Here is a 72089-nt window from a genome sequence, read left to right as displayed (position 1 = left end):
GTTTTTCTCATTCTCAGACGCGCAGTTGAAATCATAGTTTTTCTTGCTGAGTGTAGTCTGCCATTCCATGGCTCAAGTGAGACCATTGGATCAAAACACAATGGCAATTATCCTGGCGTTCTAGAGCTAATCGCTATGTTCGACCCTTTCTTAGCTCAGCACATCAATGAACACGCAAATCATGGAAAAGGCCATACATCATATCTATCAAAGACAATTTGTGATGAATTCATTGCGCTGCTGGCAAAGAAGATGCTATCAGCCATTGTAAATGAGATCAAAGATGTGGGATATTTTTCAGTGTCCGTTGACTCAGCACTGGATGTCACATGTAGATCAGCTGACTCATCTTGCGTTATGTGCTACCCAGTGGACCAGGTGAGCGTTTCGTGACCTTCATAAACATCACCAGTCCACAGGGGAGTAACTTGCCTCATACCTACTCTATTTCCTCACCGAAAATGGGATTGACATCAGCCTTTGTCATGGCCAAAGCTATGAAAATGCAAGTAATATAAGTGGCAAATATTCAGGGATGCAGGCAAAGATAAAAGAGCGCAATGCTTTGGTTGATTACATACCATGTGCTGCACACTCACTCAACCTTGTTGGCCAGTCTGCCATGGATGGTTGTGTTGAAGCAGTTTCTTTTTTTGGATTTGTCCAAGAATTGTACAGTTTTTTCTCTGGATCAACCAGTTGCTGGATGATTCTTAGAGTTTCACTACCAAAGGGATGCCCAGTAATCAAATCACTCTCAGGGACACAGTGGAGTGCCAATGCTGAAGCTGTGAATGCAGTTGTTCTGGGATACCCCAAAATCCTTGAAGCGCTAGAGAGTATCAAGGATGATGAATCTCAAAAATCAGCAAGAAGAAAAGATGCGAAGATCCTGAGTGATGCAATGCACACTTTGGAAACTCGTATTTTGTGTGAGGTCTGGAATGATATACTTCAGCCATTCAGCAGGTGCAGTGTACGCTTGCAAAGTGCTCAAATTGACCTTTCCACTGCTGTAAACCTAATGAGGAGTCTTGGAACTGTTCTTCAACAAATGCGGGATAGTTTTGATGAGTATGAAATTCAGGGGGCTGCAAGGACTGCTAACCATGAGTATAAGTCAGCCAAACACCGCAAAAGACAGAAGACATGCGACGATGCAACTGCCCACTCATTCAGTGACAAGGAGGCCTTCACAGTTAATACCTTCATCACAATCATCAACAAACTGAAGAGTTCATTAGAACATCGGGTCGTGGCTTACGAAAATATTGACAAAACCTTTAGTGTACTGACAAATTTTTCGCCTAGCATTTCAAGTTCCGAAGTCAGTGAAGGTATCAAACATCTGTGTCAGAAGTACCCAGACGATCTCCCAGTAGATTTTACTAAAGAATTTCTTCAATTTGTTGAATTCACATCACTCTCAGCTATAGAGAGAAAAGACGACAAAAGCAAATCTATATTGATGTACCGAGTTATCACTGAATCCAGTGTGATAGAATGTTTCTGGAATGTTGAAAGTGCATTACGGCTGTATGTGTCACTAATGATCACTAACTATAGTGGAGAACGTTCCTTCTGTCTTCTAACAAGGGTAAAAAATGTTCTCCGATCCACCATGACTCAAGAGCATCTCGGTGCTTTGTCCCTCTTGAGCACTGAGAATGAAATCGTCTGGTCTTTGAATTACGATGACATCATTCATAACTTTGCCACAACTAAAGGGAGGGGAAAAAATTGTTGGTGTGAAGAATTGAGTGTAGTGAGAGTAGAATAAACTTGTTAATGTTACATAATTAATAATATGTAAATATGTATGTAGATAATAAATATTTGATGACTTCATAATATTTTTTGCATACTTAGGCCCTTCTCTCCCATTAGCCTTAGGTCCCTCATAATCATAATCCGGCCCTGCTTGGGCTCACAGAAAATAAATGGAAAAACATAGGAAAACAGGGGAAAAAAACCTGATGGGAAAACTTAAGCAATATATATAGGGCCATATTTTCACAGCGACTCCATCCCTGCCTCTAAATTCATGCACTCAAAAACTAGTGTGTGCGCATGAAAACTGGGTAACTTGCACGTGCACAATGTGGTCGTTTTGGCTATGCAATCGTGGCAACACAAGCTTAAAAGGCTGTCTCTGCAAAGTGACTTCACAATATCCCGGAAGAGAGGTGTGAAATGGATGGGTGTCATGGCAAGTCAGTCTCATAGATGTGTGGTGTGGTTACAACACTACTCACATACAACTATTGGGAGAAATGAAAATTGCAAAACCAAGAGACAGTTTATATAATTTTTTTTGACTGGCATGCTCATCCAGGCCCTGCTACAAGGCCCACTGAAGTCAATGGGAAGCCTTCCAGTGACTGTCATGGGCTTTGGATCAACCCCAAAGGGACACCGCAGTGAACACAAGTATAGCCCCAACTCAAAGCACTGGCACATACTAGTAAGGTTTATTTATGCATTTAAGGGAATGGAAGACAGGCAACCCACAAACTCATCTACAGCTGCTATGGACTTTGACTTTCTCTTGTGTTTACATCAGCTCCTGGATGTTAGATTCTTAAGGACTATGAACCTTTGGCAAAAATAGTAAACCAATGGCATCCAGGAAACTACAGCTGTTTGGATATTATTTCCTTGTTCCCGCCCTGTCTCAATCATCTCTCACACCTTTTCAGCAAGGTGCCATCATAGATCAAGGACAATGCCTAGATTAGAGTCCTTGGGCCAAATACTCAGCTGACGTAAATCACCATAGTTTCATTGCTATTCTGATTTACACCCACAGAGAACGTTCCTTTCGATTCTTAGGACACTACCATAAATTGAGCCAATGAATCCAAGTAGGGGGCTTGTACTGAACTGCGAAAGCTTGGCTTAGTGCATTACATTCTAGAATTTCTGTGAAGCAGACCTGCTCTATGAATGTCTGTCTTTAATCAACAACTAAATATAAAAGCCAGGTCTTTAAATTTGATCAGCAGAATGGATTGGCCCCAGGGTCCAGTATAGTTCATCTGCTGTGCACCCTCCAACCAGACATACGGATCAATTTCTAACAACTACCAGCCATACCACTTTGTCCATTTTTATGGCTAAGACCCGCAGCAAAGATTTTTACATTAAGCTGCAGTATTCAGATTGGTCTGAACAGTGTAGAGTTTGTCAGAATTGACAGTCCACTTGGGATTTAACTGCATTTATTGCCTCTTTAATTTTAAAATGAATATATTCATGGGGTTGGACGCTCAGCTGATGTAAATTGGCATATGCCTTCCAATGAATCATGTTTACTCCTTATAAAAAGAAAATTAATTCTCATATATTGCATTTGACTATGGCTGTGCTATAAGCCCATAGGCTATCATTCTTCCGGTTTGTCAGTTGCCTCATAGGGGTGCCTTAAAAGTCTTAACGAGTTTTCCATTCTCTCTAATCCTGAGACATTTAATCTTCTTCTAATCAAAGCTCTCTTTAATAAAGTTGCAGGGCCTGACTGACCACTGAGTTACAGCCGTTTATACCATTGCACCGTCACTGAGACTGAAGCATCCACTGGAGATGCACAAGTTTTACGCTAGTGGTTCTATAGATTCAAACATTCTGAGGCTAGAAGGGGCCATTATGATTATCTGACTTCCCCTAGCATTGTCTGACCTCTGGCATCTCATAGGTCACAGAATTTCACCCAGTGATTCCTGCATTAAGCCCAACAACACAGGGCAGGACTAAAGAATGTCTTTTAGAAAGACATCAATTTTTGATTTAAAGTCTCTAAGGGTATGTCTACACTACGAGGGTAATTCGATTTTACTTAAATCGAATATGTGGAATCGATATTGCAAAGTCGAACGTGTGTGTCCACACTAAGGACACACTAAGGACAGTAATTCGACTTTGTGAGTCCACACTAACGGGGCGAGCGTCGATATTGGAAGCGGTGCACTGTGGGCAGCTATCCCACAGTTCCCGCAGTCCCCGCTGCCCATCGGAATTCTGGGTCGAGCCGCCAATGCCTTCTGGGTAAAAAAAATTTGTCGTCATCCGTCCGTCACTAACGCCCTCCCTCCCTCCATGAAAGCGCCGGCGGGAAATCAGTTCGCGCACTTTTCTGGTCAGTGAGAGCGCGGACGCCACAGCACTGCGATCATGGATCACGCTGCGACCATCGCTGCAGTTGTGGCCGTTCTCAACACCTCGCAGCTTATCATACACCTTTCCCTGAGGCAGATGCAGAGTAATCAGGCGAGGAGGCTACGACACCGCCGTGATGGCCTGAAGTCGGAGAGTAGCACAGAGCTGTCAGAAACCACGAGCCCCAGCGCCCAGGACATCACGGTGGCAATGGGTCATGTGGATATCGTGGAACGGCGATTCTGGGCCCGGGAAACAAGCACGGACTGGTGGGACCGTATAGTGCTTCATGTCTGGGATGAATCCCAGTGGCTGCGAAACTTTCGCATGCGGAAGGGGACTTTCCTTGAACTTTGTGAGTTGCTGTCCCCTGCCCTGAAGCGCCAGAATACCAGGATGAGAGCAGCCCTCACAGTTGAGAAGCGAGTGGCCATAGCCCTCTGGAAGCTTGCAACGCCGGACAGCTACCGGTCGGTTGCGAACCACTTTGGTGTGGGCAAATCTACCGTGGGGGTTGTTGTCATGCAAGTAGCCAAGGCAATCGTGAAGGTACTGCTCCCAAAGGTAGTGACCCTGGGAAACGCGCAGGTCATCATAGATGGCTTTGCCGCGATGGGATTCCCAAACTGCGGTGGGGCTATCGATGGGACTCACATCCCTATCCTGGGACCGGACCACCAGGCCAGCCAGTACATCAATAGAAAGGGCTACTTTTCAATGGTGCTGCAAGCACTGGTGGACCATCGGGGACGGTTTACAAACATCAACGTCGGATGGCCGGGCAAGGTTCATGACGCTCGCGTGTTCAGGAACTCTGGTCTGTTTAGACGGCTGCAGGAAGGTATTTACTTCCCAGACCACAAAATAACTCTTGGGGATGTGGAGATGCCTACAGTCATCCTCGGGGACCCAGCTTACCCGCTAATGCCCTGGCTCATGAAGCCCTATACTGGCGCCCTGGACACAGAAAAAGAACTGTTCAACTACCGTCTGAGCAAGTGCAGAATGGTGGTGGAGTGTGCTTTTGGCCGTCTCAAAGGGAGATGGAGAAGCTTACTCACTCGCTGTGATCTCAGCGAAACCAATATCCCCATCGTTATTGCAGCTTGCTGTGTGCTCCACAATCTGTGTGAGAGCAAGGGGGAGACCTTTATGGCGGGGTGGGAGCTAGAGGCAAATAGCCTGGCTGCTGATTACGTCCAGCCACACAGCCGGGCCATTAGAAGATCCCAGCGGGACGCCCTGTGCATCCGGGAGGCTTTGAAAGCTAGGTTCCTGAGTGAGCAGGGCAACCAGTGACTTTTCAGTTTGTGGACAGAAAAGCTGAACCTGCCCCCGTTTCTTTACCCAGTTCATTTGGACTATCCTCTCCAGTTACATACCCCCTTCACCCCCTTCCCCTTCCCAAAAAATAAAATCATTTCTATTTTGTTAATGAACACCGTTGTCTGTATTGCTGTTTTCGCGGGAATATTTTAAACCGGGGACGCAGACTGTGGCGGGGGGCGGGTTTAGTGTTCTGATGCAAATGATGCTTCTAAACTCCCGGAATGACAGGCTCCGCACTGGTGTACTGGTTATTTCAATGGAGCCTGCCAGCACTCCTGGGGGGGACTGTGTGTATGTGTCGGCTATGTGACTTTCTGGCAGGGGGGGTAGGGTTACAGATCCCCTGCTGCGTGGATCAGTGAGCCAGGATAAGGACCGCTGCATAAGATCTGTAACTGCCCTCCCCCGCCACAAAGTCACAGAGCAACCCCCCCCTCCCCAGAACATGAAAAACACCTCCCAGACTGACCAGGGTAACCAGTGACTGCACTGTGTATGTGTCCTGATGCTGGACCTGACACCGCCTCTGTACCCTGCTAAAGGTCACTGTCCTGTCCAATTACCAAGCCCCTTCCCCCCTCCAGACAGACTCTCCCTCAAAAGAACCTGACTGAAACAGCAATGAACAGAAACAAACATTTTATTGCGAACCAGACATGAAACGTGGGGGGTGAAACTTGGACGGGGGCTTGTGTGAGGTGGGTAGGAAAGGACTTATGAAATTTTGGGGAATGTCAGCCTTCTAGTGCTAGAGCAGTCTGCAGGGGTTGACTGAAAGTTTTAACGTCCCTTGCCGCCCCTCCTTCTTTGGACTTTAGGTGAGGGTGGTGTGGGACTTGGTGGCGGGTGAGGGCGGTTACAGATAGACTGCAGCGGGGCTCTGTCCTCCTGCCTCCGGTCTTGCAGAACATCCACAAGGCGCCGGAGCGTGTCCGTTTGCTCCCTCATTAGTCCAAGCAGCTTTTCAGTAGCCTGTTGGTCCTCCTGACGCCACCTCTCCTCCCGTTCCATGACTGCTCGGTGCATTTGTGACAAGTTCTCCCTCCACTGTGTCTGCTGGGCTGCCTGGGCTCGGGAGCATCCCATTAGTTCTGAGAACATGTCTTCACGCGTCTTCTTCTTCCTCCGCCTAATCTGCGCTAGCCTCTGGGAGTGTGCTGACAGGCTGGGTTGGGAGACAGTCGCAGATGTGTCTGTGTGAATTGTAAAAAGGGAGTGAATTCCTGAGACAGATAAATGAAATTGTATACAAAGAACCTAGTCTTTCTCTGTGAACAAGACCATGCACTGCACCTCTCACATGCGCACTCAGGACAAGGTCGAATTTTCGGCCGTCGCCTTCAGTGCCTGTGGACTTGCGGTGGTCTTGGAGTGAGCAAGGAACTGTGGCTGGAGACCTGAACTTCTGGAGCGGGCAATAATGGTAAGCCGTAGACTTGTGGCTGCTTAAAACTCCAGCAGTAGCACTGGCCTCCTTTCACATTGAAAGCAATGCCAGTCTCTGCTGCCAGCAATCAGGACAGCATCAACTCTGCCCCTGTCCCACCCCCTCGCGGCTGTCCCAGGGAAAGATCCCTGTATGCTGCCCCTCTCCCTCCACCGCGTGGCTGTAAAGCAGTCCCAATACTAACATTCCCCTCCCTAATTCAAAGCAGGGCGTCATGAGCGACATCACCCTCCTGAGGATCCCGGACACCCAGAGAGAACGCATGCTGCGGGAAAGCATGCAGAAACCGGGGCCGTATGCCGCCATGCTATGTCGGGCCATGATCCCCGAGTACTTGATTGTGGCGTGGAGGGGACATGTCTGCTACCACGGAGGGCCCACTAAGATCGCCCTACCCCGGAACCTCATAAACAGGCTGGAGATCTACCTCCACGAGACCTACGAGGAGTTCTCCTACGAGGATTTCTCGTCAATCCCCGGCCACATTGACCGGATTTTCGCCTAGGTGCACTGGGACTATGGAGTGGAGCGTCTTGGGCCTCGGAATCATGGAGTAACGGACATTGTGAAAATTTTTTAAAATACTTGGGACTAAATTGAGAAGAGCCTAAGACAGAGAAATCATGAAAACCCATTTGTTACCTTTGTAAATATTCCTGTTTTGTACCTGATTATTTTTTTACTAGTTTACAGCACTTTTATAAATATACATTGTTAATAGTATAAATATTACCGTTCTGTTTTAAATAAATGTTTACATGTTTACAGCACTTACTGCTTGATCCTTCCCCTGATTCTGTGTCCGGGGTAAGGGATGGGGACGGTTGGTACGGGATCTCGGTAAGGGTGATGAAGAGCTCCTGGCTGTCGGGGAAATCAGCGGTGCCAGCGCTGTCGACTGCCTCGTCCTCCTCATCTCCTTCCTCCTCTTCCCCGTCCGCTGAGGAACCGGCCGCGGACAATATCCCATCCTCAGAGTCCACGGTCAGGGGTGGGGTAGTGGTGGCGGCCGCACCTAGGATGGAATGCAGTGCCTCGTAGAAACGGGATGTGTGGGGCTGGGATCCGGATCGTCCGTTAGCCTCTTTGGTTTTTTGGTAGCCTTGTCTCAGCTCCTTGATTTTCACGCGGCACTGCGTTGCATCCCGGCTGTAGCCTCTCTCTGCCATGGCTTTGGAGATCTTCTCGTAGATCTTAGCATTCCTTCTTTTGGAGCGCAGCTCGGCAAGCACGGACTCATCGCCCCACACTGCGATGAGATCCAAGACTTCCCGATCAGTCCATGCTGGGGCCCTCTTTCTATTAGATTGCACGGCCATCTCTGCTGGAGAGCTCTGCATCGTTGCCACTGCTGCTGAGCTCACCTCGATGTCCAAAGAGGAACTGAGATTCAAACTGCCCAGACAGGAAAATGAAAATGAATTCAAATTTTCCCGGGGGTGTGGCTGGTCAGAGCATCCGAGCTCGGACTGCTGTCCAGAGCGTCAACAGAGTGGTGCACTGTGGGATAGCTCCCGGAGCTATTAGCGTCGATTTCCATCCACACCTAGCCTAATTCGATATGGCCATTTCGAATTTAGCGCTACTCCTCTCGTTGGGGAGGATTACAGAAATCGATTTAAAGAGAGCTCTATGTCGAACTAAATGGCTTCCTGGTGTGGACGGGTGCAGGGTTAATTCGATATAACGGCGCTAAATTCGACATAAAAGCCTAGTGTAGACCAGGCCTATGTGATGGAGAAATGACCCATCCCTTGGGAAGGTGTTCCAATGGTTAATTACCCTCTCTGTGGTAAATCAGGCCCTTAGATTGTATTCAGACATTGCTCTGTCTGGGTCACTTTTTCATACAAGCTTATTCAAAATGTTTCCAGTAGCCTGCTGCAGACCTAAAAAACAAATGCCAAAATTAGATACACAAGTTCTGAAACCATTTGATTAACTATGTTTTATAATGGAGACTGTTTTTATAGAAAAAAGTGTAGATGGACGAACACCATTCAACTAGTCCCCTGTACACACATGCATAAGGGCATCAAGACCTACCTTTCCAGAAGTCACCAAGAAGATGTACCAGTTCTGTTCCTCTTGGAAGAGGAAACTCAGAGGCTGTGGCCGTCATCCTCCGGTATATTCGGGCTTAAGAACATACAAACATAAGAGCGGCCCTACTGGGTCAGACCAAAGGTCTATCTAGCCCAGTATCCTGTCTTTCGACAGTGGCCAATGCCAGGTGCCCCAGAGGGAATGAACAGAACAGGTAATCATCAAGTGATCGATCACCTGTCGCCCATTCCCAGCTTCTGGCAAACAGAGGCTAGAGACACCATCTCTGCCCTCCCTGGCCAATAGCCATTGATGGACCTATCCTCCATGAACTTATCTAGTTCTTTTTTAAACCCTGTTATAGTCTTGGCCTTCACAACATCCTCTGGCAAAGAATTCCACAGACTGACTGTGCGTTGTGTGAAGAAATACTTCCTTTTATTTGTTTTAAACCTGCTGCCTATTAATTTCATTTGGTGACCCCTAGTTCTCGTGTTATGAGAAGGAGGAAATAACACTTCCTTATCTACTTTCTCTATACCAGTCATGATTTTAGAGACCTCATTCATATCCCCCCTTAGCCATCTCTTTTCCAAACTGAAAAGTCCCAATCTTATTAATCTCTCTTCAAATGGAAGCCGTTCCATACCCCTAATCATTTTTGATTCTTGGTCAACTGGATAGATAAAGAAACATTTTTCAGCGAAAGATGTTCAGAATCCATGCCTAGATTCCTCAGCTGCAGCAGAAGAGCATTTGGGGGCAGCTGAAGGGTTGTGTGCCCTAAACTATCTTTAACGGGCCTTTGCTCCTTGCCCTGATCCTAGAGGAGCTCTAACTGGACCACTGTTAAAAACTAGAGCACCCTCAAAGCTGCTCTGATTTGTGCTGGCTGCCAATATCCTCATGGGACCATTGTGCCAGCAGCAGGGATGTCAGGGCACAGAGCTGATCTGGCCATGGCCCCTGCATCAGCAACCAAAGAAGGGAAAGCGGAGTAGAAGGCATTACATGGGAGCTGCATCACTGAGGATGCATACTTGGTGCCCTCCAGGGGCTGGATACATTAGCTTAAGCAACCTCCATGTCCTGGAGGACCAGGGCCCCAGTCTCTTTAGGGTATGTCTACACTGCAGTCGAAGGTGTGATTGCAGCTTGGGTAGCCATATCTGCTCTAGCTTTAATCTTTCAAAATAGCAGTGAAGGTGTGGTGACCTGGGCTTCAGTGTGGGCTGTACAAACCTGCCCAGAACCCACAGGCACGTGCTTGCACTTCTAGCCTGCACGGGAGTTCATGCTGGCATGTCTTCAGTGCTACTTTTGGCTGTGCTGCAATCACTGTAGACGTACCCTTAGACAGTTACCAAGAGTCACAACGACACAGCTCCTTGGTGCCTCTTATTCCCAGCGTCATCTTGTTCTACTTCTCAGGGATTTATGTTCCCAGATTAACATAACAACCAGGTCAATTTGGGCTCTTTATTTAAGATTTAATTATAAAACTGAGTTCTCTCCATGTTTTACATAGGTCCCTGTCATTTCCATTTTCTTTTCCATGACAGCAATGGATTGTTGGATAGAATCCATTGTTTTATTCATGGCAAACATATTCCTGAGAGCTTCAAAATTTCTCCACATGGCAGTGTCCACTCTACTGCGAGGGTTAGTGGATGGAGCTGTCACACCAGACAATGGTTGCCTCAAGTTTCATACTTTCCCCCAGTTCCTCCAGGACAAGATGTTTAGAAGCTTGGAGCTTTGCCTTTTGTGATCAGGGCCCCAACACAGGGGAAAAGGTTGAATATAAACAATGAAAGCAAAATGAGATGAAGCTATTTTCCATCTCTGACTTCTGTGATTCTAAGTCACGGAGTACAGGGCTGTCACGCTGGCTGGAGTGGTCACAGCTGTGAGTGCCAACCTCAGGGTAGGCTGTCAAAAACCAAGACAGATGCCCCAGTCGTTCTATAATTAGATTTCACCAACCCAGTAACAAATGTGAACTCCTGAAGCACTATAACAGTCTTACCCTGGAATCACAGACAGTCCCCTTGGGCACTCCAGTCTATTTTGCCATCCAGGCAAGCTGGACTTAGTGATAGTTGGCTGCCATACACCAAAGATCACAAAAGATTCAGGTTGCTTCCAGTCCCAAGAGACCCCGGTCACTTAGCCCAGGTCAATGTGTACCTCAGATCTCCCACCAATAACAATGCTTGTAGCCAATCCTATAGTAAGCTAACTAACTGGTAACATCTATACACAAATGAGTTACAGTCTGTGGTCCCAAATGGTGACAGAGTTGCAGTAATCTGTTGGCACTGAATGTCTTTTAGGACTAACCCAGGTTGACCCTGGTGTTTCTGCTCCTGTCTCCTAGCGCCAGCCTGGTGAGAGTCCAAACAGCAAAGAAAGACCCAGTTTCTCCTCGTCAGGGATTTTTATCTTCTCCACCCCACAGTCCAAACTGATGGGATGAGTTCACATAGGCCTCTCCTTGCTGGAGGGAGTTAGGAAAGCAGTCAACGGGACTTCTGTCCTTTTATGCTACACAATGCCTTCTTTGCCTTCAGTGGGCCATCTTGTGTGCAGGATGAGCACTTTACCTTAATTGATACCTCTTTTCCTGTTTGGTAAATTACGTAATTACAGAGGTTTACAATGCAAACACTCAGTATAACTTTATACCCTGGACTATAGAAGTTTTAATGAGATCAATACATGCCGCATCCTACAAGCATTTCATAAAGTCTAAACATTCTTATCAACTTACCATCTAATACGTATTTTGAGAATGCTAACACCCAGGGGAGCTGATGTGGTTTCTAGCTATGAATTTGCCAGTGCTCAGCTGATGCCTACAGCCTTGGCAACAGCTGGCACCTGGTCTGCCAGAATCACCAGGGCATACACAACTCCTTCTAAGACTCTATACTCTGTATGGGATTGGAGCAAGTAGAGATGAGCAGCAGGGTGGGATGGTGATAGGGCATGGGCGGGGGGTTGGGAGAGAGAGCTGAATCTTTGTTTTTGGTTCAGGTGATGTCTTAGTAAAGCTGTAGTTTGGGCCAAACTCACTGCCAACATAAATGGGCACATCTCCATCAAAATCAATTGAGGTCCTTTAGTTTATGCCAGCTATGAATTTATCCTTAGGAAAAGTCATCTGTTTAGCCAGACATTAAAGACAAGCTCACACTATATTTCCCGAAAAGCCAGGTGACTCTGTAAATTTGTTTGACAACTGTAGCCCCTTTCACGCTTCAGGAATGATCCATGAACAGATGTGTGAGACGGGGAAATCTTTCATTACAAGAGAGCTGCCCTAATATTCTTATTCATTCTTTTTTCTCTCTAATATTCTATAATTCTAGAAGACAGTGTTGACCAAAAAAAAAAAAAAGGGGGTGGGGGGAAATAATTGTGATCTCCCCTCCCCTGATTTCTTTTGAAATTCAAAATTACATTTTTTTTCTAAATGTAAAATTTTTTTGATCCTCTAATAATTGGTCAAACAACAGGTTGGTCAAAAAAAAAACCATCGAAGGTTTAACAGAATTTTTTCGAATGATAAATCCCTCATATTGACTTCAGTGGGAGCAACGTTAGGCCAATGCTGAGTGCTTTTAACAATGCCCCTTATCAGCTCTTATATTTACCAAAATGACTGGTGTGTGTCTATATTTCTTTAAGAATGTGCTGTGTGTTTTAGCTGCTGCATATGTACCCTGGGATAGAGGAGTTTTGATATTAAACAGCAAAAGGCTCTAGTAAAACCAGTTCAACTTGTTGCCCGATACATTTTTGTTGCTTCTGGACACACTCATGTCTAAACATCCCTATCTGCCATATGATAATAAGTCTCTCTCACACACACTGCAGTGTATCTTTGCAATCAAACACAGGGATTATTCTGTGATACTACATGAGTTATAAGTGGCATTGATTGGACTAACACCTTGTTCCTTGTATTGCAAGGGGATAGGATTTGGAGACTGAGGAATGCTCTTAATCAGTGGTATTATCTCAGTTTGCCAATGCTGGAAAATATTTACGGAGGTTTTAAATGAAGACACTGGCTGTATATCTCTTCCTTAATTCTCAGTCCTCAAAAATCAAGGCGAACTGAACGATCATTACTGTACAGAGGACAGTACATCTAGGGAGAAAACCCAGTGGGACAGAATGGAAGGGCCGGGCAGTAATGCTAGACATGAACCCTTCACTTTTATAGTCCCCCACCCTTGCCGAGAATGGTTCTAGGTAGCAACATGACTGGTGACTTCCATTCAGCCATCCTCTAATCAGGGGCAGCTCTATGGTTTTTGCTGCCCCAAGCACGGCAGTCAGGCAGCTTTCGGCGGCATGCCTGCGGGAGGTCCGCTGGCCACGCAGATTCGGCGGCATGCCTGTGGGAGGTCCGCCGGTGCCGCGCCTTCACCATAGCCGCTGAATTACCGCCAAAGCCGCGGGACCGCGGACCTCCCGCAGGCGTGCCGCTGAAGGCAGCCTGACGGCTGCCCTCAGAGCAACCAGCGGGCCGCCCCCCGCGGCTTGCCGCCCCAGGCACGTGCTTGCTGCGCTGGTGCCTGGAGCCGCCCCTGCCTCTAATCCCCACAGCTGGACACAGGATACTGGGCTAAGTGATCTGATATACTGCGCCTATTCTAAATTCCTATATTTATATAATCTTCTCTGAGATGTTTGATTTTTTACTCCAGGGCATGTTCCTAAAAGCTTAGTTCACATTTTAGTAACGCTACTGCATATGTCACTGCCTATTTGTGCATCGGTGCATGATTCTTCAAGGCTGTGCTTTGCATGGTCTATCAAGAACGGCTATCAGCCGGTATAAATGTGGCATCCCAGGTTTCCTATTGATTGTTTCAAAATGCACAGCACCAGAACGTTTCCACTTATTTCCTCCAACAAGAGTTAGCCTTAGTTATAAATTTCACCCCCATTCCTCCTAAAAGCCTTTAGCAAGGCTGTATAAACATTGACCAGAACTAGATAAATTCATGGAAGATAGCCACTGATGAATCCTCCTATCCTATCCTATTAGCCAGGATGGTCAGGGATGGTGTCCCTGTTTGCCAGAAGCTGAGAATGGGTGACAGGGGACGTATCACTTGATGATTACCTGTTCTGTTCATTCCCTCTGGGGCACCTGGCATTGGCCACCATCGGAAGACAGGATACTGGGCTAGATGGACCTTTGGTCTGACCCAGTATGGCCGTTCTAATTGTATTTCGTGGGTGGGGGGGAGGGGAGTATTTCCTTTCATTAGTATTAAATTTGTGCCTCACAATTAAAATTTGCTCTTTCACTCAGGTCAATTATTCAGTGCACATGGAAGATTTGCTAGAGCACGTTGCATTTTAACGAAAGAGGTTGCAAAAGGGTTAGTGGCTTGGCATAAGGAGGTATCTGACTCTGCTCTCACTGCACCACACTGAAAGAAACAGGCAGCACACTGCTACAAGAGAAAATGTGAGGCTTGCTGCAAGAATCTTCCAGAGGGCAGTTACTATAAAATATCCATCTTCCTACAGCATGAATCACAATCCCTGCTTTCCAGATGCTTCAAGAGCCAACGCGGAGGTTACCAGCTGCATCCCTCTGCTGTTCACTGCCTCCAGACTTTGAGAACTAGTCTGGCAGCTTGAGCCACACAATTAGTTAATCAATTTACTGCTTGGTTTGGTGGGAAAAGTAAGGACCTGATCCAAAGTCAGTGGGAGTCTTACCACTGACTTCACTGGCCTTTAGAGTCGGCTCTAGTGCATCAGCACAGGAAACATTGGTTCAAGGGTGACACTGATGACTGGGCCCTTCCTATCCGCGGCCACCAAAGGTTAGAGGAGACACATTTATACTTCAGTGATATGGGGGGGAATGAAGAGGGTATAAACACAGCCCCCAACTGGGAAAAGGTCTCTTGAATCAGTAAAAGTATTACAAGTGTCTCTGGTCTGCGCTCTTCCTGAAAGATGAGCCATCAAAATTATTTACACTGCAAAGTGATGAGGCCATGTAGCGAGCAATAAAAAGGAGGAAATGGTAAAAGTTTGTTCACCTCATGCATCATTTGCAGATGGGCAGAAGCAGCCTGTGGGTCATTTACAGCATATCTTTATTATTTGCTTTTATGATCCCACTATGGCTTATACGTGGTTCTTCTGAGACCGCTACCTTTTTCTTTTGTTCTTGAACAGGGAAAAAAACAAACACCTAGGAAGATTTATTAGCATGAGAAAGCAAAGGAATTTGAAACATCTCATTTTAGTTGGGTATTTTTATATAGTTCAGTTTCCGTCTAAAGGGTTTAAATTAATAGAGAATATATTCCCCAGGTTCCTGAGCACTGTTAAAGACTTCTGCAATGGTGGAAAGTCTCCTTGGCAGAGAAACGAATCAACAAATCAAGGATCTTTCTGTTCGCTAGAGCCCATTCAATTGTTATTATTTGTATTACAATAGTGCCCAGATGTCTGAACTGTCAAGGCTGGGTATACACACACATACTAAGAGACAGGCCCTGCCCCAATGAGTCCATAATCTAAATACACAACACACAACTGGTGTGTGTGTTGGGGGAATCAGAGGCACAGACAAGCCATGAGACTTGCCCGTGGCCACACAGCAGGTCAGTGGCCATGAACAGAACCACGGTGTCTCAAGTCCTGGTCCAGTGTCGTGTCTGTTGGACCATACTGCCTCCAATTATTCACTGCAAGTGATTGTTCATTCTGTATATTACAGTAGCACCTAGGAGCCAAACCTGAGATAAAAGCCTCTGTACTAGGTGCTGTACAAACACTAGGTAAGAAACAGTCCCTGCCCCAAAATGGGAGGTCATATTACCTCTGTAGTTGGCACTGGTGGAGTACGGTGTCCAGTTCTGGGGTTCACAATTCAAAAAGGATGCTGATCAACTGGAGAGGGTTCAGAGAAGAGCCAGAAGAATGATTAAAGAATTGGAAAACATGCCTGATAGTGATAGGCTCCAAGAACTCATCTGGTTTAGCTTCACAAAGAGCAGATCTAAACAGGTGGTTGATCACAGTCTAAGTACCTATAATGGGAACAAATGTTTAATAACGGGGCCTTCAATCTAGCAAAGATATAACAAGATTGAATGGCTGGAAATTGAAGCTAGACAAATTCAGATGGAAATGAAGTGCCAATATTTAGCAATGAGGGTAATTAACCATTAGAACTTACCAGGGGTGGTGGTGGAGGATTTGCCATCACTGGTCATTTTAAAATGAAGATTGGAAGTTTTTTTAAAGAATATGCTCTAGTTCAAACAGGAATTAATTCAGAGAAGTTCTATGGCCTTTGTAATGGAGGTGGTCACACTCGATGATCCATGAGGTCTGTTACAGAACCAGAAATTGAGCCTAAATCTCCCAAGTTCCAGACCTCTGCTTTAACCCACAAGAGTAACCCTCCTTTCTGTTACCTAACACATTTAGTCTCTTTATCTGTTTATGAATGTGTCGCGAGCTGCTTACAATTTTCATTTGATATTTGAAGTTATCCGCTGAATAATTTTTGCAATTCATTGTGACTATTTGATGCCCAAAACTGGACACCTAGATCACATGTTACTGCCTCGTTTCCCTCATGGGATGGACGTGTCTCCTCGAATTATGCTTCCAGTACAAATACTCACATTTGCCTTCCTAGTCTGTCAATCTAGTACTTCTCTAGTGGTTAGCTGATTCCTGCCACTCACACTCCAACTCTGATGCAGAAGATATTTCATTGCGTGCATATCCCTTATTGATCCCAATGGGCCAGATTCTGATACCTGTTGTATTAATTTAGATGGAATACATGGGCCCAAAGAGTCAAAATTGTTAACATGACTGTGAAACTTTAAAACATTAAACAGTTTTAAACAAAATTTGGGGTTGGGTAGACAGAGAGCTCAGCTTGCTTAGTACCAAGGCAAACTCCATTAAAAATCCTTTTTAACCTTTAATTAAATATACAGAAAAGAAAGATAAACAGCTACAGTATCTGAAGTATAAACTATTAAGTAAAGCTTTCATTGTAACAACATCCCTTGTTCCCTTTAGAAGGAAAAAAACCCCCTTGTTTAACAGTCTTTTAGGTGGTATTGGAGATGATAATAATAAGTGTCTTTTCTGGGGAAAAGAGCAGATAGTTGAGATGGGCTGAGCTGTCGTTACCCTAATTCATGTTGGGTAGCACCATACTCAGTAGTCCAGTAACTTCAGTAGGATTATTTGTGGCACAACATCCTGTTTAACATGAGTTGGGGTATCAGAACCTGCCCCTTACACTGCAAAGAAGAGTGAATAGGACTGGCTGTTTCTTATGCTGTATGCACAGAATATGCAGTCTATGGACGTTACCTTGGAAACGTGTGATCTTTGAAGTTTCTCTTATGTGCGGCACTGTTTGCAGTCTTGTCACTTGAGTTTGCATAACAAGAATCCCTGTCCATAATTCCTGTCTCGGCAGCGCGGAGACAGAACTGGGTCTGTGAAGCAAGTGAAGAGCTCAGACACTGCAAAGCACTTCACGGTGACTCACAGCCCATCCATAGCTTAACAGCCATATTTTCATCTGCTTACCATAAACATTTATACTGTATTTAGAAATCCGAGCCGGCTCCGATCTTCTTGCTTAGGTTTATTCAGATGATACCCTGGATTCAGAGACTAGCCTCCCTCATTTAGGCCCTGTCTTTCATAGTGTTATTCATAGATTCTAGGACTGGAAGGGACCTCGAGAGGTCATCGAGTCCAGTCCCCTGCCCGCATGGCAGGACCAAATACTGTCTAGACCATCCCTGATAGACATTTATCTAACCTACTCTTAAATATCTCCAGAGATGGAGATTCCACAACCTCCCTAGGCAATTTATTCCAGTGTTTAACCACCCTGACAGTTAGGAACTTTTTCCTAATGTTCAACCTAGACCTCCCTTGCTGCAGTTTAAGCCCATTGCTTCTTGTTCTATCCTTAGAGGCTAAGGTGAACAAGTTTTCTCCCTCCTCCTTATGACACCCTTTTAGATACCTGAAAACTGCTATCATGTCCCCTCTCAGTCTTCTCTTTTCCAAACTAAACAAACCCAATTCTTTCAGCCTTCCTTCATAGGTCATGTTCTCAAGACCTTTAATCATTCTTGTTGCTCTTCTCTGGACCCTTTCCAATTTCTCCACATCTTTCTTGAAATGCGGTGCCCAGAACTGGACACAATACTCCAGCTGAGGCCTAACCAGAGCAGAGTAGAGCGGAAGAATGACTTCTTGTGTCTTGCTCACAACACACCTGTTAATACATCCCAGAATCATGTTTGCTTTTTTTGCAACAGCATCACACTGTTGACTCATATTTAGCTTGTGGTCCACTATAACCCCTAGATCCCTTTCTGCCGTACTCCTTCCTAGACAGTCTCTTCCTATTCTGTATGTGTGAAACTGATTTTTCTTCCTAAGTGGAGCACTTTGCATTTGTCTCCATGTCTAGCTGAACTGAAGGGCCTGTTTTCCATTCTCACCTTCTGCAGGGCCTGTCTGCTGCCTGTGAGACAGTATCACCCCTCCTTCTAGACTCTCTCTTTCCTAAGACTTCCAAGACGGTGTATTCTTCTCAGGGCCGGCTCTAGGCACCAGCGCTCCAAGCATGTGCTTGGGGCGGCACTTTCCAACGGGTGGCACTCTGCCCCCCCCCCTTTTTTTTTGCTTGGGACGGCAAAAAGCTGGGAGCTGGCCCTGGCCAAAGCCCTGCCGCTGGAGAGCCAGAGCATCGTTCCCTGGAGCCAAGCCCAGGCTGCGGTGGCAAGAGGGGCTCCCGGAGTGTGTGAGGAGCTGGGAAGGAAGGGAAGTGAGGCCCAGGATACAGGGAGGGAGGAGGGGTCCTGCTGCCACCACCGCTGTTGCTCTGAGTCTCCCCAGGGCGGCGCGGCGTTTCCCCGCCCGAGTGGGCTGGGCAGGGCACCGCCGGGCTGGGCAGGGGGCGCGGATCCCGGCTCGCGCGCTGATGGGGCCAGTGGCTGGGCAGCCCGAGCTGCCAGGGAGCTGCCCCCGGACCCAGCCCGCTACGCACCTCCCCCACCTCAGCCCTGAGCTCTTGTCCCGGGCCCCCACAGTGCCAGGGGCGGGGAGAGGCAGAGCCTGGCTCCGAGCGGGGCAGCAGGGGATACTGCCCCGCCAGGGGACCCCCGCAGCTCAGGCACCTGGGGGTCAGTGTCCGTCCTCTCGGCTTTGCCTGCACGGGGCTGGGGAAGCAGCTGTCAGCGCCTGCCGCTCGCAGCCTCTTCACTTGTACCTCCCCCCATCGCTCCTTCGCTGCACCCCTTCCCCTTGTACTCTCCCTTCACCCGCACCTCCCCCCTTGTACACTCTTGCACCTCCCCCTTCCCCTACACCTCCCGCAGCCTCCTGATACCCCCTCTCCTCCTCCACCCTCCTTCGCGAGTACATCACACCCCGCTTCTCTGCCAGTGTAGAGCCCCCAAGCACCCCCACACCCGCTCCTCTGCCTGAACCCTCTTTACTAGATCCCCATCCCTTTCCGGGTACAAGGTTTGAGGGTTAGTCCTTATGCCTTCCATGTGCATTTGGAGCACTAAAGATGGGGTGACAGGGGGGGGGAATTTATACTAAAGTGAAATAAAAATAGGAGAAACGGTTTGATCTCCACTGAAAGTGAAAACGGGGCTTGCTGTGGTGAACGAGGCGGTCACGTTTTCGGGGGGGAGCCCAGGGCTGGGGCGGCAGGGGGTGCGGGTGGGGGAGGGTACTGGTGGGGGAAGGAGAGCCGAGGGCTGGGGTGGGAGGGCAGCCACAAATTTTTTTGCTTGGGGCGGCAAAAAACCTAGAGCCAGCCCTGATTCTTCTGATTCACCTCCTTCTTCTTCCACTATTTCTCCATTGCCTCCTTTGGGGACTCTTTCTCCACTGCTCTCCCACTCCCTGCAGGAATCCCTAAAACTTCTGTTCCTGAGCCGGTCCTCTGCACCCTTTACACTTCATACCTCATCTGCTCCCACAGCTTTAACTATGACTTCTCTGTGGACAGTTCACAAGTCTGCATCTCCATCGTTACACAGTTCAGTCGTATGTCTCTGATAATCTCCCTGACATCTCACTCTGGATGTAACACCACCAACTCAACTGAGCATCGAACCTAAGCCTTCCCCCTGCTCTTCACCCTGCTCCCTGGCATGTAAGCTAGCAACCTTGCTGTAGCATGGTCCAATGGATAGGGCCCCAGACTGAGAGTCAGAAGACTTGGGCTCTGCCATTGACTTGCTGTGTGATCTTGGGAAAGCTTCTGAACATGTTTCCCCATCTGTAAAACGAGGCTAGAGGTACACAGCTCCCTTTGTAAATCAGGCTGAGATCCGTGAATTATATCATAACTGAGTATTAATACGGGTGCATCAAATTCCAGCGAGCTGTTACATCTGAATTTCTTTAGATGCACGAAAGCAATGTTTAGCAGCGGTGTTTTCTGATGATTCCTTCCTTTCATCTCTTTCTTTTGGTGGAAACTGACAGAATTTTTTATGATTCTCTAACAGATAGAAATGCCTATGATTCTATCATTTGATTATCTTGTCATTACTATGAGTCATGAATTGGCACTGAAGAGTTAAAAAAACCCACACAAACACTCTGCAACGATCTGGACAGTGACATGTAGAGATATGACTTGACATGTAAAATAACTATAATCAGCATGATTTATTGATTATACCCCTGTATATGACAGGAACTAGGTTTGTTGTTCATTAAAATACTGACTCAAACTGATCAACAACCGAATATATCCTGGGGGAAAATAATCCAAAGCACATATACTCATTTGGAGAGGGATGCATAGAAAGCAACTCCTGATGATAATAGGCAGTATATTAGACATGAGTTTGCAGGGTGATATGGGTAGAAAAAAGGCCAGTGCAAATTTGAGCCCAAATGGAGGAGATCAAACCTGTAGTGACTGATCATGGGAAATATAGTTTTTCAGTGCTAGGGCAGCAGAGAGGAGGGGTGGTCCAATGTTTAGGGCACTAACTTAGGACTCAAGATACCTGGAGTCAACTCCCTGCTCTGCCACAGACTTCTTGGGTAACCTTGGGCAAGTCACTTAGCCTCTCTGTGCCTGGGTTCCCCACCTGTACAATGGGGATAATAGCGCTGCCCTACCTTACAGGGTTGTTGTTAACATATTTATCCTCATGACTGGGAGGTGCTCAGATACTACAGTAATAAGGCCATATATGTAGTATAGATAGTTCAAATCCAGCACAGGGAGTGACCAATGTAGGATGGCTTTTGGGTGGCCTGTGTCAAATGACTTGGTGTACTCAGTGCAGCTCTCTGTGCTCAGGTGTCCGTACCACAAAATCCAATATATGGCCTGTGTCATGCAGATCAGACTAGATGGTAATAATGGTCCCTTCTGGCCTTAAAATCTATGAATAAATATTGCACTAGCCGGCAGCCTTAATGGCACTCAGCACTGAGGCTGAGAACAGGATGGATATGGATGTGGAGCTACTCTCCTATCCCTAGAGGTTGTCCTACCAGGTCCAGTTTGGGGCACATTAGAGGAGCACTGGGGAAAATCTTGCATTGCTACAACCTATGTGGCACCTCTTCTGAATGGACAGCTTCAGTTTCCTGGATTGTAAACCTTTCTCCAGCATTAAATTTACCATACCACATTTTAAGTGGTGGTTATGAACTAACAAATCCTAGAATAATAATAATAAATAAATTAGTGGCAAATCCTCTTTTTCCTCCCCTTTTCATTGTGCTCACGTAGTGTCTGAAAAATATATTAGATATGATATCTGCTCGCATAAGCAAAACTTAAATAGTATCAGGCAGATATAGTACTAAAGCTAAATGAGTGTTCATGCCGCATACAGCCAACTGCACTTAGTTCAATTGCTTTTGGGTTTTTTAGGTCTGACATTTGAGGATATGCTCTGAGATACAATCAAGCTGCTCCACAATGAGCTTTGTCAATTAAATTAAGAGCCAAAGATCAACTTAATTCACTTGTTTACAAGCCTTCTCTCTACCATGCTGACTCGTGAAGAGCATATCCGTGGTAAGAAAGGAAGAAAATAAGAGTAAGTGACCGATCATTTAGGGCCTAACCCAAAGCCCACTGAAGACAATGAAAAGCCCTCCATTGCTTTCAATGGGCTTTAGATCAGGCCTTTAGTGCTTAGACTCAGCAGTCAAAGGTCCACAGCCATGGTTGCAAAGGAAGAAACCAGAATCAAGGAGTGGCACTGTTCTGCAGCTGCTCCCCCCTCTCCTCTCCAAAAGCCAAAGCAGAGGAGGATGCCGGCTGGTCGCTGTGCTCAGACAAGCCTGGGGAGAGAAGGTTCTACTAAACTGAAGTAAGAGCCGCATAATTAGGTCCACAGCAAAACAATTGTCTTTCAGTTTGATGCCATACACTCAGCACAGCAGCACTTCCGTAACTTGGGTGGCACGTCACCTGCATTCCAAATCCAGACATGGGTTGCTCTTTCAGGTTGACGCTCCTCCCTTCCAGTTTAAGAGTGAAATCCTGGCCCCACTGAAATCAACAACAAAGCTTCAATTGACTTAAATGGGGCCAGGACTTCTCCGTAAATATTTTCACACGTCAGTGTAATTCCTCCACGCACACAGGTCCAGTTTTACAACAATGAATGGCACACAACACAGCTCACCTCAGAAAGGAAGAGAGAAAATAAGGTAACTGTTAATCATTAGTTAACTCATTAGCTATTGAGCTGTCCCTGCTCACCTCCAATTGGCCAATGATGCCAGCTCCACTGATGACGACTTGTTCAATTGTCAAACAAGTACGCTCGCCACACTGCCCAACACGAGGCACTCCCTGGGAACGGCCACTACACCACCTCATTATCCTCCTGCCAACCCCTCCTCACAACTCTCCTTTGCTGTGATGCTTGACAACAGTTAGCTGTGTGGGTGCGCTGAGACCACTGCCTATCAGACTAACATCGTCGCCGTGTTTTCTTGTACGCCCGTCTGGTTTCCTCTATCCAATTATTGTCTCGTCTTACGTCTCCAGCTGCTGTATAGTTCTGACTCCCAGCTCAGGCAGACATACACGCACTAGCTCTGCTTGACCCAGCGCGCTAAAGATAGCAGTGTGACCAGCACGGCATGGGCAGATGCTCGGGCTAACCACCCAAGTACATACGTAGGATGTTGGATGGAATTGTACTCAGGCGGCCAGCCCGAGGCGCCACCCATGCCACGGTGGTCACACTGCTATTTCTAGCCTACCTTGATCAGAGCTAGCTCATGAATGTCTGCATGAGCTGGGAATTCTACCCTTAGATTGTAGTCTCCTTAGCGCAGGGACCATCTTTTTGCTGTGTTTGTACAGTGCTTAGCACGATGGGGTCTTGATCCATGACTAGGGTGTCTAGGGGCTATGGTAACACACATATAAATAATAATGCTGCTGCTATGAATTAATACTGAAGTGATAATTCTGTATCTAGTACAGAGCCTTTTAGCAGAAAGGCTGAGAGAGCAAAGTGATTTTCACAAACATGAATTAAGGATCATAAGCCCATTTCCCTGTAAAGTAATCCAGTATTATCCCATTGTACTCAAGCAAATAAATTAAGGGCCCTTATCGTATCCTTATCTACATTGAACTCTTACTCACATGAGTAACACAATTCACTTCAGTGGGATTACTCAAGTGAGCAAGACCCAGATCCTCAATGAGAGATGGGCAGCTAAACTCCTTTGAGGATCCAGGCCAAAGTGCTCCCCAAATGTGAATGAGGGTTGTGTAAACCGGACCCTTAACTTATGAGGAATCCAACCCGAGCCTCCTGAGTTTAAATCTTCCTCGGCACTGCCTCTCTCCTTGCAGAGCTAGATATTGTCATGCTCAGCGACCCTATACATACAGCGCTGGGGTGCTCCAACATGCTGCCCGGCACCCTGTCTGTTAACAGGGAACAGCGATGCAGAGGTTTGATTCTTTTCATTATAAACCTTTTCTGCCGCTTCTTGTCTTCTCACCCGCAGTTTGTCCATTCTCCATGGGGCTCCTCAGGTGCTTAAATCTAGGGGCATCCTTAAGTGTTGTCCTGCATAGGGGCGGCCTCACCTTCCCAGCCCGCGGATGCTGCCAACACTGGGGAGGGGGGGTCACTGCCCACATGTGCCAGGCTAAGCGGCGCGGACTGATTTCCCCCGGCTCCTCGCGGGTTTCCTCTCCTCCCGCTGGGCTCGTGTATCGCTCGGCGGGCTGACTCCCCAGCGAGCGCTGGCTGGGCTTGCGGGGCGGGGACATAAAGGGGCGGGCGGGCAGGCGCCGGGGAAGGGGGGCTGGGGGTTCCCGCTCTCGTGATGCGCAGGTGATGCAAGGAGCCGGCTGGGTTTTCCCACCCCGCGTCCCCGCCCTGCGGGCGAGCGGCTGGAGCTCCCCGGGGGGCGGAGGCGGCGGCGGCCCCGGCCCATGCGCAGCGGGCCCGGGGCAGGGGAAGCCCGGGGCCGGGCAGACGCGCTTGCTATGGTAGCGCGGCCAGGCGCTAGCCCAGCCTGCGCAGAGCGGCGCTCGCCCGGGGGCTGCGCGGGGCCGGAGGCCGCCTAGCGTCGCGTCCCGCGGGGCAGAGCAGCGGCGGCTCCATGGGGCTGCGGGACTGGCTGGGCGCGCTGTGCTGCTGCTGCCGCTGCCCGGGGGATGCTGCGCGGGCAGAGAAGGAGCCGCTGGTCAGGTAAGGGCGCCGCCCCCCCCGGGGGGTGAGGGGTCCCCCGGGAACCGGGCCCCGGCCCCGAGTCTTTGGGCTGCCCCCGCTGCCCGAGCTCCGTGCCCAAAGCCGGCTCCGGAGTGGCGGATCCGCTCCCCCGCCTCGCCTCTCTCCTCGGCCGGGGATCGCTCCCTGGCTTCCCCGGGCACCTGCCGCGGCTCACGCCGAGGAGATCGGCGGCTGTTCCGGCGGAGCAGACTCCGCAGGAGCTCGGTAGGCAGAGGGAGGGTCGGAGGAAGGGGGGTTTGTTTAGGTTCTTGGCTGTTTGACTAAGTCAATGGCAGTGAACAGACTTGGCTGAGATCTAGGACAAAGATTTAAAAAATCTACCCACCCGGTTTAGTCCCGAGGATTGTGGGGCTGATTTGTGTGTAAAGCGGAGGAATCACCGACTGGAAAGAGCAGGAAGTTTTTATGACTCTTCAGAATTAAAATGTTTGGTAGCGTTTAGCTCTAGTAGTCCCGGGGATGGGGTAGGGACTGGAACACCACAACATGTAACGGTGATAATCTTAACTCCGCAAACCCTACGGTTGATGAAGTGGGTTTTAGCCCACGAAAGTTTATGCCCAAATACATTTGTTAATCTCTAAGGTGCCACAAGGACTCCTTGTTGTTTTTGCTGATGCAGACTAATACGGCTACTGCTCTGAAACCAGTTTACAAACTGACATTGGCATCACCTTCCCCCGCCCACTGGCACATGATATGATTTAGTATTTTTCTTACATCATATAATTTTAATGGTGGTGAGTGGGAATTACCAAGTTCATTTTATAAGTACTGCTTAATCGAGTACTTAGAAATATGAGTGAATGCAGATGCTTGAAGGTATGATGTCCATTTATTGTCAATTTAAGTTCTACACTATAGAGAATATGCTGCAAAATCATTCCCACTGGAAATCTGGAATAAAAGCAGGTATCTGTATGTGTCCTACTTTTAACAGGATCCCTATTAGGTAGAATTACTTAATTCTGTTAGAATTCCCAGAGGGAGTCAAGAAGTATATGGATAAGGGTGATCCAGTTGATATAATGTACTTGGATTTTCAGAAAGCTTTTGACAAGGCCCCTCCTCAAAGGCTCTTAAGGAAACTAAGCAGTCAAGGGACCAGGGGGAAGGTCCTGTCATGGATCAATAACTGGTTAAAAGATGGGGGTGGGGGGAAGGGTAGGAATAAATGGTCCGTTTTCAGAATGAAGAGACGTGATAGAACTGTATTGGGACTTGTACTGTGCAATATATTCATTAACGTTCTGGAAAAATCCATGGTGTTCCCACACCTTGAATACTGTGTCCAGTTTGATCACCCCATGTCAAAAAGGATATACTGGAAAAGGTTCAGAGAAGGGCAACACAAATGATCAAGGGTATGGAACGGTTTCTGTATGGGGAGAGTCTAAAAAGATTAAACCTGTTCAGCTTGGGGTATGTCTACACTACGGGATTAATCCGAATTTAGATAATTCGAATTTGGGAAACAGGTTGTATAAATTCGATTGTGCGCGGCCACACTAAGCACATTAATTCGGTTTTTAACCACATTAATTCGGTGGTGTGCGGCCACACTACCCCATTTATTTTAACCACATTAATTCGGTGGTGTGCGGCCACACTAACCCTAATTCGAATTAACAAAATCGATTTTGGCGCTACTCCGCTCGTCGAGGTGTAGTACAGAAATCGATTTAAAGCACCCTTTAATTCGAACTAAATGGCTCTGTAGTGTGGACGGGTGAAGGGTTAATTCGAATTAACGCTGCTAAATCCGAATTAATCCCGTAGTGTAGACCAGGCCTTAGATGAGAGACCACCAAGGGGGGTTATAATAGAGGTCTATAAAGTCACGTGTGGTGTGGAACAGAAGTTTTTTACCATTTCACAAAAATGGTACAAAATACAAAAGCAAGGGTCACTTGATGAAATTAATAGGCAGCAGGTTTAATATGAACAAGAGGAAGTAGTTTTTCACACAAGTAACCTGTGGCACTTGTTGCTGGGGGATGTTGTGATGGCCAAAAATAGAACTGGATAAGTTCATGCAGGGTAGGTCCATCAGCGGCTATTAGCCAACCTGGTCAGGGACACAACCCCATTCTCGAGGTGACCCTAAACCTCTGATTGCCAGAAGCCAGGCGTGGAAGACTGGGGTGGATCACTCCATAAGTGTCCTGTTCTGTGCATTCCCCTTGAAGCTCTGGTAAGGGCCACTGTCAAAAATGGACAAGATGGACCATGGTCTGACCCAGTATGGCAGCTTTTATGGTCTAAATAGCCAGAGTATTAAGAGGGCACCTCATGAGTTTATTAGTCTCAATAAAAGCAGTAACGGCAACTAGAACTACTATGTAAAACTTCATATAAAAGGAGCTAGTCTCCTTCTGAAATTCCTATCCCTAGTCACTAAGGCTATTCTTCCTAAAAAAAAAATTTTTAACGGGACTCAGGCTTTGTCTGAGGGGATTATGATCTTTCATGAATACAGTATCTTTAAAATTAAATGTCCTGAAACTGACTCAAAGCTTGGTATTTCATGTCAAATGTTCTAAATATTCATGTTATGCAATCCATTTTATTAGTGGCTTCCTCAAGCATTAGTAATACAACCTGCTCCGCTCTTGTCAACTCTACCCAAATGCTGCTTCTCTAGGAGCACCATTTGGTGTTTGAGTTTTAACACTGACATCCAGCTTTTATCAAGTCAGGGAGCGACACCTCTTAAACAATAGGTTTAGACTGTAAAGGTTTGGTCAGTGGAGTAAACCATTCTTAGCATGTGGATTAATTCAGTTATGGTATTTGTTCATCCAACAACTGACACATGCATTCCAGCCATGTTCTATGAATCCGTTACATTTTAACTGGCAATATTGATGGACATGAGCAGTAATCAGCTCTTCTCTATGTATTTACAGTGTTTTTTTTCCATAATACGTGTAGAATAGGAGAGGTGCTTGTAATACACTTGGAAGAGCTTGTGTTGTGGTTTGTATAGTGGTAACCACTAAACACAGCATCTGTCAGCACTCGCCATGCAGGTATTACCTCCCTATTCTAAAGGCCTGATCCTGTAATTCCTGCATATCGAATTCCTGTAGATTAGGGGATGAGCTGTGGTGTCTGTTACCATTGTGTGGTAAAGGCTAGCTTTCTGGAGACCGTGGTATATGCTAGGTCTTAAAATATTTTAATGCAATATATTTAACGAAATGAATCTACATCTGTGTCTAAGGTAGATTCTATGGTGATGAACACATTAGAAATATCCATTTTATGTATTTGTGTCCATTTCTATTTAAAATCTTACACTAGGTAGGAGAGACAGAGACTTTGAACAAAAGGGGGCTCCATTCTTGCTTTCTTAAGATTTGGGTGCTAATGGCTGTACCCCTTGCCTGTAAATACTCTGGGTCCGCTTCTCTAGTTCACTAGAACCTTAAGGCCTCAATCCTACACAAGATTTACTCCTGTACTTTTAGGCACTGTGAGTCGTCCCACTGACTTCAGTGTGACTGATCACTATGTAGTTAAGCATGTGCAGTAAGGCCTGTGATCTTGTGCACCCATTGTACCATTGATGTCCAGGGGATTGTTCACACATACCAGTCAGGATAAAGCTGGCAGAATCTGGCCTTGCATTAATATGTGATACAAGAATTCTACAGCATTCCCTTGGTGATCTTTATTTTCACACTCTCTATACTAATCTCTGTGATTTCCCCCCCCCCCAAATTTCATTTTAAAAAAACCGACATTTTCTTTTCAGTTTTATAAAAGCATCAGAGGTATATTGCACCTTCAATTTCTTTTTTTTTGTAAATGGCGCATGCATGACTTAATGCTTCAGCTCTTGTCTGAAAATGGCGAAAACAATTTCTCCCTCGGTCGTCTAAATTAGGACTTTGATCCTGCAAAGCACATGCATGACTTTGAGCGCTGTGAAGAGTCTCCTTGAAGTCCATGCAAAGTGCAGCGTTTGAATAAAATTGTTCAGGATTGGGGCACTTAAGGTACAACTCACGGAGACTGCTGTGACTGCGTCGTGTGTAAGTCTCTGCAGGATCCGGGTTATGCTGTTTCTAGTGCCATGTCACACACATGGACCCCTCTTTACCACTGGGCCGGTGAGTCAGAACCCAGGGCTCTGGGCAGGTTGGTCAGAATTGCCCCTCAGGTACTCCATCTACTCGAGCAGCAGTCACACCTCATGACTAGTGTAAACATATGCAGTTTTTGCAGGCATATTTCAGAGGCTTATATAAACTATGCTGTGAAGGGAGAGGAGGCACTTCAGTCTCCAGGACTGTCAAAGCAGCACCCAAGTGACCTCGAGGCACTTCAGCTGCAGAAGGCCCAGGCAGTCGGGCTCTCTGTGGATGAACTGTGCAAGCGCGGAGGGTCAGAAATCCTTGACCCACCCTGGAGCAGGGTGCAGAGTGGCAGCCTCGTGACTGGAGTAGCAGTTGCTTGCGGCCCCTCTCCTTCCTACCCTCCTCCTAACGTCACTTGGGCTATTAGAGCCTGATCCAAAGCCCCCTGGAGTCAAAGGGAGCTATGTGGGCAAAATCTTTCCACTGACGTCACTAACTCTGGCTCTCCAGGCCTTTGCATAGGATAACAAATTCAATAGTCTTGCCCCTGCCACACATCCGTGTCCTCCTATGCACCAGTCTGCTCAGGCCTAATGCAGAGACCACCTCCCTAGAGGGGGAGAACCCCTCTATTTTTAATGAGCAAGTGCAGGACTTCACTGGCATGGACATCACAAATGAAGGTGGGGAGCAATAAGGATTTAACTGTTCTGAGGTCTTGCTTTTAAATACGCTACCTAAATAATAACACAGATAGATGTTTAATCCTGACCTTGGTGCACACCGCTACAGGAAATTCCCATTAACTTAATGAGAGTTAAGCCCCTGCATGGAGAGAGGAATAGCCAGTTATTGTTTCATTGTCTTGCAAAGCCTTGTGAGCCTTCAGTCTGTGAGCTGATTGTATGGAACACCTTTCTTTAGTAACACATTACGGTGATGATCCTGTTAGTTAATGCCGGCTTTTCACAGGAAATCCTATAGAAGCAATGTCCGTCTGACAGCCACCTTGTATCATGAGGCCCTCCTTGCTATTCGTGTCACCACAACCCAGTAGCCGTTATTTGAAAGAGTTGCACTTTTGTTTAAACTGAGGACCTTGCAGCCATCTTTTTATTGTTTGGCGTTTCAGCTCCTGTAACTGGGTTTTAGAAGATTATTCTGGCAGTTCTAATTCCCGGACAAGTGAGTTTTGAATGAAAATCATTAAAACTTCCCTAAGCCCCAGCTGAAGGGTTCCAACCAAATTAAAATAACCTATTACTCAACTGGTGTTAGAGAGGGAGAGACTTGTTTCCCAATATAGTCAGGTCTTGCTCTAGACAATAGTGAAATCTAGCATGGGAAAGCTTTCAGTCGAGATGAACTGCTGAGCATTTAATGTAACCTTTGTAAATGGCAGACTGTGATTAACAATTAGTTTGGTAGCCTCTTCCATCAAACACAAGAAACGCATGGTAATCTGTCTTGCTCTGAAGGTGAGCTCTCTGGAAGGAGGGCCTTCTCAGGAGGCAGCTGAACGGAGAGAATTGACGCTCTTAGTGTAGTTAATACAGTCTCAAATATTGAAAGCTCCTTGGAGCAGTGACCTGTTTATGAAACAGTAACACTCAGCAATTGCTGGATAGAGGCCAGGCCGGGCAATGCGCCAAATGCTCTCAACTCAGCTTCTGTACCTGGGAGGGTGCGGTGATGGTGATCTAGTGCTGGCTTTTCCCCATCTCTTCCTTCTAAATGTCACGTAGGAAGATACATCACTATAGGAATAATCATCGTTGGGGTCTCTGCGAGTTATGTGGTGTCCCATGTGCTTTCGGGAGTGGAGAATGCATGAAATTTTTTTTTTTTTTTTTTAAGACCAGTGTCTGGGATTGTCTTAGCATTTGGAAAACAAGGTTTCCGAACCCACTAGGATGGGATCAGTCCTGTATTCTTCTACAGGAGACAAAAATGAGGACTAAATGCTGTGGGCCGATAAGCGGGAACAATTCCACTGAAGGCAATATGGTTGTGGCTGCTTTATTCCAGCCGTGAATCTCTTCCTATGGGAGACTTCGTAATGATACCTTAGAAGCTGAGAACCTATCTGGCCTGCATGAACACTTAAAACAACCCCTCCTGGCTCTAGCAGGCATTTGCCCCAGCATCCCAACAATATCCCTCCTTGTACAGTCTTGTGTAGTGTGCTACATGGTGAGATGCTACTGCCCTCCACCCCAGAGGTGGCTGCATTTCAGTGACGCTGTGTGGAGCACTTCCCGGGCTGGAGAAAAGCATTGCTGCTATAAACGTATGAATAACAAAATATTTGAGGTTCACACCTGGCTTTGTTTCGACTCAACTAACTGAACTTTAAGTGACCGTGATTTAGATCTTATACTTGTCTGAAGATGGTCCAAAAAGATGATTTTTTTTTTTTTTTTTTTTGTGTGGCATGGGGCAGTATGAACGTGCAGAATTTCCTGAGTTGTTCATCTTACATCAGCCCAGTGAGTAAAACTTTGCTCACGCTTAAGATCAAATCAGGGTGTATCATTGAAATGCAGCTTGAAAACATATTAAAATGTAGCAAGCATGCTGATTTTGTTGATGACACCTTGGTCCTGTTGAAATTAAGAGCAAAACTCCAATTAATCTTAATGGGAGCAGGGTTGCACCTTATATGAAGTGTTTGGGATATAAAGTGGCGAAGTCCAGAAAGATTTAATTTGGAAATGGCTTTACTGAACACATGCCAGCACTAGAAATAATGGTGTTGTGCCATCCTTGCCTCTGAAGTTTCTTTCCTTGGCTTGTTCGTTAATTAGAGTTTTGCAAGAGATTAAGCAACAGGTAATGCAAGGGAAAACAGTTTCCTGGCCTAGTAGAAGCCTAAATAACCTTCCTGTATGGATATTTATGGTAAAGTATAAAAATGATTCTTCACAAGCTAGCGCTCCTATAAGTATATTTTATAAGGGGCCTTATTCACAGGTAAAATGCCTAGAGGTTGTTAATGGCTGTACTGAATAAAATTTTTTTAAAGAGTATAAATATTAGGTCCAGTCAGCTTGTCCCTCACAAGAAGTGAGCAGATTTACTCCTCTCCTTTCAGAATCCCCAACTGATATTATTATTTCTTTAAATTTAAGGGGTAATTTGAAAATACCTACAAAAAAGATCTAGTCACCTTGATTAAGAAAACTGAATTAGTGTTACAACATCATAACGACCATCCAGTAGGATTACACAACCCTCGCTGGACAGCGCACACAAGTAAATTAACCAGTCCAATTGCCAGCCAGTAAATCAAAACAGAAAAAGTTCTTTGTATCACTGTGGCACCAAGGGACCCCACCTACATGGGGGCCCCCACTGTGCTAGCCACTGAGCAATCACCTAGAAAGAGACAGTCCCTGCCCCAAAGAGCTTGCAATCTAAATAGACCAGCCAAAGGAAGTGTTGTTATCCCCATTTTACAGATAGGGAACTGAGGCACAGAGACCAAACGACTTGCCCGGGATCATAGAGCAGGTCTGTGACAGAGCCAGGAGTGCAGCCCAGTCCTAGGCTAATGCTCCAAACACAAATCCATCCTCCCCTAATGCTACTGAGTACCAATGTCCTTACTGGTCAGGTATATGCAGGCATATGCTCTGCTGCCTTATCCAGGGTTTGTATTTATCTAGTGTCTTCACCTAGGCTTTGAGAGGTAACACTGTGTCCCTAGCCAGAATAAAGTACCATTGCATTCCAATGACTTTCCCTCATCGGAGGAATGAAGACTCTGTTCTGCTGGCCCAGGTTCTGTTGGGAAGGGGGGGGTAGGAGAGGCATCCTCTTCAAACCTGCCCCCTCCCAAACTCTATGGGATCCCCTTGAGGCAATCTGCATGTGGATGGACTCCTGTGGGGGAGGGGGCATTCCCCATAGTGTCACCCCATCTCTGGAAAGCTGGGGATTTTTCTAGCCTAAGTTAATTATGTCCCTTTCTGCATTAAGCTGGGCACTTTCCTGTTCTGCCCTTTCAAATCCTATCGGGAGACAGGTGATGAGGCCAAGGCCTCTCAGGTCTTCAGCAAACTGTGCTGCCATGAGGGACGGGGAAGGATCTAGGCCTCTCTGCAGATACCCCCTGCTCTCCTTAAAGGCCCTGTGATCCCTTGGGGCATTTCCCTTCAAGACTTGTGATGTCTGCTGGTTGAGACAATGACTCCCTTGCTTGTGCTGTGGGCAAGCAAACTTCCTGCTGATGGCAGGGTACCTTGGGAACTTTGTGAGTTTGGGCCTGTGGAATTATCAGAGTATCTCTTGCCTGTGATAGGCCCTTCTGGGGGAAGGGTGTAATTTGGCCCTTAGCCACTGCTATAATATGTATGGAGCATGCAGGCCATGAATAACACTTGTGAGAAGTTAATTTCTTACACTATGTGCCTAGATATATGATCTTTTGTATGCACAACTGGAATTTGTTTGATTTGGGGACTGAAATTTCCTGGCATTTAACAGGCAGAGTACTCTGGCTGTTTGCTAGTGTGAAAAATATTGATGCCACTCCATCCTCCACACCAAGCATTAGATGAAAGCAAGCAATATAAGTAAGCATGCACTGTAAAAGGTGTGACGAGAGCAGGCACAACAAGGTAAAAAAGCTCAAATGACACTATCCTCCGCTTGTGCCTTTTTGCTTTTAAGTAGACTGCAGGAGCTACAATACCTGGAGACAACCGGAGTTAAGGATGGAAGGCCAGGCTTCTGGAATTTCCTTGTGTTTTGGCAGTGGCATGAGGGGAAACGTGACATAAACATAGATGTTTGGATGTGTGTAAATGGTGGGTTCCACTAAATCTCCCTATAGTCCCAACCTACCATTGCATTTCTTAAGTAGCTAACTCAGAGCTCAAGTTTAGAAATTTACAGTCCCTGCCTTGATGAAGTCAGGAGCTGGGTGGGGCAGGAGATCAGAGCCCCGTCTTTGAAGACGACAGGTTGGATCCTGGGCTGTGCTGTGACACAGAGTCCCATGGTGAAATCGACAAAGGGTGGGGACCCACCACCAGCCCTCAAAGGGGGAGGGGGAGCTGCTGACTGCTACCTCGGCTTGTTCTGCAAATCTGCCAAGGGACTAAGTAGAGGGGGTCTTTTGTCCCCTGAGACCCTTGCTCCTTTTCCCAGTGACAGCTGCAGGATTTACCAGCCCCTTCTGCATCACCAGCGGAAGTGGCAACAGCTGCCACGGCCAGACTCCCTCTCCTGATCGATAGTTGTGAAACCTGCCACTGGTTATCGGCCTCCTGAAATATTGGTGTCTTATCTGAAGGTGGCCTCTCTGACGTCGGCCTGTCAAAGAACAAAGGCAGGTTAAGAGGCCCCTGAAGTCTTTACGTTCATGCCATGGATTGAGTGGTTACATGGGAACTGGCAGCCAACATAAAACACAAATGTGATGGTCATACTAAGAACGATACATATAATCCCCTTAATGTCGTGGGCTTTGTAATGATCTGAGTGAGCAGAGAAATCTTAGTGACGCTCACGGAAGCCATAAGCTCTGGGAGCCGGTAGAGAGCAGACTTAATTTCTGCCTCTTTTCTTTCGTTAAATATTCAATGCTCATTGCAAACGTGCTGGAGGCTTGAAATATGCAATAGCCAACACTTCAACTCTCCTGCCCCAGGGAGCTACGTGCAATTGCTGTAGTGTCAGCATTCAGAGGGTCTGACTGGGCACCAGAACAATGTTTACTTGGGATCAGTGGCTGCTGGCATTGAAGTGCCACGTGAATGCTTAAGACGAATGGGTTTCCTGTCTCGTTCAGAGTACAGCACCTTTAACAGAGCAACACCACCAGTAATGCCTAGAGTGAGAGCCGTGAGTACTAGATTAAGTGCTAGTGCCAGGCTGGCGCACCTGCTTTTCTGTTTCGGGGTAAAAGTGTTATCAGCTGAGCCCTACAGACACCACTTACTGAATACACCTGACTATGGAACTTGACTGCAGTTCTCCAAACTCAGTCACTGACAACTGCACCTCAATATTTTTTCCCCCTTTCAGTAATAACCCTTATGCCTCATTTGGAGCCACCTTGGCGAGGGACGAGGAGAAGAACCTGTGGAGCACCCCTCACGACATATCCCACACTGAAGCCGATGATGACAGGATATTGTATAATCTGATTGTTGTCAGGAACCAGCTGGAGAAAGATTCTGAGGTAAGGCTAAAGGACTGTTGTTCACGGATACACAGAGTCCTTGAATAAACCTTGTTGCCACAATTACAAACCAGCCCCGAACTGCTGAACAGCCGAGAACAGATGTAATCACAAATCCTGGTGGTTGGTCATATTCGAGATAAACTTAACCAAATGGTAGGTCTGGTCATTCTCTGGCTACCATTGAGGTCTGTATGGAGCATTATTGCTATGGTAGCTTAGCTGAGTAGCAGTATCAAAGAAGAGAGGTTATATATGCTGATGTTAAATGTAGTTGAGGCAGAGCCGATGTTTCTCTTCCTTTAATGAAAGGAAGTGTCCAAAGGACTACATCAAAGAGTTGCTGATGCTTGTATATCTAGGTTGGGTTGGAGGTTGTGTGTACCATATGGTAAGTATTACTTTGGAGAAAGAGAATTCTACTTATTTTTCCCCCTGTACTAAATTTGGTAAGAGGCTTCCCTACTTCACCTTTCTATTCCCTGGTCAAAGAGTGGGCTCTGCGATACATTTCCTATACCAGCACGCGCACTTAAGGCTCTTTCAGACATCTATTAAATTAAACCACTACATAGACCAAGTAACTTCTCTTTCTTGTCTATGCAGACATTCAGAGAGTTCCCCGCCCCAAAGAGCTTACGATGTGTTTCTACAGTTTCTAGTACAGTGGGATCTCCATCATGGCTGGGTTCTCTAAGATGTTACTATAGGTAGGGCTACACTGGGGGTGGGGGTGGGGAAAGAGCTGTGATGCCAAATCTTAGCACCCGGGTCAACTGATTTGGGCTCGTGGGGCTCATGCTATGGGGCTAGAAATAGCAGTGCAGATGTTCAGGCTCAGGCTGGAGACTCTCCCCCCTCACTGGGTCCCAAGTCCAAATGTCTAAACTGCTGTTTCTAGCATAGGCGCCAACTTCCCCTCTTTCCCCATGGGTGCTCGACCCTCCCTTGGCCCTGTCCCCATTCCACCCCTTCCATGAGGCCCCACCCCAACTCTGCTGCCTCCCTGCTCCTATTTCAACCCCTTCCCCAAATCCCCGCCCCTGCCCCGCCTCTTCTCCACCTCCTCCCCTGAGCGTGCCGCATTGCTGCTCCTCCCCCACCCCCCGGAGCATGCTAACACTGCCAAACAGCTGTTTGGTGGCGGCCAGGCGGGAAGCACTGGGAGTTATGTGGAGGAGCGGGGACGCAGCGCGCTCAGGGGACGGGGAGGAGGTGGGGCGGGGGGTGAGGGGAGCTTGGCTGACAGTGGGTGCAGAGCACCCACTAATTTTTTCCTGTGGGTGCTCCAGCCCCGGAGCACCTACGGAGTCGGCACCTATGGTTTCTAGGCCTGTAGCATGAGCCTGAGTCAGTTGACCCAGATGCTGAGACACTCTGCTGTGGGAATTTCCCCTTCCGCCCCCGAGTAGGCATACCCTATACTTTTGACATAAGCTGTGCCCCCAACCTGAACTATGATTCTCCAGAGAGCAATACTTCTGGAGGGTCACAGGGTTTAACTTCCTGTTTGATTATTCACATTGCTATTATTCGATGCTTCTATGCCTTATTTGCATATGTTGGCCTTTGCCTGTTCAATGCTGCTTTCACTATTCCCTTCCCTCGTGTTACCACCACACCACAAACTTGACTTCCACAAGAATGTTCCTGTCCTCGTGCTGAACCTTGTGCAGTAGTTTGTCAAGTCAAATATTTGTATAATCAGAATATAGTAACGATCAAGTACAGAAGAACTTGTGCAGCTCGTTAGGATAATGGGGGGGGAGGAATTTTCATCATTATATCAACTATATTTTATAGGCCTGGTTTATTTCCCTAATGGACTTCGTGTGTGTGACATTAGTGACCTGGGGCATGGATTGAAACAGGCTGTACAAAATATTCTTTTAAGATGAAATTGACACATCCCTTTTGGACAGCTATTACAACTGTGAAATGTTTGCAGTAAAACTTGAGAGCATTTAATTTCATTATGATCCCATGAAAATGCAGACCTTTTAAAATAAAATTGGGTAAATGTAACGATTTTTTTCTTTTCTAGGAATTAGGACTGCTTTTAAGTGAAAATGAGCCAGGTTTTTTTAATGATTCCTTATACTTTTGACATTTAGTTGAAATGAGAGAATATCATTTTTGGCTGTATTGTCATTAAGTGGGCTTTTGGGGTTATTAGTGTTAGATGTTTTGTAGGGCTGGGGGAAATTCCTACTGGGGCTAAATTATGGGAAACAAAATTGCAACAAAATTCTCATGACTACACATGACCCTTATTGAAATAGAAACAACAACTTCTCTAATGCTCTTAGGTTCATGACCACTTGTTTCTTAATTGAAACTAATGGGGATCTTTTCATTGACTTCCATGGGCCACAGTTTGGATCAGTCCCTAAATGATTGTTCGGGAATGTGGGTACTTTAAGCTAATATGATATAAAGGAATGTAGCTGAGTTAGTGGCTTGTGACTTGTGTCCTCACTTGTTAAATATTTAATATATTCTGGATTAGAGCAGTCCTTTAATCTGATGATTATGAGCTAGAGCCCCCAGCTAAAACCTCTCCAGCGCATTATCCATGATCTACAACCTATCCTGGAAAATGATCCTTGCCTCTCACAGACCTTGGGAGGCAGGCCAGTCCTCGCTTACAGACAACCCCCCAACCTGAAGCAAATACTCACCAGCAACTACACACCACACCACAGAAACACCAACCCAGGAACCAATCCCTGTAGCAAACCTCGTTGCCTACTCTGTCCCCATATCTACTCTGTTGACACCAGCAGAGGACCCAACCACATCAGCCACACCATCAAGGGCTCATTCACCTGCACATCCACTAATGTTCTATATGCCATCATGTGCCAGCAATGCCCCTCTGCCATGTACATTGGCCAAACCAGACAGTCCCTCCGCAAAAGAATAAATGGACACAAATCGGACATCAGGAATGGTAACATACATAAACCAGTAAGTGAACACTTCAATCTCCCTGGTCATTCTATTACAGATCTAAAAGTCACTATCATTGAACAAAAAAACTTCAGAAACAGACTTCAAAGAGAAACAGCAGAACTAAAATTCATTTGTTAATTTAACACCATTAATCTGGGCTTGAATAGGGACTGGGAGTGGCTGGCTCATTACAGAAGCAGCTTTTCCTCGCCTGGAATTGACACCTCCTCATCCATTATTGGGAGTGGACTACATCCACCCTGATTGAATTGGCCCTGTCAACACTGGTTCTCCACTTGCGAAGTAACTCCCTGCTCTCCATGTGTCAGTATATAATGCCTGCATCTGTAACTTTCACTCTATGCATCTGAAGAAGTGAGGTTTTTACCCACGAAAGCTTATGCCCAAATAAATCTGTTAGTCTTTAAGGTGCCACCAGACTCCTTGTTGTTTTTTCCTGATGAAGGACTATGAAAGCCATTAGTAGTTATGTTTCAGAGTAGCAGCCGTGTTAGTCTGTATCCGCAAAAAGAACAGGAGTACTTCTAAGAAGTGGGCTGTAGCCCACGAAAGCTTATGCTCTAATAAATTTGTTAGTCTCTAAGGTGCCACAAGTACTCCCGTTTTATTAGTAGTTATGTAACAGCATCATAAATGGCTGTGGTGCTTAAAATGTCAGGTCCCATTCCGGAAGAACTTTGAGCCTAAATGAGACTAAACACAATAAGGGAAGACGTGTTTATTGGCACGTACATCATGCACCCCAGCCAGTCTATCTAAGGTATTTATATGGCCCCCCCGTGACTATAATGACTCTCAGTCTTTAATGTATTGATCCTTACAACACCCTCTGTGAGGTAGGACAGAGCTGTTATCCCCGTTGTACAGATGGGAAACTGAGGCACAGAGACTAAGGTGTCACAGGAAGCCGACAGCGGAGCAGGGAATTCCCTACCTGAGCACCTCAGTGACTGGACCGCCCTTCCTCTAGTGAAAGACTCACATTTACTACAACAGATGTTGGATCAAGCTGCTTGTTAGTCTCTTGTAACACTTTGAGTATCTGGAGTGGTGGTCAGTGTTGGAAAGCTGGAGGCCTTCGCTCTAGGAGATAAACAAACCCCTGGGGAACTAGTTTTGTTGTCTTTCAATCACCAAGTGGAGTTAAGAATTGGGTATCAGATTCAACTCCTTCAACTTTACTTTTATTAATATTTTGACTTTAATTACTCACTCTGACTGTGACTGAGGTTTTGTTAGCTGAAATCTTAATAGGTCTTTAATCTGGAGTTTTGTAACGAACATGGTTTTAAAATTTCTTTTGTAGCCTTACTTTGTTAAAGAGGAAGAACATTAATATCAAGGGTTGAAGGACAAAGTGTTTCCTGGTCTATATGTAGGAAAGGAAAGAATTTGTAACATGAATCAGCATGAAGCCTGGTTCTCTCTCTTATCGTGACTTGTCATTGCCAACACAAAACCAGCTGGAATTCAGTGTTGTTGGAGGAGCTTCTTTCCTACAAACTAACTAAGCCCATTTGGTGCTAATGTGAAACTCCCTATTCAGTTGGTCAGAGCTATAGTGGTGTTAATGGTTTATATAATGCAACGTTGCTTGAACTCCTCATTCCTACTGTTGCCTCTATGCCAAGTGGTAGCAGATTTGGGAGCCTTGCGGGTATCTCGATAATTTTTAAATGTAACTTACTTATTTACAGTACATGCCAGCCCTTGAACAGCGGTGGTCACAAACAGCACACTGTAAAATCTGCGCTTCAGAAATCTCAGCTCAAACAATTCTCAGGAAGCAACTCTGCCCCAAGGATTGACTCTTGTTACAGAGATTATGGCAGAGGAAACTGTCTTGCTATTTGCAACAGCTCCTCTAAAGAGAATGATTAACACAGGACAATTATTCAGACCTGCTAAGAACTTGAGACTGAGTGTAACAGCACCATATGGTGACACCTACCTAACAATATGATCACTTTTTTGTTCTTTCTAAATACAAAGTTACACTGATGTCCCTGGGAGCTTTACTGACTGCTGAGTCTACCCATTTGACTATATTCATCTTTTGAATCCGTGTTCAACACACTTTGTTTTTAATCTTTATTTATGCAAACAACAACAAAAAATCCTGACTGAATTCCTGTGAGGAATGCAGGCACCTTCATAGATCCCAAGGCCAGAAAGGACCATTGTGATCTAGTTTGACCTACTGTACAGCACAGGCCATAGAACTTCCCCAAGATAATTCCTAGAGCAGATCTTTTCTAAAACATCCACTCTGGATTTAAAAATGGTCAGTGATGGAGAATCCACCATGATCCCTTTTAAACTGTTCCAGTGGTTAATTACAGCCCTGTTAGGTCATTCCCAGAAGTGCATCCTTACTGAAGCAACAAGTCAGCTTCCTGGAATGTGATGTACCAAGATCGAATAATCGTTATGGAAGATCAGATATGGTGCGCTTAATCTGTGAATCGCAATATGATTCACATAAGGAGGTGTCTTTTAAAGATGGGGAAACTGAGTCACGGGGAAGTGAAATGTTTTGCCCAGCATTGTGCAGATTAGTGGCAGAGCCAGGAATAGAATTCAAAGATATGTGTATACTACAGAGACTATACTGGCACGGGTTGATCCTGGAGCCTCTGCCTGTCGAGTGCGATCTCTGGGCCGCTAAAAGTCCAGCGGTGCAGTGGGGCTCAGGCAGGCTGCCTGCCGTGTCCCCACGTTGCTCCTGGAAGCGTCTGGCTGCTAGCATGTCTCTGCAGCTCCTGGGAGGGGGAAGGGGGCAGCTCCGCGCACTGCCCCCGCCCCCAGCACTGTCCCCGCAGCTCCCATTGGCTCGTTCCCAGCCAATGGGAGCTGCGAGGGCGGCGCTTTCAGGCGCGGGCAGCTCCCTGGGCCACAGAGATGTGCCAGCAGCCAGACGCTTCTGGGAGTGGCGTGGGGCCACGGCTGAGCCCCGCTGTCCTGCCGGCCAGGAGCCGCCTGTGGTAAGCGCCTCCCGGCCAGAGCCTACAACTCACACCCCAGCCTGGAGCCCCCTCTGCACCAAACTGCCTCCCAGAGCCTGCACCCCCACCCCTCCTGCACTATGCCCCAGCCTGGAGCCCCCTCCTGCACCAAACTCCCTCCCAGAGTTTGCACCCCTCACTCCTGCACCCCAACCACCTGCCCCAGCTTCAGCCAATGCACACCCCACCGTTGAGAATGTGACACTGATTTGTGTCCATCCCTGAAGGATTTTAGATCTATAAACCACAAACGACACTAATAAAAAGTGAAACTCATGAACTATCCAGTGGATTCTATGAGATTAGGTGCAGTGTGACCATATGACCCCTGCACCCAAACTCCCTCCCTGAGCTTGCACCCCTGCCCCAGGCTCAGCCTGCAGCCCCCTCCCACACTCTGAACCCCTCAGCCCCATCCTAGAGCCTGCACCCCAACCCCCTCCCCCAGCCCGGTGAAAGTGAGTGAGGATGGGGGGAGCAAGCGACGGAGGGAGGGGGGAATGGAGGGAGCGGGGCCTCAGGGAAGGGGCGGGGTAGATCCTGGGTTGATCTTGTGCATCAAAAAGTGATCTTGTGGTGACCACTGGTGTAGATGCAGCCTACACAGACAGCAGGGGGGTTTTCCGTCGGTACAGGAATACCACCTCCTTGAACGAAGCCATCTTCTGTTGATGTAGCTGTATGTATGCTGGGAGTTACGTCTGCGTCGCTATGCTGGTCTGGGGTGTGAGTTTTTCACACTCCTGACTGACGTAGCTAAGCGGATATAACGTCTCTGTAGATTGGGTGTAAGTTTCTTGAGTCCCAGTCCAAAGCCTCTGTGATGTTCACATGGCGCTGTTTTGCAAACTTGGGTTCGCTCATGTGGGTTAAAACATCAGTGAAGACCCAGCAACTTAGGTTAGCAGCTTGAGTTAAAGCCTATAGGAGAATCTGGGGTTGAACTCAAGCTGCTAATCTGTCTTGGAGTTGCCATGTCTTCCCTGCTATTGTAACAGGAGTTACGAACACACTTTTTTTTGCAGTGTAGACGTACTCTCTAAGTCCTGTATCTTAACACGCCTCTTTCTTGTTTTCATAGTTTCACTTCAGATGACCTGTTCTCTGTCAGTTTATTTCCAATGACATTTATATAACTTAGAACAAAAACGGTGGGTATGGTAACAATTGGAAACACCCTTGTTGTTGGAGTCTCTGCGGCTGCTTCTGATTCCAGCTCCTTCTGACAGACCAGAAAAACTTGGCTTGAGAACTCAACATTCCTGTGCTCTGTGCAGTAATCACATCTTACCCCAGGAAGCATTTTACAATTAGGTCAAACAGCTTCACCCTCTTCTAATGAGAGCTCAGTCCTATGAGAGAAGCAAAGGTTTGAATTGCAACATATAATGGCCTGTGAATGCTAAGCATAATCTTCTTTGGGGAGCTGTTCAGTTCTAACTCTCCAGATGAGTGAATACGGCTCTGCTCTTCAGCCGCAGTCTTAGCAGAATAGTTCCCACAGAGAGAGCTTATGGAAGCTGCAAAGGAGATGATGCTGTCTCTGCTAGGAATGAACAAGGTTTGCATGCTGGACTATGTGTGATCTCTCCCATGATCTGATTGTCACTGAGACTTCAGGTTTTGTGTTCTGCTGGTGTCAAATCAGTGTTAACGAGAGGAGAATTCTCTTGTATTTCTAGGTTCTGATTCAGCAAAGCACTTAAACATGTGCTTATGTACCAATAACTTAACTGGATGTGCTTATGTGCTGTGCAGAACTGGTACCCACGTGTCCTTGTCTTCCTTAAGTACAAGTGTTTAGGGAAAGGGCCATATTCCACCATAGAGTTATTGGGCCAAATTCACATGCTTGGTATCCACATGGAACTCTGATTTTTCAGTGCAAAAAAATGTGGTGGCTTTTTTTTTTTTTTTTTTTTTTTTTTTAAAGGAGCAGAGCTAACATGCATTAGCTATCCCACCTGAACAGGGTTTCTCCCATCGACATAGTTACTGCCTCTTGGGGAGGTGGATTAACTATGGCGACGGGAGAAGCTCTCCCATGGGCGTAGCAGCATCTTCACTGAAGCGGTGCAGCTGCACAGTATGTGAAGGCAAGCACTTGGTGGTGGTGATAGCGGAAGTTCTGAATAACAGCAGGGTAAATTTATGGCCCATAATGACTTGATAAAAGAAGTATTTATAAACCGAGGAGTCTGTAGTCTCTCTTTGTTTGAGTCCACCTTTGGGATATAAATAAATTCTAAGGTTGTGACTTGTCTGAAACAAATTTTGGTACCGTTCGAGCCTTGCTACTTTGCACTCTGCTCGTCAGTAATCTTGTAATTCAGGCACCAAAAGGATTGTCTTAGCTCACTTGCCTGTAAAGTGTTTTCACTGCCAGTCTTTAAATCAAGAGTGGATGTCTTTCCAGAGGCCATGCTGTACCTCAGTCAGTTATGGTCTTGATGCCGGAACCACTGGGAGAAATTCTGTAGCCTGTGTTATGCAGGAGGTCAGGCTAGCTGATGTAATGGTCACCGCTGGCCTGAGAAGCTATGACTCTCAATGCACAGTGCTGTAAATCTTCATTCCTTTGCCGTTGTGTACTACAGATAACTTGCAGTGCTCCACAGTGTACCTGTAAATAAATAAAACTGAGGTACGTGTGCTAAAGTTCATTTTGTGATGGATTATCTTGCAAGTTAATGAGTAATTCATAATGAATCTCCTTGCAGTTATGGGGCAGTGTGATCTAGTGGGCAGGGCCTTGGACTGGGAGTCTGGGACAGGAGTCACATTTCCAGTTATGCCACTGAACTGCTGTTTGAGGGTGGGTTGGTCACGTCACTGACCTGTGTCTCCATTTCCCCACCATTAAAATAGGGGTGACGATAACTTGGCTTCCTTGGTGAAGTGCTCTGAGATCTATGACTCAGAGCATGATGATCATGTTTATTAAGTTACTGGAGAAAGCAACTGAAATGCAGAATTCAAGAGAGCTCTGCACTTAGTTCTGGCAAAAGTGGGGATTGAGAGGTATGCAGAGAAGCCGGAAGGTGGGATTAAGTTGGAAATGGTCGGCATGTTGGGACAGAGCACCTCTTTCCTGTTATATTGTGTTAAAACATGTCTTGCATAGCATAGTCATCCAAGCTATATGAGAGGTTTACCATGTGCCTCTAAAAGATTCAGGAACAGGATCTTTCATTTGTACAACTCTAAGGGCTTGTCTCCACAGGGACATCCAGAAAATTAATCCAAGTTAGCTAAAGGTGTGAATGTAAAGTGGATTAGTTAAACTGCATTAAATCCCCATGTGGACACACTTATTCAGAATTAAAGTGACTTTAATTTGGTTTGCCTTAATTCACTTTGGGAGTGAATTAAAATAAAAGGAATTAAAGACTCTTTTTAATTCTGAGTGAGGATATTCACATGGGATTTAATGCAGTTTAACTAATCCACTTTACATTCACGCATTTTAGTTCATTTGGATTAATTTTCCTGGAAGTGGAGACAAGCCCATATCCACTGCGAGATGAAAGGAGAAAGTTACCCTTTAAATGGCTCCAATATTGATGATTTGTAAGTGTAGTTCCCTGAGTGCTGTTGTTGCACAGATGTGAGCATGTGACATGAGCCAGCTCTCCCCCATTTAGCCTGTCTCCAGTTGACTAATGTGGATACTTCCAGCCAAAGAACTTTCACTCAGTGGGGAATCTGCCTGCTCTCTGCACCAGCAAACCCTTTTAAAAATAGACAGGGCCTAAATTTCTGCTCCCTAGCTCCTATCCAGCGCTCTTCATCCATAGATCTCAAAGCATTTTTCAAAGGTCAGTATCATTATCCCCATTTTACAGATGGGGAAGGTGAGGCGCATGGAGATGAAGTGACTTGCCCAAGATAACCTAGCAGGTCAGTGGCATAACAGGAAATAGAACTCGCGTCTCCTGAGTGATCTATCCACTAAGCCACACTGCCTTCAATCAAGATCATAAAACTAAGTTCTGCCAATAAATCAAACCTGCAAAACAGGCCCTGTAACTGTCCCAGAAATATACCCTCAAACTTCCCCCAAACCCTGCTTTTTGCAGTATACCTGGAAATTAATCTAATTCGGGATTATTTAGGGTCAAGGCATAGGGAGATTTTTTTTTTCCAGAATATGGACATGGATCCAAATTTTGTATCTGATCATGTCTCCAATGGGCTGAACCACACCACTAGCTCAGAACAACCCCTGAAGGCTGGAGCAGAACAGGTCTGGATTTGTATTTTGAAGCTTGAGCCCATGTCTGATAATCTTTAGGCTGTTCGACCTAATGTCCTATGTACAGCTCCTGAGAACAGCACAGCAAATTAACTTCAAGGGAATAAAGAAACAGCTCTGATGGAGGATTGCTTTGGCAGCATGAAGAAAACCGCCTACTAATTAATACGTTTCCATATCAGGAGGGAGTATTTGATAGCATTTGTCTCTATTCTTTGGCACAACTTTTTGTTCAACTTCCAGTTCTGTGCCAGTCTGGCTCATACTGAATGCCTAGGATTTCCCCACTTCAGTCTGGCATTTAAGTGCTTACTACATTGCACTGATGATTCCATGGAACTTTTCCAGGTAAATATTTGAACAACTGAGTGTTCAGATCAGCAAGGCAGGCTGGTGTGTGTGTGTGTGTGTGTGTCTGTGTCTGCTAACACAGAACTCACACTTTCTCACAAGCCATCTGTGATACATGGAATTAGTCATCACTTCCCTTTGTGAGCTTTCATTGGTCTGAGACTGAGATTTCCAGGAAAGCGTTACCAATCTGATAATGGAACAGTTGCTGCTCAGAGGCAGCAGCATTAAACAATCAGCAGAAGGGTGTGTGTGTGTGGAGGTTTATAAACTGATTCAGATCACAGCCATCATCTGTCCCCCTTGCCACGCTGGGGAGCAGGATCTGTATGAACTGAATCTAACACAGATGGCTGTGGATGACAGGTTGGGAAGAGCTGAGTTGGCCAACTTGACAACTACTTGAATGTGACGTTTTTGCAGTTGCCCTGGCGTATCCCCCTGTCCGCTGTCTGGGTGTCCTTTGCTACAGCCTAGTGGTAGATTCTTGTGAAATTTCAGCATGCTGCTACATCTCCCTATCTGGTCCCAGGGCTGCTGACAACCCTTTGGGCAACTCCTATGAAGGAACAAGTAAAGTCTGAACAAAATGGATTGGCATGTTTGAGCAGCATCACAAAACTGCTTGTTCCTTCACTGAAGATCATTGCCAGTGGTGTAGGGATGGCAGAGGTGGAGGAAGCTACATGCTTGTAGTTTGGCCACCACTAGAGCACTAGGATAGCACAGAAAATTCATGCAAGAAGCCATGGTTACTTCTTGGGGTCCTGCAGTCTTTAGAACTGTGTTTCTGTGGAAATTCTTATGCTCTCCACTGGTTCCTGTATCATCTGCTCCTTAATCTTGCATCAAGGCTTTTCTCTAGTCTTCACTGGCATAGATGGTACCACTATATGCATGATGGAAAGGAGAAAATTATTTTGCATTTGGGGAACCAAGACTCTGAGAATAGGTAAGATCTGCCCACGATCACGTGGGAAATCTGGGTGAAGCCAGGAATAGACTCCAGATGAGTGCTTTGATCATAAATCCATCCTGCCTCTTTTGTGGTGATGTCATTTCCCTGGTTGAAGCACACTTACCACAAGTATGTACCTGTGTAGCCGAATATTAACTTGGAACGTTATCTGTAAGAACAGATTGTTTAATAAATGGATTTATTGATCTCCATTATCCAACTCGGCCATTAAAGATGACCCACAAAGGGGGGAAAATACTTTTTACTTCTCTAGGATTGATAAAATGTCTGCAGGGGCTTTTTAAAAATTTCCCCTGCTTATTACTTTAAACATTCAGGTTCCACCCGCCCTGGAAGACTGAGTGGAGAACTAGTAAAATGACAACGTGCTAATTACAAAAGTAAGAGCTCTGCAGCTAAGAGTGAGGATTTTTAGATTGCTTTAATATGTTTGGGTTTCTTTTGCTAACACCTTTTTAACATCAATGTCCAATTAACATTTGGGAGAAAGGACATCTGTGTTAAAGATCACCATTGATGAATATTCCATTAAGGTACGAGAGCTCTCAGCTCTGATACATCTAGGGTCAGTCCTGGTTTGGTTGATTCTATGCAAGTCAACATTCCTGATATTTCTGACTGTTCGTCTGTAGCTTTTTTCTCTCCCAGTGAGGTGGTAAGTCACTCAAGGGATCAGATCTTCAGCTGGTAAATTGCCATAAATCCACTGAAGTCAAGGCCACGTGTCTGGATGCTGAATTTTCTCATTCAATAAGAATTTGGAAGCAAATTCTCCCTCTTTTCCCCCCCGCCCCAAGTGAGACTATTTTCATTAATATGAAAGGGAGGTTTATAAACTGATTCAGATCACAGCCATCATCTGTCCCCCGCGCCTTTCTGAAGGGCTGTAGTATTATGTGAGTGGCAGAACAAGAAGGGTTTGCTTGCTGCCATTTGTGAGGTTGCCTATACCATTTTGTAGGAATACTACTACTCAGCCTGAGCGGTACAAGGATCAGTTAGTTCAACGTGCTGCAGAAACATTGACTAAGTAGTAGAAACAGAGGCACAGAGATGAAGTTACTTGTGCAGTGTGGCACAGCTGGATGAGAACTCTCGACTTGGGAGAGCCGTGCAAAGCGTTTTCAGCTTAGGCTTGAGAATCTTCTCCTTTCAGAGCCTGTCCTCCTTTGAAGCTTCCCCATCTATCGTAGGGACAGCTGCAGTTGTGTATGGTGGCCGCAGCCTGTTGGTGGGGACTCTGAGTCAGAAAGTTACGCGGAGTAACAGCTTAAAAGGTTGGCTTTACCTAAACCCTCCTTGGAGTTTAGATGCACAGAATCCCTTGTGAGTGGCAGAAGGGTGGAGTAGGAAAGGGGACACCGTGCTAGTGACTCGTTTCTGGTTCTCTTCAAAAAGCTTCGTTAGGCCGAGCTAGGACCTCTTGCCTCTTTTACACTATTATTTTTATTATGGTAGCACCTACAGAACTCAGTCAAGGCCTGATTTCCCCCGTTGTACTAGACAATGTTCAGGAACATCCTAAGACAGTCCCTGTACCAAAGAGCTTCCAATCTGAATAGACAAGAAGTAAAAGGGGAACCAGAGGTACAAAGAAGTGAGTGACTTGCTCAATATCACGTAGCAAGTTAAAGGCAGAGCCAAGAATAGAAGCAAGCTCTCCGGACTCCCAGTCCAGTGCCCCACCCACAAGACCACGCTGCCTCTCTGCTAACTCGTGCTCTGGTACACCACTTCCTCTTCTTCCCCTTGTAGTAGCACGTGCTGCTGCGTCCTGCCTCGAACAGCTGTACAAAGCCTCTAAAGCCACCAGCTGCGGTGTTCTAACCTAGCCAAGGGTCTTCTCCTTCCCACCGGTCACCTCCTCCCTACACCTCATTTTCAACCCTGGGAGCTGTGACTGCTATTACACAAGAGTCCTAGGTTGTGGCAGGAGCTGTGACGCGTTTCCATACCGATGTCACGGTTACCAGTCAAGTGTGTGTTTTCCATTCCTTGGCTCTCGCTTGAGGCTGTACAGCAGTGATGTGAATCCATCACTCTGTTAATAGTCTGCTGCTGTGTTCAACAGGTGCAGACATTAAAATGGCCCAACATTTAGGGAAGGGGGGTTCAATTTATTTAATTTTCATAGAAGCAAAACCAACTTAACTTCCTAAAGGAAAGAAGCTGCTTTCTGCAAGATGGTTGGCAAAACAGGAAGTGCCCGTAGTGAGCGTTTTCCCAGGGTCTCTTCTCACTGTCATGCTTTTGTGCGTTGTTTACAAAAACTCTTCAGTCTTGTTTCAGCCCTTTGTATGCCTTCTTTATATTCAAAAAGGGATGGGACATTTATATAGATAAAAAGAATACCCAGCGTTAAAATAGTTAATGCTAACAAAAATGTTAGATGGGAGTTAAACCAAATGTTTATCAGGAGTGTCATAGACAACAACCTGCAGTACATAGCAATTCCAACTAGACTGTAGGCACATGCACCCTCTAATTCATCAACGAGGGAGGTTTGATGGCTTCAAAGGTTGTAATAAGATGCGTCACCTTTCACTTTTAGGTCACTAGTTCTATCCAGCCTATATTAATATTAACTGCCTCTGTTAACCATCAAACAGAGGCTAATTTGACATAAGTTGGTCTTTGGCCTGCTCTCTGTGGACAGTCACTAAAATTGCCCTCGCCTTTGGCACCTCTGAACGCCCGGTCCAGGGAAGAAGCCAAGGAGTGATCCTCAGGGTAGGTTCATCATGAGATGGCATTGTTCGATTCTGAGACGTTAAAGGCATTAGAACACCTGGTCTGACCTTAACACAGGCCAGAGAGTTTGACCCAGATATCCCAGCACTGAGCCCAATAATTTGTGTTTGACCAAAATCTATCATCCAGAAAGGCAGCCAGAGATGGAGAATCCACCCCTACCTAGCTGCACCACAGTTCGTGTTGAGCAGCAGTTTCTGTGTAAAGGTGAGATGAAGCTATTACCCAGACAGTGGGGGGGCAGGGGAGGAGAGTTTGCTGTTGCTGCCTGTGTTATAGCCTTTAAATGTTAATGGAATAATTCAGTAACTAAAGATTTTAAAAGAAAGCGGCAGCCTAGTTTCTAAACAAAACAGACAATGGAATCAATTCTGCTGTTCCGCTGGGGTAAATCAGGAGCAGCTCCTTTGACACTAATGAAATTGCTCTGGGTTTACGTTAGAGAGCAGTTTGGCCCAGTAATTCTAAGTGTAATTAAAGACAGACCTGAATGAACATTGCTTTGCTGCAGACGGGTTCTAGCAAGGTTCCTGTTAACATAAAATTCAGGTGGAGAGAGAGATCAGGGGTTTCTGGGGTGATTAGTATACAGCAGTGGTTTTCAACCTTTTTACATTTGCAGACTCCTTTGGAAATCCTAGACATGGTTTGCAGACCCCCAGAGATCCATGGACTGGTATAAAACAATATGGTACAAACACTTTCCACTCATCCAGGGCTCCTAATAATAGAAACTAATTATTGGATTCACCTCAAATGAGCAAATAGTTTGTATATTTAACATTTATTTGTCTAAAGAGGAGGTCAGAGATTCACTGCTTATTTTTTGCATAGATCTTTCCTTCCTTCCTTCCTTTCTTTCTTGTTAATACTTTGGGTCATGAGGACATTGGGAGGATTCCAAGGGATCTCTGCCAAAAAAGGGCCGAGGCAGTATGTGCCTCGCACTGGAAAGGCTGAGGTTTGGGGGTTGTTTTTGCTCTCCAGGTTGCAGTCCACTTCCCCTCGAGCTCTCACTTACAAACTGCAGTCTCCTTCAGTTAAAACACAATCTCTTTCCCGTCTCACTGAGCCAGAGTTCACATCCTAGTGTCCAGGCTGCGTCACAAAAGAGAGGACTTCCAGGTTGTTACTGTATCCTCTCCTTTTCCGAACTTAAATGGCCTATCGGGTCATGTGCAAAACTGGAACAATGAGGCCATTTTCAGGCTCCAGGGGAGGAGGTGGGGAAGGGAAACACCTCTGCTTTGCTTTGCAGATCAGTGAATAGCACCAGTACTTTCTTGGCTAAGAATGAAGGATTTCCTCCTACTCCCAGGCTGGGGAAAAAACCAGCATAAGCTGCTGTGTGCTGATATGAATTTCCCCAGCTCTCCTGACATAGTCCTGAATTTATCTTCACATCAGTGATCCTCTCACTCAAAATAATCTCAGAGGAGTTCCTCTGATTATATTTGAGCAATAGGGGGAAACAGATTATTCACTTGGAGCGCTGCAGTCTTTTCTTGGCTGGCTGCACACAGAAGTACAGAAATGTTCTGTCTGTAACCAGAGAAGCTGGGGGCCAACATTTTCAAACCTGATGCCTAAAGTTTGGATCCTAATCAGAGTTAGTTGCTCAAAGAGGGGCCTGATCTGTTCTGGACACCCACAAGTCAGCACCTCTAAAAACCAGGACACTTCTAATTAGGAGTCTAACCTTAGCACCTGGGTTGACATTATTTTTTGGCATAAGTATCTAATCCCATTTGTTACAAACAAATACTAATACTTGAGTCACCTCAGTGGTTTGTAGGTACAAAAGAACATTTCATTAACGCGACGTCTTAAAGTGACTTTCTTAAAGGCTGCTTTGCTAGCGTACCTCAAGGGCTGGACCCGGTTCTCAATTAAAGCAATGGAAATTTCCCCCACTGATTTGAATTCCTGGATCAGGGCCTAAACTGATGTGTGCTCCTTTGAGATAGAAATCTTGCCCAGGATGCTGCATATCTGGGAAACGAGATTCTGATCTTATGGGTCTGATAGACAGCAAGAGATCAGCCAGTACTACTCAGTGAACTCATCTGATTTCGCAGTGCGATTGTGACATGCATGGATTGTGACATGCAAACAGGATTTTCAACCATCATTCAAATACAAGAATTCAGACTAGACTTAGGCCAGGAGAACACTTGAAATTGAAAATCACTCGGAACCCACCTTGGAGAACGATTGTATGACAGCAGGTGCTAGGGCTACACACGTGTTGGTATTACAGAGACAAATTCTGACCTGGGGCACTGTAGATACTGCCTATGTATGATTTCAGCGGGAGATGTAGGAGTGAAAATTGAGTGTGTGTTTTATGGCTTGGCTTCTTTATATCTTTCAGACCAATGAGGCAGGCAATAGGACGGGTTAGTGCCTCTGTTCTTATCTAGGGTCCTGCTTCCTAGATGTGGGTCATTTTGTGCTGTCTCTTCTTCCCCGAGACCTGGTCACCGTTCCAGCGTGGTTTGTTCCCTAGTCAGAGTCCTTGAATCTGTTCTAAGTTCACTTCCTTTGATACTGCCTGCAGGCTACCGAGACTCTTGCTAGATGGTGGTTGGTGTAGTCCTCTCACATACTATAGCTGTCCAGTTCCAGGAGTGGGGAGCTTGCAGCTCTGCTCTCATGTCCCCAACTTCATACTCACAGGGCCGGACATGTGACTAAGGAGCACTTAGTGCAGCTGGGTGGGCCAGTGTGTACACTTTTGCACTCCCTGATCTTAAAGCCACTCTTTACCAGGCCAGTCCCTAGGGAGACGTGAGACCAGCCTACAAACGGGGGCTGCCACAATCATGGGGATGGTTCCCTTGGTCCGGGTGTCCTAGTCCCAGTTCTAAACCCAGGTGTGATAGTAACTGCAGGGCTGTTTCTGTTCTTGGCCCCTTTTCTGGCTCACGTGCCCATGGGTCAGTGCTGTGCTGGCGTTCAGCTTTAGTCACACATTGGCATCGTGACAACACAGCAACAAGGAGAAAGGGCAGCAAGGGCTGGTGACTACCAAGTAATGAGCAGAGAGAATGCACCTGCTTGATACTGTGCTGGAAACTGAGGCTGATATGTTCAAAACCAGCTCGGGGATTTCACTCCTAATTCCATGAACTTCAGTGGGAGAGGTGTGGCTAAATCACCCTACTTGGCTAAGCTGAAAATCTCCGCCTGAAACTCTTATGCATTAACAAGGTAAGATCTGGATTTCCCGGTCCTGTAAACCTAGTTAATCACAGATGCAAGGAGTCAGCGGCTCACACCCACCTGCCTCTGTGACGTGGCAGGGCGAGAGAGTTCATTAGTGAGTCAGGAGAAAATGAGTGAGACGTTCTTGTCTTCATCCTTTCTTGCCAGAGCCTCAATTTGATGGACCACGCCCCACCCTGCTGTAAATATGACTGGTACCCAAATGTCTTGAATCATCAGTGGAAGAACATGGTGTCCTTCTGCTCAGTGCACCTAAGGCCATTTCCCATTTCAGTACAGAGGTGCACACAGTAATTACACAAAGCGCTCTAAGTATGAGTGTGCTAGACGTGCAATATGGAAACATCACATCCAGTTTGTCTCCTAGTAACACGCAGGTGTTGTCACAAGTCATTTGAGGTAGAGCAGGTATTGAGGGCTATAGTGCCAGGCAAACTTCACTTCCATTATAAGTCCCTGTTTACAGTTGCCTTTAGCTTTGCCAAACTGTAATAGTTCAGGCTGAAATTTCCTTTGTCAGGTGTCTGCCTCAGGCTTTTTTCCCAGAGGGGTGTGGGTGAGGGAGTTGTTCAGCTGACTCCAATTTCTTACAGTAACTTCACCGAGAAGCTCAAGCATGCCCAAGCTTTGCAGCAGGGACTTGATATTTGGCAGGAAGGTTGTCCTAGTGCCAGGGATGTGGCTTGGCCAGATTTTCACAAGCAGGGTTATACGCTTCTGAAAATCTCCATTCCCACAAGCTCAGAAGAGAAAACGGTGGTGACCTCTCTGAAGAGTCTGTCTTCACTGAGCGCGCTCCATCACCTCCCAGCACAGCTGCTACGTGCCAGCTAGACTAGGCATGTGCCATCCCCGCTGTCGTGACTGAGCGTGCTGCATTCAAGAGCTGCTGGGCCGAGCAGGACTCTCCCTGCCATATCTCCTCCTCATTGCGGGGGCCACTGGGGCCTCTGGATCCAAACTGAGAGCATGAAGAGTCTCTGTGTTCAGTGCTGCAGGTGCCGAGACAGCGAGGAGGAGCCGTCAGTCTGAGTGGAATTCAGAGGTGTGGGAGCCATGGATCTGGGAAGCAAAGGTCTCGGGGGTGGGGGCAGAGAAAGCAATTTGAGGATGAGTTGGGGGCAGAAGGATCCGTAACCCCCAGAGCACACACCCTTCCAGAACTGGGACTAGAACCCAGGCTTCCTGAGTCTCAACTGTCCTGTGCAGGCTAGTAAATAGCTGTGAGACCCAGAGACAAAGAGAGTCTCATCCCCTTGTACGGGCTGCTCCACACAGAAAATAACAGCCTCCTACTGCTATCAGTTACTCTTTTAGCTCAGTGCTGTGGATCTAAACATCTCAACCTTGCTGATGACTCGGGGGGTAGAGGGGCGCAGAGAGAGGTGTCAATATGGTTCCATAGAATGGAATTTCTGCTTTTCAGTTTCTCTTAAAAACTCACTACTTCTTCTGTGTTTTTGCTGCAGGACTCTTGGGGGTGGAGTGGGCTGGAGAACTAGGGATGCAATGTCCTCACAAGAGCAATAAAATCGAGTAATTGAGAGCACATGGGATTTTTGGATATTTTTGGTTTTAATTCCAAACTTGTAAAAAACACTTGAAAGGAGCATGTGTATGTGAAAGATTATAACATGTCTGACCCTATCAATTGAGAGCAGAGACCGAGCCCGCTCCACTTGTCCAAACCTTCTGCTAACTACGATATTTCTGGGTAAAAAGCAAACAGAACCCCCCACCCCCATCTGCACTCAAACTTGATCAAAATACCTAATTGGTTTTAATTCACACCTTCCCCCCCCCCCTTATTTCAGTGCAAGTTTGTGGGGTGGATTCCCTTTTAAAAATCCCAACGTATTAAATCGAAATAAGACAGAATGTGACGGTTTTGGTTTTTTTAACCCAAAATTAAAACCAATGTTGTTATTTTGGAGCAAATTTGAGCAAAAGCAGCCTTTAGGAAAAAACAAAAACAAATATTTAAAGTGGTTTTTAATGCCTGTTTAAATTTTAAAAAAGAGGAAATGGGAACTGATCCCAATATCTGCTGGTCACCTTTAAAAGCTAAATTAGCATTTACCTATTAGTGATTACCTGTTAAAAATGACAAGTTTCTCTTGCAGACTTTGTGTAATTGTAGGAAAATTATCAACATAATGCATTTTACTGGCTGATCACTCTCTCTTCTTTAATTGATCCGGACGTGCTCTATAATTTTAGTTAATGGCTCTTAAATTTCTGGAAATGAGAACATCTAAAAATGACTTTAATTAAAATGGCATAATAAACAAGATGTATACGAATGTGCAGGGAAAGGTACATTGTATACAGCTGTCTGTAAGTCTTTATTACAATGGCGAAATGGGATTAGAAAGTCAGGCATACAATGCAGCTTTGATTGGCTGTTGGTAACATCTGTCTCCTCCATAATGGCTATTAAACATATGGATCTGATCTCACATATGTAATTTAACTGGTTTTGATTGTAATGAAATGTCCAAGTGTTTTCATCCCCCCCCCCCCCGCAGTTCTTCTGTAGATGGCTTTGTGCCCTTCTAAGTGAGGCGTCTGTTTCTCTTTTAGAGGAGGAAAGAAGCTGAACCATCACTGCTTAAACTTTCCAAAAGTCTTCACCCTGTGAGCAGAGGTCAGACTTGGAAATAGACAGCCCAAAAGATGAAAGTTATGAGTAACTGGAACGAAGTGATTGATCACATAGGTTTACTAGTGATTTTTGACAGAGAGAACAAATACAACTAGGAAAGTGAACTGAATTCAATTCCATCTCATGAGTCAAAGGTCTGGACTACCAGTCACTTAACCTGTGCAAATCCACAGACTACACAGGTGTTGATTGCATAATTGGAAGACACTGTGGCTGCACAGGACTTGCTGAACTTTTATTATGCTGATTTGATAAGGTGAAAAGAATCCAATTGGATTTTTAGACCTTAGGCTGAGTTCACATAGATAGGGCTGGTGGTTACTTGTAAACTGAGTGCATTAAATAGGGAAATAATTAAGAGATTAAAAAGATTGACACCTGTCCACCTCGTGATGCCATTTTTACACAGGTTCCACTCTGAAAACTGGACTAACGTTCAGGTATCCATTTAACATGTTTATATTAGTAATCAGGAGTAGCAAAGGACAGAGTGTATTTTGGATGACTAGTTACTGTGTTAAATGGATACCTTAATGTATAACGGGTCCAACTCAACCTCAAATATACACCTGCATGCTTGGATCGGAGGGCAGAACCGGGCCACATGCGCTGTGGGAGTGCCGTGATTACTAGGGGAATCTTACTTTTGTTGCATTCCCCGTCTGATGTGTGCACAGTTTTGATGCTATATAAATAAGTGTTGGCATTTAATCTCTGTAATGTCAATTGAAACACTAATGCACAAATAGCTATACTAATGTCACTCTTACAGTTCCAGGGTCAAAATTTACTCAGGTGTGGGATACCCGATTAAAAGATTAGTACAAAATGACACTAAAAACCTGGATACTTTGTATTCCTCAGCACAACAAATTGCATAGTAACTGTAAATTGAATGGAAATCTCCTATGCAAACCTAGTTGTTCAGTCATTTTTAACAGCTGATGTTGCCCATTAGCTTGAAGACTAGTCCTCAGTACCAATAAGTCCTGGCTTGTAAAAATCAGCCATTTCTGAGTTAAGCATGGACAAAACAAAGATCTTGCTTTTTTAGCTATTTAAATAATAGTGGCCCAGGTTTTCTAAAGGGCTCAATTTCTATTGTTCTCTGAGCCCTGGTCTACACTGGGGGGGGATCGATCTAAGTTGCGCAACTTCAGCTACGTGAATAATGTAGCTGAAGTCGACGTACTTAGATTGACTTACCGTGGTGTCTTCACCGCGATGAGTTGACTTCCGCCACTCCCCCGTCGACTCTGCCTGCGCCTCTCACGGCGCTGGAGTACAGGAGTCAACGGGAGAGGGGTTGGGGGTCGATTTATCATGTCTAGACTAGACGTGATAAATCGATGCCCACTGGATCGATCGCTGCCTGCCGATCCGGCAGGCAGTGTAGACATACCCTAAGCACTTCTGAAAATCTTCGTTTAGATGCCTAAATGGGAGCTGAGCTCTTCTGCAAATCTGGCCCTGGCCTAATTGAAATGTCACTGGGTTATGCTCAAACTTTAACAACAAAACCACAAATCCTGTGGGTTGTGATCAGACACGGAAAATTGTAAGCCAAAAGTGCCATTTCTTTGGCAGTTAGAAGCCTGGGAAAATCAGAAGCTGCAATGGAAGGTCTGGTATCAGTAGATAAGAGATCATCACAGGAACAACTTTTTGTGTCTCCAAATTCCAGGAAAAGCTCTTTGATGGGAGGATATATCTAGGGCTTCAGTTGGGCTTCAGACCAACTGAGTGGGAGTGGAAATGAACCAGTTCCTTCCAGCACACCTTGTTTTGCATCCTGGGATAGCATTGCAGAATCCTGCAGAGGGCTGGGCTCTGTTTCTAGATTATTCCCCACTTTTTCTCTCCTGCCCCAAATGAGGAGTTCATTTTCAGCTATTGGACCCATAAATCATTGGCAAAGTTTTCAAAAATTATAAGCTAAATTCTGCAATACAGTACAACTTGAAGACCATGGAGTTTCTTGGGGATTATACCAGTGTAACTGAGGGCAGAATACATTCACGAGGACACCCAAGTTTAACTCGCGTTGAGTAGAGCTTGTCCATGTTTTGAAAAGAACTGGATCCAACTGAGACTGGCTGAAATGTTCTGGTCCATTTGTTTTTGATGGGAAAAAAATGGCCTTTTCTGGGGGTGGAGGAATGGAAGTGTTCTGGTTCTTCGACAGAAATAGAAGCGTTTTGTGGTTTTTAGCTTTCTGTTCTTGATTTTTAAAAAAAATCTTGCTTCAGCATTTTTTCACTGACAATACTTTGCACTTTTCAACCAGCTGTAGGTCCGATGCTATGGAAAGATGAGCCCATATTTTAAAATGCAGTTACACTGGGCCTTGTGATTAGAACTTAATTATGTTGATGCTTAAGCCAAACTCATGTCCATTCTCCCATAGCTGTGGCAAGCAGGTTAAAATAGGAAAAAATGATTTTAGTTGGTAAAGTGTAAGCAGCTCTGGCCATAAATCCACACTGGGAACAGACCTGTGGAGTGAGCCATTACTCTGTCATAGACCTATGAATGTGGCTGGGTCGCCAGGAGTACAAATCGCTGGAAAAAAGCCATGTGGGACGAGCTGTGCAGAGTGAAGAAGGCTGAATCTGTTCTCCCCTTACCTTGCAGGAATGGCAAAAACTGAACTACGACATCTATACCTTGCGGCAAATCCGAAGGGAAGTGAGAAGCAGATGGAAGCGTATTTTGGAAGAATTAGGTAAACCTGAGGTCGTGGCTATTTTATTTGCAGCAGGACAGCTGTTCAGCAAAGGCTGTTACTGATGCCTTCATATCTTGGGGTAATCTCCCCCCCCGTTTCTTTTGTTTTGCATAGATGTAAAATGACGGAGCCCCCAAGGCTTCACTGAAGAGTGGTGCAGTTGGAAAGAGGTAGCGCAGAGGGACATTGGGTCCTTTCCTTCCCACCATGCAAAGGAGTGCTGTGCTGTGGCTCTCCGCAGCAGCTCATGGGCAGGCGGGCTTGGAGGAGGGGTCTGGTCACTGGCTCTGTAAACTCTGGGTGGGTCCACTAGTCAAAAAGTTGCCTAGTGTTGTTACACGGAGTAGCGGTAGGTGCTCCACGAGATAAGAAAGGGGGTGACCCCAGGGCGGGTGCAAGGATGTTTCACGCCCTAGGCGAGCTCCCCCCCCCCGAGCCCTGTAGCAGCTCTCCGCCTCCCCCTCCGCCCTGTGGCGCTCCCCCCTGCGGCAGATCCCCCCCGTCCGGGGAGCCGTGCGGCAGCTCCCCGCCCCAGCTCACCTCTGCTCCGCCTCCTCCTCGAGCACGCTGTCACTGCTCCACTTCTCCCGCCTCCCAGGCTTGCGACGCCAATCAGCTCTTTGGCGCCTGGGAGGGAGAGAAGCAGAGCGGGGCGGCGTGCTCAGGGGAGGAGGCGGAGCAGAGGTGAGCTGGGGCGGGGAGTTCCCCTGTGTGCCGCCCCCTCCCTTACTTGCTGCAGGCGGCCCTTCCCGCGCCCCCCTGCCCCAGCTCCCTCCTCCTAAAGATCCGGTCGCCGCCAAAGGACCCGAAATGCCACCCCCCAAATGCTAGCGCCCTAGGTCGCCTAATGGGTTGCACCGGCCCTGGGTGTCCCCTCTACCCTGCCACAACATGCATGGTGTTCATCTATTTAACGCCTGCATCATGATCCGGTATACAGTACACTCCCATTTATCCAAACCGCTATTATCCGAACCGCTGTGTTCTCCAGATCCATTCGCTGTCTCCCAGGCATCTCGGGGCCAGGACTGGGAGGAGGAGGATGAGCCCCCATCTTTGAGCTGCAGAGGTGGCCTGGTGACCCCCAATACCTGGAGGTGCAGGGGAGGGCCGAGGATTTGCAGGCCTAGCAGAGTCCTGGCCAGGGTCTCTGCTCTGCCCCACACCTTGTGCCTGCAGGAGTCAGATGTCGCCGGCCCAGGGGCAGTGCAGGGAACCTCTGCAGTCCGGCTGTCGTGGGAGTGAGGGAGCAGGGCAGAGACTGGCCCGGACTGCAGAGGAGAAGGATGAGCCGCCAGCCCTGGGGGAGGCCACCCGGCTGCTGAATGGCTGGCTGGGTCCAGCCTCCTTGATTAACCACATTCCGATTATCCAAATAAAATCCCTGTCCCCAGGCTCTTTGGACAGTGGGGCTGGGGATTATCCTGTCTCTTTAAGAGCAAGGCAGCTCAGAATGAAAGAGCGCTGATCTCGTTCAAACTACATTTTCCCCAAAGCTTTTTCTGATGAAAGTGATGTGAAATTATCCATTTTTCCTCCTCTGGTTAATACTAGCCGATCTGAAGAACCGTAAAGAAATGTTAAATAGGGTTTAAATGAATCCAACTACTTGGCAATGCCCTTTTCTTTCCACTGCTTTGCCTACTTGTCCTGGAAAGAGTTAAATCCACCTTGTGATCCAAACACATCTGGCTGGTCCTCTGGAGGAAACTGCAATGATATGTGGGGCTAGAGTCCCCATGGCCTTGTGTAGTTATTGACCCCTGGGCAAGACCGATGCAAAATTTCGGCAGATCAGGAAGGCAGTGATTTGCACTGCTCACGTGGAAGTCTCTCTCTGGCACAGGGGACCTGGATCCCTCGGGTGTCAGTTCCTGGGCTTTTTGCTTTTGCAAAGACGTGACCACTAAGAGCAAAGGAATTTTGTTTTCCCAAACGTGATGATGGAGGGAATCTTATGCACTGAAACTGTGAATCATTGTTAACCTTTATCAACCAGACTTGGTTAACTTCTACACACCGCTTATTACAGATCCATAATGCACTGAGCTCCTTAGCTATAAAGTACTACACTAGCACAAAATCCTTTTCAAACACTAACACCCCTGTGATGTATAAGAAATCCTCTACCTATCTTCCCCTGGGCTGGGGAAACATGAGACACAAAGCAAGTAATTTGATGGGCCTACACAGGAAGTCAGTAGCAAAACTAGATATAAACCACCAGATCTCCAGACTCCCAGTCCCATGTTTTAACCACAAGCCCATACAGACAGACTTTATCAGTAGAACCTTTATGATGCTGTAATCCCAGACTTCCTGGGGCCAGGGTTATGGGTAGATCACGGAGATTACATTCCAAGTCGCTTTCTTCCCACAGATGCTACTCTTATTATAATAATAAAAAAAAATGCTGACTGTTTCAGTCCCAAACAACTACCTGCACTTTTTACTCTTGCCGTGTTGCTTTTTCCTTTCAGTTGGTTGGCTTTTTAAAAAAAAAAATTTGGCCTGAAAGGTGCTGAATATGTTCAGTTCTATCAGCAACACTGGGGCTTGCTGGATCACGAAAAGAGCAGGGCACCCAGCCTACACGGAACGTACTCACTGTCTATGCACACGGAGCAGTCAAAGCCTGAATCAGCACAAGGAAAGGTGCCCCTTAATCAGGAAAGCACAATGCACGTGTTGCAGTTTCAAATGTTCTCTCACTGGTGGCCTCCCGTTCACCCTGCAGCAAGGGTACACAGTGAAGTCTGCTCAGAGGAAATGCTAGTTCATTTTATCCAAGTGTGATTTACTTTTTCCTGTCATGGGGTATAAAATAGGAACACTAAAAGGCAAACACACAAGGCAGAGGGGGAACGGCGAACCTCCAAATATATACCGAGCTGTCTACCAGGAGAGAGCTGGATTGGGTTGGTTGGTTCTTTGCAGTAATGTTATTGCCCACTTACATCCTGCCATGTTTTGTGCCTTTCATTTAAACTGGACTGATCATCTCTGTCGTAGGGTTTCAGAAGGAAGCAGACTCCCTGTTATCGGTGACTAAACTGAGCATCGTCAGCGATTCTCAGAACATGAGCAAAGCCCGGGAGATCCTGTTAAAGCTCTCTGAGGAGACAAACATTTTCCCCAAAAGCTGGGAGCTCTGCGAGCGATACCTCTTTGTGGTGGTAGGTAGCTAAATGTTCCTATTTTCTCTAACCCGCTCTGTCTCTGCTAATGAGGTCACAAAAGTGGCATGTGTAGTGAAATGCACGGGACCAAAGCCCCGTGTACCTCAGTCTCCCAGATAGGACTGTTCAGTCCAAGATTGCACTGGTGGCTGGCTTGGGCACAAATAGAAACATGTCTGAACTGTAGACCATGACCTTGATTCAGCCGAGAGTTACTCCAGTTTTATGCCATTATTTCTCTTGGAGCCAGGACACTGGCATGACACCATGAAGGATGAGGCCTTATGTCTTTTCAAGCCTGTCTGAGAGGGCATTTTTGAATGGATACCAGCAATTCTGATGACTCCATTATTTTGACAGGATCGTCTTATTGCACTGGACGCTGCTGATGAATTCTTTAAGATGGCCAGCATCGCCTATCCAAAGAGACCCAGTGCAGCGAAAGTGGAAGACCATCAGAAAGAAATGCAGCACGTCCTTGCTCCATTGCCCTGAAGAGACTGCTTGGGCAGGAGGTGTGCTGGGTTTCCATTCCCTCATGGGAGTTGGTTCACTCGCTGAGGTTAGCCGAAGCGACATGATTTCTTTCCTTCGGAGGACAAGAGCAAAGTGCCCAAGTAAAATGACTTTATTGTGAGCAAGAAGCACAAGGGTGGAACAATCAAAAAGATCCATGGTGGTGAAGAGTGGGCCTTGGTGCAGGGATGTCTGCCGGTGGAAAGGAGCAAGTGCTGCTATGAACCTGAGTTCTGCAGGTGGAAGAATATACGAGACCAATCTCTGAGCAAGGACATGGATGTGTGTTTGGGGAGGAGGGGAACCCACTGTACAAAGTGTTGTAAAGGCTGGGATGCCTTTAGTTAGAGCAGCATATAAAGTTCTGTGTTTCCGGCGGCTCCCAGTGGCATCTCATAACTGGATGTTCCCTACATTGTCCTTTGTAGTCAGGAGAACCTCTGAGGGAGACTATTTATTTTTTAACCGCCTTTGACTAGAAACGTATTAAACCTCTCTCCATGGCGGTGTCATCCCTCGACTAAAATGGACTGTATTGTGCATTATGTAAATGAGACTTTATCTTCCCCCATTCCCTCAGCAGCCAAGCTAAGACATGTGGGGGCTGATCACTCTAGGCAGTGGGAAGGTTCAATAGGCAGCGAGCAGGTGAGTAAGTTTGTGAGTGGATTTAGTTGTGTGTGTCAAGGACTGCACTTGTCCAATGATAAGATTTCGAGGCGGGTATGATTTCCCATTTCATCAGCAGCTCTACACAAAGAGAACATTCCTTTCCTTCTTATTTATTCAGCCCTGTAGCTTCTCTTGCAGGTGTGGTGGCAGAAAATCAACTCCTATTCCTCCGGCTGGCATCTCCCCTCCCGAGATTGAAAACTGCTTGTTCAGGACTGAGCTCTGTAACTCAAGCATGAAGCCAGTGCTGAGATGAAGGATCCTTATTCCAAGCTTAGCTCCCAGTGAGATTCTGTTCTAAAGACTTGTTTTGCAAAGCACGTGTGACGCTGGCTTATTGAAACCTTTTCATTGGATCTCTGTAAACAAATCGGCCACGACCTTCCAAAGTGACTAGTGATTTTGGGATGCCTCCACTGTTTGATACTCAACTTGACTCTTTAGAGGAAACTGGTTTTCAGGGTGTGCTAAGCACTAACCTGTGAAGAGAAGGTACCTCTGGTTGGGCACCCAAAATCACTAGCTGCTTTTGGAAAACCTTGGTCGTCATAACTGCATTCTTTTAAACGGGGGAAAAAAAGATGAGGGTATTGCGCAAAAAAGAGCGTGCTGTTACAAAGCTTGTGACATGAGATTTTTAATAATGACCCCTAATATGTCATCTTGCTCTTTTATCTGGTAATAAGCAATAATTTTAAAACACTGGATGTGAAGAATAAGTAGGAGTTCTTGTTCATCAGTGGTTAATTGAACTGCTGCAGAGGAGCCAGCTGAGAGAGTTGGTTTCATTGGAGGCTTCCCAGGAAACAATATAACGAGAGAACTTTTATTTATTTATACCTACCGTGTTCAAATATATATGAATTGGAAATGTTTGTCAATCTTCCTGGAAATTTTTTGTCAGTTCTGTACATTGATGAAACCTTACTTTAATAAACACAAAGTTCTGTGACAATCAGGCAAAGTTCTCCATTTGAGGGGGTGTCTGCCTCCACGGGGACCTGCTCAGTGAGTCTTTCTCAACCAAAAAAAAGTGCAGTTTCACTACTGCTTGAGTGGCTGGGGGAATGCAGAGCATCTACTTCGTGCACCTGTATACGATGCTTGGGGGGTGTCTATGCTAGAAATGCACCAGCTGTGCGGCTGTAAAGCAGACACTTGCTACAGAGACAGAAGGAGTAGTTCTGTCACTGCAGGAAGTCCGCCTCTCTGAAAGGCAGTAGCTGGGTCAATCAAAGAATTTGTCACTTTGCTGCCTACACCATGGCTTAGGTCAGCTTAATTACTCAGCACTGGGAGTGACCGTTTTCACAGCCCTGAGCCATGTAGTTAAGCCAACCTAACTTTGTGTCCCTTGTGCAGTTCAGCGGGAGTTCCCCCCCCCCCCATAAGGAGTACCGGTGAGATTTTCAAAGGAGCCTGTGGGGATTAGGCACCCCAGTCACATTGGATGTCAACACCTCACTTGCTCAAACTCCTCTGAGAATCTTGCCCTTATGGGGGAGGGGGGTGCAGTTTAAAGGCACAAACAGCAGCCAGGGGCTAGATTCACAAAAGGATTTAGGCATCTGACTGCCACTTTAGGAGTCTAAATCCCAGAATCAGGCCCCTCTGGGATTCAGAAAGCCCCTGCTCAGCTGCTGTTGAATCCTATAGGCGCCTAAACTCGCCCAGCACCTATATTTTTGCAGTAAAAGTTCCCTAGGTGCCAATGTTTCTGCTTCTGGGCATGTGCACTGCAGCCCCACTTGAGGTGTCCAGACACCAAAGCCCCAGAGCGATGGACGAATGAGGGAAGCTCAGCGTTCCTCCACTTAACTCGCCTGCGGGGCCCGATCCAGTAAGCGTGCTCAGAGCTCACCCACTGCATTGGGGCCCTGTGGATTCATAGACATGCAGGACCAGAAGGGATCTCAAAGTCCTCAAATCTAGCCCCCTGTGCTGAAGTAGGACCAAGTAAACCTAGAGCATCCCCGACAGGTGCTTGTCCAACCTGTTCTGAAAAACCTCCAATGGGGATTCTGAAGCCTATTCCAGAACTTAACTACTCTTATAGTTAGTTTTTTTTCCCCTAATATCTAACCTAATTTTCTTTTGGGCTTAATCTGCAGCATTACTACTTGTCATATCTTCAGTGCACACAGAGAACAATTGACCACCGTCCACATTACAACAGCCCTTTAATGTATGTAAAGATTATCAGCCCCGCCCCCACGCCTTCTCTTCTCAAGGCTAAATGTGCCCAGTTTCTTTAACCTTTCCTCAGAGGTCAGTTTTTCTAAACCTTTTATCATTTTTTATTGCTCTCCTTTGGCCTCTCTCCAATTTATCCGCATCTTTCCTAAAGTGTCGCACCCAGAACTGGACACAGCACTCCAGCTGAGGTCTCACCAGTGTTAAGTAGAGCAGGACGGTTACCTCCCATGTCTTACATACAACACTCCTGTTAATACACGTCAGAAGAATAATAGCCTTTTTCTGTGTGTGTGTGTGTGTGTGTGTAACTCTATCCCATTGTTAACTTAGATTCAGTTTGATCCACTATAACTCTCCCAGATCCCTTTCAGCAGTACTGCCATCTAGCCAGTTATTCCCCGTTTTGTAGTTGTGCATTTGAGTTTTTTCCTTCCTAAGTGTAGTACTTTGCACTTGTCTTTACTGAATTTCATCTGGTTGATTTTTTTTTTCAGACCAATTCTCTAGTTTGTCAAGATTGTCCTGAATTCTAACTCTGCTCTCCAAAGTGCTAGCAGTCATTTCCAGCCTGTGGTCATCCGCAGATTTTATAAGCATGCTGTCCACTCCATTATCCAAGTCATTAATGAAAATATTGACGAGTACTGCACCAGGAGAGACCCCCTTGGGATCCCACTAGACACCCTCCCAGTTACAGTGAATCATTGATAACTACTGAGTTTGGTCTTTCAGCCAGCTGTGCGCTCACCTAATAGTAATTTCGTCTAGACCATATTTCCCTAGTTTGCTTAGGAGAATGCCATGTTGGACCGTGTCAAAAGCTGTACCAAAACCATGTCCACTGCTTCTCCCCATTCACTAGGCCAGTAACTCTGTGAAAGAAGGAAATTAGGTTGGTGTAGGCGATATTACACAGAACTGGGGGTGATTGTGTGGGGGTGAGGACTTTCCTCACAATGTTTAGCCCAGTGGTTAGGATAGTTCCCTGGGATGTGGAAGACCTCTGGATCAATTCCCTGCTCCGCCTGAAGGGAGGGATCTGCTATCACCCAGTGCCTTTGCCACTGAGCTGTGGCATATTCTGATGTAGACTCCCTCATCCTCTCCCATTTGAAGCTGTTCCAATAATGGGGGGGAAAAATCATCCGTGCAGGGGGACTGGATCCTGGGTCTCCCACCTCCCAGGTGAGTGCACTAACTACCAGGCTACTGTCTCCTTCTCTGGCTCAATGACTCTTTCATGATTTAGCCACAGTGCAACAGCTTCAACTGGAGTGTCTCCAGGAGCCCTACATCAAAATATCCCATAGGCCTGAGAGGTGGCAGATCCCAGTTCAAATCCCTTCTCCCCCTCACACAGAGGGGGCACTTGAACTGGGATGAGTACCCTAACAGCTGGGCAAGTTATGAGGGAGATGGTCCTCCTTCTCCAGGCTAAACCAGTACCAGGATATCAAGAGGATTTGCAGCTGAGAATCCCAAGCAGCGAGTGTAACCTCCCTGGAGCTGGGCACTGAACTCTCTGCGAGGGCCGGGCTTAGGACACGCCCTCTCCTGGGCATCTTCCATTGGCTAGCTTAGGTGAGGAGCCGCCTAGCCTGCTGGCTTTTCTGAATCCCTTTCTGCCATGCCTCTCCCTTTCCATTTGCTGTACAGTTAGCCAAGGTGCCAAACTCCGGCTTCATGAATCACAGTGATTTTTCTAGGCACCTAAAAGGTAGGACTGGCGACACTGAGCATCACCACACCGAAGTTTCTTTAGGAATCCAGCCCTAGGGGTCTAACCGCCATTGAGTTTTTTTCAATAGGAGTTAAGAGCCTAACTGCCATTTGTGCCTCTGAAAATCTTCCCCTCTATCTCTTATTGCATGTTGATCCGTGCTTTAGAGCCTTCCCCTGTGAAAGTACCATTTGATTATGGGGGGATCAAATAGTTCTAGAAATTGGATGGCAGAAAGAGCATGAGGTGGAGGAACGTGCAGGGGTTATTAAACCCTTCAAATGCTAGACATGATGGAACTGGTGACTTTATTTCCATTTTGTAACAGGATTGGAAGACACCAAGTGGCTCCACTTCAGATGGTTTCTTTAGTTCTTTTGGATTATATGTGGCGGGCGGGGGATGCTTAGTGCTAGCTGTGGTGCTGTTCCTTTCACCAGTAAAGTCTGCTGTCTACATTTCTCTTTATGAATTGTTGTTGGCTGTGGCCAATGCCTACCAGTTATAGCTACGCTACAAATGAAATGGGGTATGTCAAAAGAGGTACAGGACAAAAGCAATCTAAAAGAGGCAATAGCCAGGATTAAAGAGTTGGTGGGAGTCTAGCTGCATAGATAAGCAGCTATAACAGCTGACAGTTTTGTGGAGACAGCCACATGAGCACGGACAGGCGTAGCAAAAATTTCAGCTTAGTAGAGTGAGTGCTCTCATTTCTCCAATGCGAAGAAATATTGCCAGGTGAAGGTCCAGTTTTATGCTAGTGCACTAGTATGTACTATCCACAACAGTGTTTGAATAGTGAAAGCTCTGCACATTCACCATCAAAAGTAGGTTATCGAGGAGAACCGCTCAAGTTGCAAGGTATAGTATGTGAAAGAGAATGTGTAAACACCACAAGGATGAAGAATGTCTAAATGTCTTTTAAACCCAGAAGCCATCAGGGCTTCTTTTCAGAGTTACTAGGAACTTAGATGGATCCATACGGTACTGTAATATCAGTGCCAATGCCATCTCTAGTGCTGTTAAGCCTGAAGCTTTCAATTAAGTATCTGATACTGCTCTTCACTTACAGATAGGGAAATAGAGATGATAATTAAACTTCTAAATATTCCTGGTCATTCCTAGGTAAATTGGAATCTTTCAGATTTTAGATTTTCTTTTGGATTCATCTGATGTAAACTTCCTGCACGTACTGGAGAGAGAGAAACGCAGTTCTCAGAGAAAATGAACAAGAGTTCATCCGTGACGAACGCTGGTGCAGAAGAGATACAGGGACTTTCTTAAAACAGAGCAGGAATAAAGAATGGGGGAAAAAATGAGAACAACATACTAGCCAGAATAAGCTTATACTGAGCTCCAGTGTTGGAGGGGCCAGCTTGTATTTTCTCATGCTTTGATTCTCCAATTTGATCCATAGTGTGAGACTGAGGTGGTGAGTCATTTCAGAGCAGAGTTTTTGCAAAATCGGTTGTGCATACAACTAAATCGAAATACTCAGATGAGTGCTGTCCTGCTGGAGACTCATTGTATCAAAGGCCTTCAAAGAAGCGGGATACTCCACAACCTGACCCAGCGGAACTCATTAGGGGTGCAAAACATCCCTGTGCAGAGGGGGCTGAAAGTGGTGAATGGCCGAATTTGAAGGTGTATGTGAGTGGTTCTTGAGCAGTGCCCAGGCCTTGTGCTGGCCCTCTGAACAGGAATGAGTTTTACTGGTCAAGCACCTTGATTGCACAGTTCACTACCAATCAGCCGGCATGTTTGTGTCCCCCCTAGCCTCTGAACAGCCCCCTCTCTTAAAACCTAGATTGCTAGAAAGCTGACTGACCACTAGATGCCACTGTCGTCTCATCCACGCTATGCTGTGCTGGTGGAATCCGAAGGCAATGGAATTGTTCAGCCCCCTTGTTGCACGCACAGGCTCTCCTTCAGTGTGCTTGAGCTGGCTTTCTGTTACCGACTGATTTCATTTTTAACATTTTCTCTCCGCTGGCAGTTTCTAGATGGGCTCACCCCATTCCCCTTCCCTTGCAAAGGACAGCAGGGCCCCGTTGCTACAGCTCCATCCTAAATACCTTTCCCCGTCAGTGATACATGAACAAATTCTGGGGGTTGTAGCTTGTTCCCTTTCCTAATTTTAGGGAGAGATTGGCTTTTTTTTCTTGTTTTACCCTCTTACCACCAATCCTTCTTTCTCGTCATTTGGGCTGTTTTTAAATACTGTGTCTCTGGGTGTATTTGGCCCTTGAATAGGAAAATAACCCCTCACGTTGGCTTTGAATCCAGCCGCTACTTAAACAGGAGAAAAAAATAGTTTTCCCCACCCCTTCAAATAAATAATGGTAGGTTCCAATTCAGTCATTTTTCTTTTTCCAAGCAGCACTGGTAAGAAGTAGACACAATCTCCACACTCTGAAAACCCAACCCAGGTTGTTGTACCAGTTGGTATAAATCAGCGGAGCTCCACCGAGTTCCTCTGATTTATACCAGCTGACAAGCAGGCCATCAGTCTATTACCAACCCCTCTCCGCCTGGTAACTTGCACTATCTTGAGCACTAAATCAGACCTATCCAAAGTCTGTGGCTGTTGTTGGACAAATGAGTTGGTTTGACAATGTGGAAGCTGTGCACTGTCTCAAAGTGAGTATGATGGAGACATTAGGGTGTATTCCTTTGCAAATTTAATGTTAGACCTCACCCCTGCTCCATTTAGACCAACAAATTGAGAAAGAAAGGAGCTGGAGTATGTGTGGTGAAGTGGGGAAAGAATCTTTGTCACAATATGAAATGGGAGCTCAGCTGCTACAAAGTAGTTCAGAGTATTTTTACCGACGGCGTGGCTTGAACGTGCACATGTGAATCACAAATTCAAGAATGTGAAAAGGCTTATTTTTGTTTTCTCTAGATCACGCGCTGCAATTCATTGGCTTGCTGCTGTAATACAAAATAGCCAGAAGGTGGCAGTGTAGGTGTTCTTTTAAGGGGAATAAAGCGGGGGGCGGTGGGGGAGGAAGGTGATGGCCTGTAAAAGTGCGACTTGCACTTTTATTTGCAATGGAGCGACATAAGCACCATCTGAAATTAATTCTAAGGAATAATGGGAATGGACCGTGTAGGAGAAAATGGTTTTTTCTTTTTATAAGTGCTATAAAAATGAAAATATCATTTTTGAATGAGTCAGTGTCTAGTATTAGGGACTACAGCAGGTTGTGTACCTCTCTCTCTCTCTCTGGGGGAGAAGGTTGTACTTTTCTAATATAATGAAGACTGGTAGACTGAGTCAATTGCAAAATAGGTCTCCACAAGCATTGATCTGAGTAAGAACGGTGACCTTGCTTTGATACCACTCGCCATCCTTTTCATGCATTTCCTATGTGTGTTTATCCGCAGGGTTTCTTTGCAAGACCATTTGGAAAGTGAAAATCTTATAAACACATTCATGTCAGACGCACGGCAGCAGCCATATTGAAATCAAATTGCCCTTTTCTCTTTAAAAGATCAGTAACCAAAAGAGCTGACTTATTTATTTAGATTTAAAATAACAAAACCCTATCCAAGGCTCTAGGTACCCTAACCTCAATATTGACATAAATGGATTTAGATGATCAAACACCAGGACTAAAGAATAGTCAAAGAGAGAATCAAAGTGTCTAGTTTGAGAATGCTCCACCGGATGAAATATTTTCATGTAGGGCGTGCATTAAACAACTTTGAATGACAAATACATTTCAAAATATCAAAGTCTGTTTTCAGATAATTCATAAAGGTGGTGGTGGGGAATAAATTCACTGATGAAATGATTTACCACCAATAATTCACTATGCTCTAGTGAGACAGTCTAACATCTACGGCAGTTAGTGGGATGCTTTCCACTGGGTTGGATCATACAGCTATACAAAAGAAAATGGATAATGGTCTCAAGTTGCCGTGGGGGAGGTCTAGGTTGGATATTAGGAAAAACCTTTTCACTAGGAGGGTGGTGAAGCCCTGGAATGGGTTACCTAGGGAGGTGGTGGAATCTCCTTCCTTAGAGGTTTTTAAGGTCAGGCTTGCCAAATCCCTGGCTGGAATGATTTATTTGGGGATTGGTCCTGCTTTGAGCAGGGGGTTGGACTAGATGACCTCCTGAGGTCCCTTCCAACCCTGATATTCTATGATGAAATCCTGGACCCATTAAAGTCAGTGCCAAAACTCCCTAGAACTGGCCTGAGCCCTGATTCTGCAAAGACCCATGCAGTTGTTTAGCTTTTACATACTGTAAGAAGCAGTGGTGCCCTGCAGCCATACACGTTAGGCACCGTATGTATCACTGGCGCTGGCAAGGAGGAGCAGCGCTGGCTGTTCCACTGCCCGCTCTGGTTTGGCCCTGCAGCTTTCTGTCGGTGGTGGTGTGACCTGGTGCATGGGAGTCACTGCGCCACTGAGGTTTGGCCTCACGGCCCCTCCGTCATGACCAGGAGGAACCGCAAGGCCAAAACTGAGTGAGTGCACTGACTCGCAATGCCATTGACTCAGTTTTGGCCCCTCTACCATCATGATGGAGGGGCCACAGGGCCAAATCTGAGTGGGCTTCTCCTTGCTGCTGCCATGTGGCCAGCTCCTGCACTAGTTTCCCCCCAGGGGCCTGTCTGGTCTCACCCTGCTTCCAGCAGCCCAAGTCCCCTCTCAGGGAGGGGGAGAGACACTGCACCAGGGCGAGCTGGCCTGGAAGGCGAAGGCTGAGCGTGGTGCAGACTCCGTAGGTGAGGTGCTGGGTCTAGTGGCTGCAGTGGGGATGGCTCCACATGGATTAGACAGTGTGTACCCAGGGGTGCCCTGCTAAGAAGTCACATTGATTTCAATGAGACTATTCACAGTGCACAAAGTTCAGCATGTGCATAAGTCTTTGCAGGATGAGGAACTAACTCCGTTTCCCCTGACTCTGCCCTGAACTACTCCCTCCCATCCCTTGCTTATATCCTGCCACCCAAACCACCCCTTCGCTTATGGCTGAGACACAAGTGTCAGCAAGTGTCTCAAGGCCCATGGCCTCTCCCAACCACTGTCTCTCCTCCCACAAAGGCTCTAAGTGGATGCAGCAGCTGCTCCTGGAGTGAGGCTCCCTCTGGGGAGCAGGGTGACTGGTGTCTGAGATTCCCAGGTTTTCTCTAGCCATAGAATAAGATGTAAGAATGTAGCCATGTGACTAATAGTCAGCAAATCTTCACTTTTGCAACTAGGAAAGGCACAGGTTTAACTAATCACTAGGGGCTCAATCCATTGTCCATCAAAATCAATGGAAACACCCACTGAAGTCAATGCTAGTTTTTCCACTGAAGTCCCTGGGCGATTGAGCCTGAATCTGGAATTTAGAAGGGGAATATTTCCCAGGACACACTGACAGGGATCAAGGTGGGGAGAAGTTCTTTTTCTGGTAGTGATCCTTCTGGATGATACCTATCTCACTGTCCTGTGTTTGCAATGGATGGGGGTTGGTGACAATGTCTTTCTCAGTGTTGCTTTCTGTGATTCTCTTTTTCTACAGGACCATTTATTGCACATTTATGATTAAATACCATTGATATCTTAACATAAGGCACAGAATGTTCTTTAAAGAAAATCAGCAGACAAGACAGGGAAAGCTAGGGAGATGGTGGAATCTCCATCCGTAGAGGTTTTTAAGGCCCGGCTTGACAAAGCCCTGGCTGGGATGATTTAGTTGGGGTTGGTCCTGCTCTGAGCAGGGGGTTGGACTAGATGACCTCCTGAGGTCTCTTCCAACCCTAATCTTTTATGATTCTATGAAAGCTGATAGTTTTGACCTCATA

General features: G+C 46.2%; 1 protein-coding gene across 1 annotated transcript; it reads left to right on the top strand.

Moving 5' to 3' along the window:
- The first annotated feature begins 24436 nt into the window (after positions 1–24436).
- Positions 24437–62853, top strand: MREG (melanoregulin). Its single transcript, XM_026647714.2, has 5 exons — positions 24437–24744; positions 34905–35061; positions 57906–57996; positions 61012–61175; positions 61539–62853. The coding sequence occupies exons 1-5, from the start codon at positions 24656–24658 to the stop codon at positions 61671–61673; spliced, it is 636 nt and encodes a 211-aa protein (XP_026503499.1). The 5' UTR covers positions 24437–24655; the 3' UTR covers positions 61674–62853.
- The last annotated feature ends 9236 nt before the right edge of the window (positions 62854–72089 follow it).

The sequence above is a fragment of the Terrapene carolina genome, unplaced genomic scaffold (genome assembly GCF_002925995.2).
Source record: "Terrapene carolina triunguis isolate 2854851 unplaced genomic scaffold, T_m_triunguis-2.0 Scaffold62, whole genome shotgun sequence".
NCBI lineage: Eukaryota > Metazoa > Chordata > Testudines > Emydidae > Terrapene > Terrapene triunguis.
Note: the sequence above shows the minus strand (reverse complement) of the source record. Positions and strands in the feature narration are given on the sequence as shown.

Excerpts from the sequence above, each read along its gene's own strand:
- MREG (XM_026647714.2), top strand. The coding sequence starts at position 24,656 with ATGGGGCTGCGGGACTGGCTGGGCGCGCTGTGCTGCTGCTGCCGCTGC. Across the intron at positions 24,745-34,904 it reads GAGAAGGAGCCGCTGGTCAG|TAATAACCCTTATGCCTCAT; the intron begins GTAAGGGCGCCG and ends TCCCCCTTTCAG. Across the intron at positions 61,176-61,538 it reads AGCGATACCTCTTTGTGGTG|GATCGTCTTATTGCACTGGA; the intron begins GTAGGTAGCTAA and ends TTATTTTGACAG.